This window comes from Thamnophis elegans, chromosome 5 (genome assembly GCF_009769535.1).
Source record: "Thamnophis elegans isolate rThaEle1 chromosome 5, rThaEle1.pri, whole genome shotgun sequence".
Classification (NCBI taxonomy): Eukaryota; Metazoa; Chordata; class Lepidosauria; order Squamata; family Colubridae; genus Thamnophis; species Thamnophis elegans.
In genome coordinates, this window is record NC_045545.1 from 98,401,388 (window position 1) to 98,471,566 (window position 70,179).

At 48.5% G+C, this 70,179-nt stretch overlaps 3 protein-coding genes across 3 annotated transcripts in view; 2 read left to right on the forward strand and 1 right to left on the reverse strand.

Moving 5' to 3' along the window:
- The window catches only part of KIF3B (kinesin family member 3B), a 25,894-nt gene extending 20,793 nt beyond the window's left edge, over positions 1–5,101 (forward strand). Inside the window, exons 7-9 of the mRNA XM_032218424.1 lie at positions 1–105; positions 1,917–2,095; positions 3,626–5,101. The exon at positions 1–105 is cut by the window's left edge and continues 1 nt beyond it. Coding sequence (XP_032074315.1) covers positions 1–105; positions 1,917–2,095; positions 3,626–3,716 — 375 coding nt within the window. The 3' untranslated portion in view covers positions 3,717–5,101. The remainder of the gene's footprint in view (positions 106–1,916; positions 2,096–3,625) is intronic.
- Positions 5,102–8,438: 3,337 nt separating this feature from the next.
- On the forward strand, positions 8,439–59,263 carry ASXL1 (ASXL transcriptional regulator 1). Its single transcript, XM_032217891.1, has 12 exons — positions 8,439–8,990; positions 31,050–31,132; positions 34,508–34,616; positions 35,848–35,962; positions 38,076–38,173; positions 42,185–42,278; positions 43,063–43,200; positions 47,935–48,098; positions 49,111–49,207; positions 51,776–51,881; positions 53,399–53,996; positions 55,070–59,263. The coding sequence occupies exons 1-12, from the start codon at positions 8,931–8,933 to the stop codon at positions 57,731–57,733; spliced, it is 4,326 nt and encodes a 1,441-aa protein (XP_032073782.1). The 5' UTR covers positions 8,439–8,930; the 3' UTR covers positions 57,734–59,263.
- Positions 59,264–65,072: 5,809 nt separating this feature from the next.
- Positions 65,073–70,179, reverse strand: part of NOL4L (nucleolar protein 4 like) — a 5,857-nt gene continuing 750 nt past the window's right edge. Inside the window, exons 2-4 of the mRNA XM_032218313.1 lie at positions 69,343–69,465; positions 66,624–66,828; positions 65,073–65,791 (exon numbers count right to left, since the gene is read on the reverse strand). Coding sequence (XP_032074204.1) covers positions 65,589–65,791; positions 66,624–66,828; positions 69,343–69,465 — 531 coding nt within the window. The 3' untranslated portion in view covers positions 65,073–65,588. The remainder of the gene's footprint in view (positions 65,792–66,623; positions 66,829–69,342; positions 69,466–70,179) is intronic.

Consider the following 70,179-nt stretch of genomic DNA (forward strand, 5'->3'; position numbering starts at 1 on the left):
AACCAACAGATGATGAGACGGCCGGTGTCTGCTGTGGGGTACAAGAGACCCCTGAGTCAGCATGCGAGGATGTCCATGATGGTCCGTCCAGAAGCTCGGTACAGGGTGAGCTCAGGCTAATTTCATTTTTGAGGGGGGGGGGGCGGGGAGAGATCTGGAATAAAGCAGGGACATGCAAAATAGCAATAGCAGTTAGACTTATATACCGCTTCATAGGGCTCTCAGCCCTCTCTAAGCAGTTTACAGAGTCAGCATATCACCCCCAACAACAATCCGGGTCCTCATTTCACCCACCTCGGAAGGATGGAAGGCTGAGTCAACCTTGAGCCGGTGAGATTTGAACAGCCGAACTGCAGATAACAGTCAGCTGAAGTGGCCTGCAGTGCTGCACCCTAACCACTGCGCCACCTCGGCTCTTAATAAGTACCAGGAGGTACTCCACTTACGAAAGTTCATTTAGTGGCCGTCAGGGGTGGGTTTCTCGCCCCGTTCCAACCGGTTCGGTTGGAACGGGGCGGGCGGCGTGCACGCGCGTGGTGCACGCATGCGTACTAGCGTCTGTGCGATGCTCCAGCTGCTCCTGGAGGATCGCGCAGGCGCTGTATGCGTCCTGCGCATGCGTGGAAGCGCAGAACTCGTCAAAACCGGGTAAGGAATGCGGGCGGGTGGGCCCTTCGCCGTTCCCGGAAGTTACTTACTTCCGGGTTCGCCGACCAACCGGTTCGCAGGGACCGCCGCGAACCGGTTGAAACCCACCCCTGGTGGCCGTTCAGAGTTACGACATCACTGAGAAAAAGTGACTTAGGATTGTTTTTGACACAACCGTTGCCGGGTCACCTGATCAACATTCAGATGCTAGTTGGCAACTGACTAACATTCGTGACCGTCACAGTGTCCTGGTGACCCACTTTTGCAACCTCCTGACAAGCAAAGTCAATGGGGAAGACAGATTCGCTTAACGAATGTGGTGAGAAAAGTTGTAAAATGGGGCAAAACTCGCTTAACAAATCTCTCACTTAGCAACATGAAGTTTGGGCTCAACTGGGGTCGTAATTGTTAGGAGAGTTTTGCCCCCCTCCCATTTTACGACTTTCCTTGCTACATTTGTTAAGTGAATCACTGCAGTTGTTACATTCGTAACAAGGTCGTTAAGTGAATCTGTCTTCCCCATTGACTTTGCTTGTCGGAAGATCACAAAATTGCTGCCAGCATTTCAGCAGTTCGATTCTCAGCGGCTTAAGGTTGACTCAGCCTTCTTTCCTTCCTTCATTCCTTCTTCCTTTTCTTCATTCTTTCCTTCCTTCCTTCCTTCCTTTCCATTCCTCCCTCCCTTCCTTCTTTTCTCCATTCCTCCCTCCCTCCCTTCCTTCTTTTCTCCATTCCTCCATTCCTTCCTTCTTCCATTCCTTCCTACATTCCTTCCTACATTCCTCCCTCCTTCCCCTGGTGGTGTAAAATGCAATATTGCAGGCTAATTCAACTGCTCACTGCCAGCAGTTCGATCCTGACCGGCTCAAAAGTTGACTCAGCCTTCCTTCCTTCCGAGTTTGGTAAAATGAGGACCCAGATTCTTGGGGGCAAGAGGCTGACTCTGTAAACCGCTTAGAGGGGGCTGTGAAGCACCGGGAAGCGGTATATAAGTCTAAGTGCTAGTGCTATTCTTAAATTCCCCAGGATTCTTGTTCTAAGATTCTTGTGGAACGCCGATCTAAGGCCTTTATTAATTGTCTCACATTTAACTATCAGTTATAAGCTGTCCCAATGTCGCATTTTGCCATGGCTTACAAAAGACAACAATAATCCCAAAATAAAGAGAATGTTTTCAAAAAGAAACCTAGGGAAAAGAAAAAAAAACCAGGACATTACACTGTTGAAACAATTAAGCATTGAACATCTGCTGCATCTGGACTCTTTAGGCTGAAAACATTGTCCTGCTGGAACTGGATTTGCCCAGTCGGACCACGAGGGATTACGAGGGCCCAGCCATCGCCCCCAAAGTCCAGGCAGCCCTAGAAGCCGCTTTGCAAGATGAAGATGAGATCCAAGTGGACGCGTCGACTTTTGAGAGTACGTCGAACAAGAAATCTAAATCCCGGTGAGCTGGTATTTTAATCAACTGTTCTTTGAATTGAATTGAATTTATTGCATTTATATGCCGCCCTTTTCCCCGGAGGGGACTCAGGGCGGCTCACAATCCAAGTCAGGGAAGGGGATACAGATAAGGGATAAAAAAGATGAACAAAACAATACACAATTTAAAAGCACACAACAACCATACCATACTTTGCAGGTCTCAAAAGTTGTGTGGCTGAAACGGCTGGCTTCCGGCCTCCTCAACTGGGGGAGAGATTTCCTTGGTCCAAAGTCCTTTTTTCTGATGAGAGCAACTTTTGCCAAAAGCACCCAAAACTGGTTCAGTGACCGTGGGATTACTGTGCTTGATTGGCCTCTCCATTCTCCTTGGTTTCCAAATGAGATGCCAAACTTGCTCTCATCAGAAAAAGAGGACTTTGGACCACTGTGCTTCATTAAGACCAGGGTCAACACAGCCGTCTACCAGGAGATTTCAGAGCACTTCATGCTTCCTTCCGCAGACGAGCTTTATGGGGATGCTGACTTCATTTTCCAGCTGCCCACACTGCCAAAAGCACCAAAATCTGGTTCAATGACCGTGGGATTACTGTGCTTGATTGGCCAGCAAACCCGCCTGACCTGAACCCCATAGAGAATCTATGGGGCATTGCCAAGAGAAAGATGAGAGACATGAGACCGAACAATGCAGAAGAGCTGAAGGCCGCTATTGAAGCAACCTGGTCTTCCATAACACCTCAGCAGTGCCACAGGCTGACAGCTTCCATGCCACACCGCATTGAGGCAGTAATTGCTGCAAACGGGGCCCAAACCAAGTACTGAGTACATATGCATGCTTATACTTTTCAGAGGTCCGATATTGTTCTATGTACAATCCTTGTTTTATTGATTGCATGTAATGTTCTAATTTTCTGAGATGGTGGATTTGGGGTTTTCATGAGCTGTAAGCTATAATCATCACAATTATGACAAATCACGGCTTGAACTATCTTGCTTTGCATGTAATGAGTCTTATCTCATATATTAGTTTGTTTATTTATTTATTTATTTATTTATTTATTTATTTATTTATTTATTTATTTATTTGACTTATATACCGCTTCATAGGGCTTTCAGCCCTCTCTAAGCGGTTTACAATTTTTTTTAGCAAATTGAGTCAGCAACTTGCCCCCACAGTCCGGGTCCTCATTTCTCCCACCTCGGAAGGATGGAAGGCTGAGTCGACCTTGAGCCGGTGAGATTTGAACCGCTGAACTGCAGATCACAGTCAGCTAAAGTGGCCTGCAGTGCTGCACCCTAACTACTGCGCCACCTCGGCTTCACCTTTTAGGTTGCATTACTGAAATAAATGAACTTTTGCAGGATATTCTAATTTTGCGAGTTTCACCTGTATACAACAAATGAAATGCTAGTTAAAAATGCAATTTCAGATCCTGATTTGTCGCCTTTCCTTTGTTTCCTGCCCGTGAACGTGCCCGATTTTTTTTTTTTAATAAATTTGCTTTTCATGCTCCTTCCTCTTGTATCCCTCCAGGCCTAGAACCGGAAGGAAGTCCAGCGGCTCCCCCTCCAGCACCTCCAGCTCTCAGCTGTACCCGCAGTCTCGCGGGCTGGTTCCCAAGTAAACGCGATTGCTCCTGTTTTTGAGGGCGTGGCTCCCATTGGGCCGTCAACGCAGAGCCAAGTTAACAACCTGCCAAGGGGGCTGGGAGGACTTCAAAGAGGCCAGAAGAAGAGGGCCTTTTTTTTAAAAGAAGAAAACAGCGCGCGCCCCCCCCCCCCTGCCCCTAGGTAGGACGGGTTCCCGAGGGCTGCCTCTCGCCTGCGCGGGGGAAGGAACCGTTTGCTCCTTGGCTAATGGGGTCGGAGACGAAAGGAGCCTTTAGTTAGGAAATCAGAAATGCATGAGTTACATTAGTGTGTGTTAGAAGCCCGAGAGGAGCATGGGTGGGTGGGGTGGGGGGGGATATCCCCTTGCCCTCTCCCTCCCTATGACCTTCTCTCTTCCCTTTATGGTCTTTCGCTCTCTCTCCCCCCTCCACCCCCCGGCTCTTTCGTCCTTGGAGCCGAAGGCAAATCTCACTGCAGTCACCTCGATGACGCCCGAGAACAAGGTTGAGAAGTGACCAGAGGATTTCCCCCCCCCCCCCCACTTTCCACTAGCCATGATGACTATTTTCCCCACTCCCCTTTCCATCAAAAGGACTGGATGGGTGAGGGTTGGATCGAAAATGCCTCCAAATTGGAAAAGAGGCGAGATTGAAAGGCATCCCCCCTCTCCCCCCCCCCCGAGAGCTTTTGGTACAAATGGCAAGGGGAAAGGTTTCAAAACCTACTTTCTCCTTTTTTCCCCCCTTTTGGCAATAGAAGGTAGGAAGCTGACCAATCCTTTTCTTGTTTGCAAGGAGGGGTTTTTTAAAAAATGGTTAGACTGTTCGCTGGAGACCTCAGCCATGAAGACCAGCAGAGCCTATTTGGTCTAACAGTCGCCCACACCACAGCTCCGGCCACCTTCCTCACCTCTCTGCGCCATCTCAATCTCTACAACCTGGGAGCGTTCAGCAAACGATGCTTTCTTGTCTTCCACTGTAGCTTACCTGACCTTGCTTCGTGTGTCCCCGTTTCCCTTCCTCCCTCAGGAGAAATTAAACCTGGGGGGGGGGGGCAGAGGGGGGCTTCTTCTGCCCTCCTCTCCATATCCCCCTCCTCACATTTAATTGGAGCCATGTTTGAGAAGGGCTCCGTGGGCAAGGCTTCTGCATACCTTCTTCCAACTCCCGTCCTCTTTCGCTCCTAATTCCCTAGTTAAGAAGAAGATACCGAGCAGCGGGTGTGGGAATGCTGCTGAAAGGGGTTGGGGGGGGTCCAACGGCTGAAGGCTGTGCCCCCCCGCCCCCCTTTGTATTGTTTTATAGTTCGGTTTGTATATTTAACACAGTTGCACATTGGAAGTTCAGTTGTCTCTCTTTTTTTTTTTACGTTGACGGTCATAACTGTGAATATATTCTCATCCGCTCCTTCTCCGAATGTTTTTTCCCCCCGTCCATGTTTTTCAGCTGCATAAGCGTTGTTCGTCTGCGTGGGGTCTGATCTCAAGGCAAACTCTTAAGTGTAAAGGGTCTTCTTTGGGTGACACGATCTCGAGTCACTCCTCTTCAGAGGGTGGGGGGAGGTGTAAGAATCCCCCCCCCCCAGTATCAGGACACCCCCGAGAGGCATTCTGCTGGCATGGTGCCTCAGGAGGCCCAGCATTGCTCCGCAAACCACCCGCTGTTGAATTTGCCAAGTTTACATTTCTGGAACGGTGAGAAGCTCTGATCGGCCACGAGTTAGACAGAGGGGGGGGATATTTATTTGGCCAGCTTCTTGGTCTTTAAGAACCGTACGAAGCAGATGCTGTTACTCTGCCGAGTCCCATTTCCCTGTTTTGTGGGACTCGTTCCCTTTGTAATTTAATTTAAATTACAAATTAATTTGACTGGCTGGCGGAGGTTCAGCGATGAATCCAAAGATGATAATAATTAAAAAAAAGTATGCAATGATGAAGCCACGTGCCGGTCTGTTGCTTTTTACTCTGTGAACAGGCAGGGCGAGAGACTCGAGCGCCAATCACAGCCCCCCACCGACTTGCTTGCCAAGAATTCAGCGGAAACAGAAGCGGGGTGCATTTAACCGTCCCCCCTTAATGGCTGCATTTCTGACTTTTTGAGACAATTCGAACGATTGGAGTCCCCCTGCTTTTCCCGACAACTTTTCTCCATCTTAACCTTTCTGTCTTTAATGTTACGAGTGTTTTCTGAAACTGGCACCCTCCTTTTGGAGATATTTTAATAAGCCGCGGCGCCAGCTACTGCCTTGTTATTTAAGGCAGCCCTTTGACTTGGTAACCCTAAGTATGTTGAATTCTTTCTTCATATCCCATGCCATGCTATGAATATTAAAACGTTGGGACCATGCTAAACCAATAGAGGCAGGTGTCTCCAACCTTAGCAACTTTTAAGACTTGCGGACTTCGACTCCCAGAATTCCCCAGCCGGCATCGCGATGCCGGCTGGGGAATTCTGGGAGTCGAAGTCCGCAAGTCTTAAAAGCTGCTAAGGTTGGAGACACCTGCAATAGAGGCTCTATTAAGGCCTATGGAAAATCCACTCACTGGGTTCCTTAGTCCCATTGGAGTGAATAATCCTCCCTTTGGTTCCAGCGGGACTCGCACAAGAATATTATCCAAAGGACGGGATATGGGAAGCGCTCCTGTTTTCTGCAAGCAATGTCTCCTTTCTGGGATTGTACCTAACCGACTACTGTTTTATCTGTACATAAAAAAAAACCCTTGTCCATGGATTTAAAGCTTGTATCTCTGTAATAGCCTCTCTCGTCTAGGAATGTAAATGTGCTCCTGCAAAAATATAATAATAATTTAAAAAAAAACCATCTGGATTTATTGTATGTAAAATAACACATTTCCTCTGAGTTCTGCAATGTTTTATTTCACACCATACATATATGCCGGCTTTATAATTTATTATCGCACGATGCAATAAGGTTTTTAGAATAAAGAATAGAATAGAATAAAAGAATAGACTAGAATAGAACAGAGTTGGAAGGGACCTTGGAGATCTTCTAGTCCAGCCCCCTGCTCAAGCAGGAGATCCTGTATACCAGGAATCTGCAACCTTGGCCACTTTTAAGACTTGTGGAATTCAACTCCCACAATTCCCCAGCCACCTGAAGAATTCTGGGAGTTGATGCCCACAAGTCTTAAAGTTGCCAAGGTTGAAGACCTCTGGAAATCCCATTTCAGATAACTGGTTGTCCAATCACTTCTTTAACAACCTCCAGTGATGGAGCACCCACAACTTCTGAAAGCCAACTGTTTCATTGTCCTCATGATCAGGACATTTCTCCTTAACCCAAGGTTGCTTCTCTCCTTGATTAGTTTCCATCCGTTGCTTCTTGTTCTACCCTCAGGTGCCTTGGAGAATAGCTTGACTCCCTCTTCTTTGTGGCAACCCCTGAGATATTGGAAGACTCCCATCATGTCTCCCCTGGTCCTTCTTTTCATTAAACCAGACCTACCCAGTTCCTGCAACTGTTCTTCATATGTTTGAGCCTTCAGTCTCCTAAATTAGAATAAAATAGAGCTAGAAAGGACCTTGTAAGTCTTCCAGGCCAGCCCCCCTGCTCAAGCAGGAGACCCGATACCATTTCAAATAAGTGTCTAGTCCCTTCTTAAAAACCTCTAGTGTTGATGCACCCATGACCTCTGGAGGCAAGGAGTTCCACTGGTCAATTGTTCTTACTGCTAGGAAGTTTCTCCTTAGTCCTAAATTGCTTCTCTCCTTGATTAGTTTCCATCCGTTGCTTCTTGTCCTGCCCTCAGGTGCTTTGGAAAATAGGTTCACCCCCCTCCCTCTTCTTTGGGGCAGCTCCTCAAATATTGGAAGACCCCCCTAGTCCTTCTTTCCATTAAACTAGCCAGGCCCAGTTCCTGCAGCCGTTCTTCACCTGTTTTAGCCTCCAGTCCCCTCATTATCTTGATTGCCCTTCTCTACACCAGTGTTTCTCAACCTTGGCCACTTGAAGATGTCCGGACTTCAACTCCCAGAATTCCCCAGCCAGCGAATGCTGGCTGGGGAATTCTGGGAGTTGAAGTCCGGACATCTTCAAGTGGCCAAGGTTGAGAAACACTGCTCTACACTCTTCTTCCAGCCGCGCCCCGTCTGCAAAGCAGCCCCCTGCCTGGTTCCCATCGTCCACAGCCACCTGCAGGCCCAGGGGCCTCCAAGCCGGTTCCCGCACCTCGGCCACCACCCCCGCTATGAGCTCTCCCTCCCTCCCGCGTCCAGTTCCCCCATTCGGGCTTCCCCGCGGCCTACAACCAGCCAGGAGGGGGCCTGGGCCCGCCGCGCCACCCGTCATGCCCCGCGGCAAGTGGGCGTGACCTCTCCCAGAGACCCGTCTTCCGGGAGCGGCGCAACCTCGCCCTTCACCTTTTTTTTTTCCCCGGTTTCGTTTCCGGGACTACAATTCCCGTCGGGCCCCTCGCGCAGCGCGCGCGCGGGCTGGCTGGCTGGCTGGGCTCGCCTTCAAACGCTCCCTCCCCCTCCTTCCTCTGTCTTGCCTTCCTCGCCCGAACGCAACGCAGCGCGCGCGCTCGCTCTCCTCGCAGATCGGGGCGGGCTGACCCTCCGCGGCCACCGTTCGGGCCTAGCGCGCCTCCGTCACCCAGGCTCCCTTTCTCTCTCTCTCTCTCTCTCTCTCTCCCTCTCTTTCTCTCTCTCTTTCCTCAGGCGAGCGAACGCCATCCGCCCCTCCTCCTCCTCCCGTTCTTCATCCTCGGGCTTTTTTTTTTATTTAATTTTTATATATTTTTTTTTAAAACGCCCCTCCTTTTTTCGCCCCCCCCCCTCCTTTTCCCGCCCGCCTTTGCGGGAGAGACCTTTGACCTCCCTCCCTCTCCGGTTGTTATGTCGGGCCTCCGCCGCCGCCGCCGCCGCTGCATTCCTTGACGCGCGCGCCCGCCGCCTCCTCAGCCGCCGTCCTTTTTTTTTTTTTCCTTCCTTCCTTCCTTCTTCTTCTTCTTCCCCCTCACCTCAAAAGGCGCCGCCGGGGGGGTGCGCGTGCGCCCCACGCCCTCCTGCCCTGCCCCCCCCCCACAGCCGCGCGCTCTCCCGCAGCCCCGCCCGAGTAACGGTCGCCTCCTCGCGCCAGGCGCGCTCCCGCCCGCCCGCCCGCTCGGGAAACACCCCCCCCCCCTTTCACACACACACACACACTCGCTTCACGTGCGCGCGTCCGCCCGGTCAGCCCGCTCGCCCGCCCAGAGGAGGAAGAAGAAGATGAAGGAGATGAAGCAGCGGAGGAAGAAGGAGCGCACGTGGGCCGAGGCCGCCCGCCTGGTGAGAGGGGGACGGGCGGGTGGGCCGAGACGGGACGGGGGCTCAGCCGGAGCCACGTGGGGAAGCGGGGGGGGGGAAATCCTGTGCCCCCCCCTCCCCCGGTTGCTCCCCTTCCCCTGAAGGCGGCTTGCGGGGGTTTCCGCGCTTGGGTGGGGAGTCCTGTGTGTGTGTGCCTTAGTGCCTTAGATGTGTTTGTGTATACATATAGATACACATATATATATGCCTTATGTGTGTTTGTGGTTGTATGCCTTATGTTTGTGTTTGTGTATATGCCTTATATGTATGTATATATATACACACACACACACACACAAAAGGCATATATGCATATATTTATATACATACCTTATATGTGTTTGTGTGTGTCTTGCCTTGTATGTGTATGCCTTATACTGTATGTATGTGTGTATATGTATACACACATACAAGGCATCTATACATATATTTACATACATGCCTATATGTGTTTGTGTGTGTGTTGCCTTGTATGTGTGTATGCCTTATACTATATGTATGTGTATATGTATATACACACACACAAGGCATATTTACATACATACCTTATATGTGTTTGTGTGCGTATTGCCTTGTATGTGTATGCCTTATACTGTATGTATGTGTGTATATGTATACACACATACAAGGCATCTATACATATATTTACATACATGCCTATATGTGTTTGTGTGTGTGTTGCCTTGTATGTGTGTATGCCTTATACTATATGTATGTGTATATGTATACACACACACACAAGGCATATTTACATACATACCTTATATGTGTTTGTGTGCGTATTGCCTTGTATGTGTATGCCTTATACTGTATGTATGTGTGTATATGTATACACACATAAGGCACATATACATATATTTACATGCATGCCTATATGTGTTTGTGTGTGTGTTGCCTTGTATGTGTGTATGCCTTATACTATATGTATGTGTATATGTATACACACACACACAAGGCATATTTACATACATACCTTATATGTGTTTGTGTGCGTATTGCCTTGTATGTGTATGCCTTATACTGTATGTATGTGTGTATATGTATACACACATACAAGGCACATATACATATATTTACATACATGCCTATATGTGTTTGTGTGTGTGTTGCCTTGTATGTGTGTATGCCTTATACTATATGTATGTGTGTATATGTATACACCCACACACGCACATAAGGCATATATACATATATTTACATACATGCCTTATATGTCTTTGTGTGTGTGTTGCCTTGTATGTGTATGCCTTATACTGTATGTATGTGTGTATATGTATACACACATAAGGCATATATATACATATATTTACATACGTGCCTTATATGTGTTTGTGTGTGTGTGTTGCCTTGTATGTATGCCTTATATGTATGTGTGTATATGTATATACACACACACACACAAGGCATATATACATATATGCCTTATATGTGTTGTGTGTTATGGGGAAAGTAAGAGGAGAAAGGAGCTTTCAATATGTTCAAAGCTTTGAGTTATTTGTAAAAACAATCAAGGGCGGATATATACATATGTATGTATGTATTTAGTGTCACAATCCCTGGTATGCCCAAATATGGGAGGAAGTCTACTGCTTCCATTCTCTGTCTATCGGCTCATCTCGAGAGACCATCCAGACAGAAACCCAATTTTTTTTTTTACTGTTGCCTTTGTTACATTTGTGTTGTATTTGTGCTGATAAATAAATATGTATGTATGTGTTTATAGGTATTGTCTATGTTCTATATCAATTTGTCATCTATCATTGTCTTGTCTGTCTGTCTGTCTCTATGTATGTATGTGTCACGCCCCACTCCATTCCATAACTAGGAAAGAAGACCAATAGACTCCATGGGTTGGAAATCCAAAGTACTTTTACTAATTATAAATGGTAAGCAAGCAGCAGTGAAGCAAAATCTGAATAATATGGCGCGAAAGCAATTGATATATAGCAAAGCCCGTTCCCCCCCCTTAGGATCAAAGCTCCAGTCCAATCATAAGTCCTTCAATTGTCAGGTGTGAGATAACTTCAAAAAGACAGGCCAAGATGGAATGTGAAGGCCGTTGATGCAGGCGGGAAACACGTACGCATGCGCAATCCCAACGACTGGTACATCCTAGAACATTCCTCCAGCAGTCCTCCAGCACACCAAGTAAAAACCTCCCACATACACGCCCCCCCCCTTCCCGTTTCATGGCAGCTGAAGCAGCAGCAAAGCAGAAGCTGACATCCGGCCGTCCCCCGGAAAAAGGCTGTCAGGCCTGGAAGGAAAAAAAAACAAACAAACAAGACAGACAAACAATAAACAAGCAAGAGAGGGAAAGGAGAAAAGTCAAGGCTTGTCGGGATACGAAGCATAAAATTTCCGCAGTAAGCGGGGGGCACGAACGTGGGACTTATCAACCCATTCCGTGTGGGAGGGGGGAAAATGTTTCCAAGCCACAAGGTATTGGATGCGATTACGGTGGCGACGGGAGTCCAGAATGTCCCGGACTTCAAAATGACGGTCGCCATCAATAAGTAACGGAGCAGGTGGAGGGGCATCTGCGGGCCGGAGGTCGGAGACCCGAACTGGTTTGATGAGGTTGATATGGAACACCGGATGGACCCGGTTGAGATGTTTGGGCAATTGCAAACGTACAGACACAGGATTGATAACTTTCACAATTGGGAAAGGGCCAACATACTTGGGACCCAATTTCTTAGACTTCTGCGTAGTATGCAAGAATTTTGTGGACAAATATACTAAATCCCCAACGTGGTACTCATAAGGCTGAGAGCGTTTCTTATCAGCCTGCTTCTTATGAGCCTTATGGGCAGCGTCCAAGGTGGAAAGAGTGAGGGGCCAAAGGCGACTGAGACGTTCACTCCAGTCAGCAACGGAAGGAACCTGAGGCTGGGCCGTAGGCAGTTCGGGGATAGCAACAAAATCCTGGCCGTAAACCACCCGGAAAGGGGTGAAACCCGTGCTGGAGTGAACCGAATTGTTATAGGCCACTTCAGCATGCGGCAACAAGTCCACCCAATCGTCCTGTTGATAATTGATGAAACAACGTAAATATTGTTCAAGAACGGAATTAGTACGTTCACAGCCGCCATTAGTCTGAGGATGGTAGGCGGAGCTAAGGCCCTGGGCGGAGCCAATGCGCGTGAGGAACTCCTTCCAAAATTTAGATGTGAATTGGACTCCACGATCGGAGATAATACGGTCGGGGACCCCATGCAAGCGGTATATGTGAAATAGGAATAATTTAGCCAACGCCTTGGCGGAAGGAATCTTGTGGCAAGGCACGAAGTGAACTTGCTTGGAGAACAAGTCAGTAACCACCCAGATGACGGTGTGCCCTTGGCTTTCGGGAAGCTCCACAATAAAGTCCATAGAAATCTCCTTCCACGGGGCAACCGGGCGAGCGACAGACTGCAGAAGGCCGTGTGGTTTCCCTGGTGGCTTTTTGGCGGTAGCGCAAACCGGGCAACTGGAAACATAAAGTTCAATGTCCTTTTTTAAAGAGGGCCACCAGAATTGTCTCTTCACGAGGTGCAAAGTTTTGACGAATCCAAAATGACCCGCCATCCTGGAGTCATGGGCGCGACGAAGGACCACAAGACGTAGGGAAGCGGGGATGTATAATTTAGCACCAATCCACGGTAGATCTTCCCTCATGGTGCACTCGTCCCGATGGTTCAGGAACCAGTCGTCTTGAGGAAGAGCTGCTTTGAGGTCAGAAAGCAGATCGTGAGGTACGTCCTTTTGAGCCTTGGTCTGTTGACGTGTGAGTACCGGAGCTGCCAAGAGCGGTTGGACGATACTCAGTTTGGAACAATTATACTGAGGTAACCGGGACAAAGCATCAGCCATGAAGTTCTTTCCCCCCGGGATATACTTTAGAGTGAAATTGAAACGGTTAAAATATTGGGCCCAACGCATCTGCTTTGGGGAGAGACGGCGCGGTGTGCGCAACGCTTCCAAGTTCTTGTGGTCAGTCCACACTTCAAATGGGTGCTTAGAGCCTTCCAGGAAGTGGCGCCAAGTAGCGAGGGCCCAACGGACTGCAAAAGCCTCTTTCTCCCAAACCGCCCAGCGCCGTTCCGTGTCAGTGAGTTTACGTGAGGTGTACGCGCAAGGTTGCAAGTTACCTTGGTCATTGGCTTGTAGGAGAACGGCCCCAACGGCGACATCACTGGCATCCGCCTGGACAACGAACGGCTGGTCGAGATCAGGATGTTTAAGAACTGGTTCAGCTGCAAAAAGGCGTTTAAGCTTTTCGAACGCCGCCTGGCATTCCATGGTCCAGTCCAAAGGCTTACTGGGTTTTGGTCTCGGGTCGCCTTTTGTTTTGAGCAGATTAGTAATGGGTAGAGCAATGTCGGCAAAAGAGGGAATAAATTGACGGTAGAAATTAGCGAAACCCAAAAACTTTTGCAACTGTTTACGAGTTTTGGGAGCGTCCCATTCAGTGACGGCCTTCACTTTTTCAGGGTCCATCTCAACGCCATCAGGGGAGATACGGTAGCCCAGATAGTCAATAGTAGTTTGGTGAAACTCACACTTAGACAACTTGGCATACAGGTTGGCAGCACGGAGTTTCTTCAAAACAGTGCGCACCAGATTGACGTGGTGGTCGTAAGTGCGGGTATAAATGAGGATATCGTCCAGATATACGATAACGCCCTTATAGAGGTGGTCGTGTAGGATCTCATTAATAAATTGCATGAATACAGCAGGAGCCCCCTGAAGGCCAAAAGGCATAACCCGGAACTGGAAACAACCAAGGGGGCAGTTGAACGCGGTCTTCCATTCGTCCCCTTCCTTGATGCGTACTCAATAGTAAGTTTCTCGCAGGTCCAATTTTGTGAAGATGCGTCCCTTCCCCAATTGTGCCAATAAGTCCTTCATCAAGGGTAGTGGGTAGAGGTTGTGAGAACAGATGGCGTTAAGGTTTCTAAAGTCACAACATAAACGAAGAGACCCATCTTTCTTCTCACGAAATAACACAGGTGCCGCCACCTTGGGTCGTGCCGGTTCAATGAAACCACGTTTCAAATTTTTGTCAATGAAAGAACGCATCTCCTCCATTTCTCTGGGCGACATGGAGTAAATGCGGGGTTTGGGGAGTTTGACCCCGGGCAAAATGTCAATGGAACAATCAGTGGGCCTGTGGGGGGGTAGAATGTCCGAAGATTGCTCGCTGAAGACTTCTTTAAGATCCAAATATTCTTTCGGAATTTTCTCCTCTCCTGCAATCCTCTCCTGCCCCCTAGCGGCCATCTCAGGAACGTCAGTGACGTTAGGCTGGGTTGGAGAGCCCTCCCCCACAGGAGGCACTTTGGAGCGAATACGCAAGCGGCCTGTCCGCCAGTTTATGTGGGGGTTCCATTTCCGGAGCCATGGGATGCCCAAAATAAGTGGTCTGTCCATGCCAGGTGCGACCACAAAAGAGATTAATTCAGTGTGGGTACCCATTGTCATTTCCAAAGGCTCAGTAAAAAAATGGGCGGGCCCCCCCCCTGCAATCGATCCGTCTATCTGGCAAAAAACAATAGGGGTTTTCAAAGTGCGCAATTTGAGGCCTAATTTCTCAACCATGGCCGGATTGATCATGGACCGGGAACAGCCGGAATCCAGTAATGCTAGGAGGGTGGCAGGTGGTCCCTCAGGAGGAACTTTTAATACAATAGGGAGTAGAAGGGGCCCCTTGTTTGAACTCACCCAGCGAGGGGAAGCGTCGTCATCTGAGTCATCAGAAGAAGAGGAGTTAGCATCCGCGTCATCCTTCAACGGTTGGGCTAGAGGAGGAGGGTTGGTTTCTCCAGCGAAAGCCGTTTCCTTCTTTTTCCTCTCAGAGCCTCTTGCAGATTTCTCCTCACGTCTGGGAGGGGGTTGGGCAGAGAGAAGTGTTTTCGCCCTACAGAGGGGGGCGGTGTGCCCAAGCTTGCCACAGCGAAAACATGTTAAAGGTCTGGAGGGGCCAGAAGGGGGCTCTCTCGCGTCGCCTCGGCGTTTGGGAAGCGCTTGAGTAGCAGGAGGGGGGAGGGACTTGGCAGCTCTTTCTTTTCGCTTCCTTCTTTCTTCAGTGGCATAGCGCAGACGAATTAAATCAAGCTCAGCGTCAGCAGCATGCTCGAACCAAGTGATTAAGCGCCTCGGCAGGTTACGATTAACACATTGTTGATAAATTTCAGGGTTTAAGCCTTCGGCAAATCTGTCCAGCATCGCATCCTCCCCCCAGCCTCTCATGTACTGAGACAGACACTGAAATTCCTGGATGTATTCGGCGACAGGCCTGTCGTCTTGGTCAAAAGTTAAAAACTTCAATTTGTTTCGCTTCTCGGTCAACGGGTCATCAAAACGTCGACGGAAAGCTGCCATAAAACGGTTGAAATTCCCCAAGAGGGGAGAACCAGACATATGCAAAGCAGTCGACCACGCCGCCGCCTCACCATCCAAAGATAACAGGACCATCCTGACCCTTAAAATGTCAGATTCAAAGTCCCGGCCATATATCTCCATGTAATTAAAAACCTGCATGAGGAAGGAGGCGAGGCTAGCCGAAGCCCCATTAAAACGCACAGGCAAAGGAGGGATTTTAGCCATACGATGTCTTCGGGGGGGAGCCTGGGGTGGAGGTCCCCTTTGGTCAGCAACGCCTCTAGCCGCAGGGGGTGATGCGGGCCGAGGGGGGGGTGGGGGAGAATCCTGGCGTGGGTAACGTTGCCAATTTCTCCAGTCTCTGTCCTCCTCTCCCCTTCTCTCTTCCAAAAATGTTTGACCCCAATAATCAGGTAGTTCACTCCGGGGGGGTTGTCTCCCAGGGCCCTGGTGCTGATAACTTCTCCATTCCCCTTCATCGCCCCTTTGGCTCCAATATTCATGAAACTCACCCGCCTGAGGTTTCCTCACGGCCCCTGGCTCCAGCGAAGTCTGTTGAGGAGGTTTTTGGGTGAGTCCAGCATTCCAGCTTGTCTCTATTTCTCTTTGCCCCACTGAAGTTGACCAACGGGGTAGGGGGGAAGGTTCAGGCTGACTGGAAATTTGCAGTTGAAATAAATCTTCGTGCAACGGCCGGTCAGACGGGCTGGGCTGGTGTAAAGAAAGGTCGGGAGGTCCCAGTTCACTGGAATCCGTCCCTCCAACGGCGCCTTCCTCCTCTCTGGTCGGAGAAGACATTATTTCCCTTCTCGGTAGACGTAAAATCTCCTGGAAAGGGATATTTTCAGATTTTGCTTCTTGTCACGCCCCACTCCATTCCATAACTAGGAAAGAAGACCAATAGACTCCATGGGTTGGAAATCCAAAGTACTTTTACTAATTATAAATGGTAAGCAAGCAGCAGTGAAGCAAAATCTGAATAATATGGCGCGAAAGCAATTGATATATAGCAAAGCCCGTTCCCCCCCCTTAGGATCAAAGCTCCAGTCCAATCATAAGTCCTTCAATTGTCAGGTGTGAGATAACTTCAAAAAGACAGGCCAAGATGGAATGTGAAGGCCGTTGATGCAGGCGGGAAACACGTACGCATGCGCAATCCCAACGACTGGTACATCCTAGAACATTCCTCCAGCAGTCCTCCAGCACACCAAGTAAAAACCTCCCACATACACGCCCCCCCCCTTCCCGTTTCATGGCAGCTGAAGCAGCAGCAAAGCAGAAGCTGACAGTATGTATGTATCTATCTATCTATTTATCTATCTAATCTATCTAATCTATCTAATCTCCCACCTTGATGGTTTTTACAAATAACTCAAGCCTTTGAGCGTATTGAACACTCCTTTCTCCTCCTACTTTCCCCACAACAGCAACCCTGTGAGGTGGATTGGGCTGACTAGCCCAAAGTCATCCAGCTGGCTTTCATGCCTAAAATGGGACTAGAACTCCGAACACCCACACAGACACCCCACCGTTTCTCCTGCGGCATCTTCACTGCTGCTCCAACTTGGCTTTCACTGAAATTGGATTCAGGGCAGAGAAGAATTCCTTTCCACTGCTTGGCCCGGAGTGATTTTATTTGCTTGTTTATTTATTAGATTATTATGCCACCTTTATTATTTTTACAAAGGGCTCATGGTGGTGGTCTTATTCAACAAACCTTCCTTCTCCTGTTTTCCGACAAGAAGAGCCCTGTGCGGTGGGTTGGACTGAGAGGGAGGGACTTTGCCCAAAGTCACCAACCAACTCTCATGCTCAAGGTGAGACTAGAACACACCATCTCCTGGTCATTGGCCCAAAGTCACCCAGTTGGCTTTCATGCCTAAGTCAGGACTAGAACTCACCATCTCCTGGTCATTGGCCCAAAGTCACCCAGTTGGCTTTCATGCCTAAGTCAGGACTAGAACTCACCATCTTCTGGTGATTGGCCCAAAGTCACCTAGCTGGCTTTGATGCCTAACGCAAGACTGAAACTCAGACTCTCCTGCTTTCTCGTGCCTTAACCATTGGACCAAACTCTCTTTGTTTCTACATAGGGGAGATAGGGTCTCCTGAGCCAGGGTTGCAGAATGGCTTGGGGGAGCAGCTTCTGCCCTTGGGAAGCATCCCTAAACCACCATCCCTTGGAAAAAAAGATGTTGGTGACATCTTAGGACATGACTTGGGTGTTGCATGAATCTGGGCTACTTGCGCGGATGGGCGTTTCTGGATAGTTTTCATGTGCCCCTCTCAAATGAAAACCTTGCCATCTCATCCTCTTTCATATTACATACAATGGAGGCTAAGGATGATTTTTCTGTGGGTTTCTCGACTTTTCTAATTTACAACTCAGTAATCGTCTGCTTCATTTGGCGGAAAGAGCTTGGAGGAACAAAAACCTGTTAGATGCTGTTCTGAATTTAGAGTTTGTGTCTTGATGAGGGATTGTGGTAAATAATTCCGTCTTGGCGTGAAAGCAAGTCCCACTTGTATTTACTTCATAGGGGTTTGCAGAATCCTTGTGACACATAGTATGGTTGCATGGTTATATTTACCATAGAGAACAAGACACCAGATATAAACACAAGAAGGGATGTCTGGAAAACTGCAAAAAAAAAAAAACATTTTTGGATTGGCACTCCAGAATTAACTTTGAACTTGGAAGTTCAAAGTTCACAGCCCACTCTCTTGTTGAAAAGGAAACTCTTCCAGTCTGACCCGAGGCGGCTATTCCGATAGTGATATATATATGCAGTTGGGAATTGTGTGGACCAGCCCAATGTTTCTCAACCTTGGCAGCTTTTAAGATGTGTGGACTTCAATTCCCAGAATTCCCCAGTCAGCTTTGCCAAGATTGAGAAAGACTGGACTAATCCATTTCTCTGTCTGGTTTTATAGGAATGGAGAAAGAGAGGAAGGATGAGACCGAATAAAGAAAACATTTTTACAATTGATAAAAGTGTTTTTTAAGGTTCTCAGTGGGTCACAGCAGGTGCTTTGGGTCAGATTGGAAGACAAGGCAAATGTAGAGGGAGGGATATCTTGAGAAATGGATATGTATTCTGTTATCAGGCAGCAAAAGCTGCAATTTTTGCCGTTTGTGTGTGTGTGTGTGTGTACAGAAGAGTGGCAGAGAACTATGTGAAATCAGCTTTTTAATGTGTGAAATTAGCTTATTTTTAAAGCTGGTTAATTATTCCTAAAGCTCGCCATTGTTTTTTTTTATTATTATTATAATGATCTTTATAATTAATTCTTAAAGCTGTCATTGTTTTCTAATTGGGGTAGAAGTGAATGGTGAGGGCAGGTAGTACAGGTAGTCCTCGACTTACAACGGTACATTTAGTGACCGTTCAAAAGTTGTAATGGCACTGAAAAAAGTGACATGACGGTTTTTTCACACGCATGGCCATTGCAGCCATCCCCATGGGCCTGTGTCCGAAATCTGAATGCTTGGCAACCTGCTCTTATTTATGACGGTCGCATGTTTATGAGTGTCCCGGGGTTACGTGAACCCCTTCTGCGACCTTTTGACAAGCAAAGTCAACGGGGAAACCAGATTCACTTAGCAACCATGTTATAACCGTAATTTAACGACTGCCTTAATAAATATGGCAAGAAAAGTTGTAAAATGGGGCAAAACTCACTTAGCATCAGAAATTTTGGCTTCAGTTGTGGTCATAAGTCGAGGACCACCTTGCAGTTTCTGCTTCTTAAACCCACTCAGAAGTATCTCCAAAAGTGAACTGTGTAGCGCCACCAAAGTTACAGATTTTTTTTTTAAATATCCCAATCTTTATTATTTCTACAAATAACTCAAGCAAACGTTCCTCGTAATTCCTTCCCCCTCTATCCTTTCCCCACAACAACAACCCTGTGAAGTAAGTTGGGCTGAGAGACCGAATAACGGGTCCAAAGTCACCCCGCTGGCTTTCCTGCCTAAAGCGGGACTTGAACTCATGGATACCTGCTTTCTAGCTTGGTGTCTTAACCCTTAAGCCCGTGATGGCGAACCTATGGCACTTGTGTCAGGTGGCACACAGCGCCCTCCCTGTGGGCACCCAAGCCGTCGCCCCAGTTCTGCCTCGCATGCACGCACATCTCCTGCTGGTATTCGGGTCTCTGCTGCGCATGTGCGGGGCGAGGCGCACACAGAGGGCCACACATGCATTGCATTTGGGGGGTTCGGATGTGTGCACTTTGGGCCCTCTGTCCCATCACTGCCTTAGGCCATATCTGTCTGTCTGTCTCTCCCCTCCTCCATGTTTTCCCACTGTTCCTTACCTGCTGCTTTCTGCAAGGAAAATAATAATAATAATATTGAGCATCCACAGGCTTGTCTATGACTTATTACTCAGCGCTGCCATGTTTAACTCTCCTGTATCTAAACATGCCAGAATAAGGGCACAAAATAAGTCGTCTCCCCCCCCCCCTTTCCCGGTGCCATGTAGGATACCAAGCAGCAGCGTGTAAACATGAGGCCATTTAAAAGCTAATGAAAAGGATTTGCTTATCTTGGCTCTGGATCACCAAAAGCCACTTCCTGTGTTAGAGGATCAACTTGGTGAAAAAGTCACAGACCACCAGGACTAAAATGGAATGTTCTTCTCTGCGCCTCGCATATCTTTATATTATGTGTACTAATTGAGTAACCTCCAAGGGCATGGGCATACGGGGGGCTACTTGCAGCCCTGGGAAGACAACGTTGGCAAAGCACACAAGTGATCCGATTGTGTTTACCAGGGAAAGGTTGAATAGTTAACCATGGTTTAAAAAAATATTCTGAAAATTGGAGGAGCTCCTTGCAAAAAAGAAATTTTAAAAATCCTACATTTTACACTGTCCCCTCCTAGAGAGAAATACACATTAATTCATCTGCGGTAGAAGCAAGCTGCAGGCCTACAGATTATCCTTGATTTACGACCACAATTGAGCCCCAGGTTTTTGTGGCCGAGCGAGACAATAAGTTTAGTTTTGCCCCATTTTACAACCTTTTTTTGCAACCGTTGTTAAGTGAACCACTGCAATTGTTTAAGTCAGTCTCACGGTTGTTAAGCGAATACGGATTGACTTGACATGGCCATTGGGCACTCCCAGCGTCATCAATACAAGTCGGTTTCCCAGCATTGGAATCCTGATCACATGATCTCAGGGATGCTGCAGTGTGGAAAATGGCCATCAATCACTTTCTCCCAGTGCAGTTGTGACTTTGAAAAGTCACTAAAACAAACTGTTGCAAAGCAGTGTGAAAAAAACGGTTGCTTTTTTTTTTCATACCGTTGTAACTTCGGTCACTAAGTGAACTGTTGTAAGTCGAAGACCACATCCATTGTGATTTCTTCTGTGGCTATTATAGAGTTGTGCAACATGCAGCAACAGTTTTCACAAATAGCAATAGCAGTAGACTTATATACCGCTTCATAGGCCTTTCAGGCCTCTCTAAGCGGTTTACAGAGAGTCAGCATATTGCCCCCAACAATCTGGGTCCTCATTTTACCCACCTCGGAAGGATGGAAGGCTGAGTCAACCCTGAGCCGGTGAGATTTGAACCGCTGACCTGCTGATCTAGCAGTAGCCTGCAGTGCTGCATTTAACCACTGCGCCACCTTGGATTATTCCCCTTCTGTACGTCTCTTCCTGTGTTGGAATTGGCATACACAATATACGTTGAAGATTTGTTTTTTTAAAAAGCAAAACCGCTTAGAATTGAACTTGTGCACAATCTTTTGCGTAGCTGTGTTTCCTCAGCTATGCAGGTGGTCCTCAACTTACAACCATTTGTTTAGTGACTGCAAAGTTACAACAGCACTGAAAAAAATTGCATTCCCCCTACCTAGTCATGTGATGAGAATTCAGCCGCTTACCAAAGGGCTCGTATTTATGACGGTTGCCATCAGTGGTGGGTTTCGGATCCCGTTCCAACTGGAATGGACCCGGCGGCATCCATATGGACGTGCGCGGCACTCAAATGCATCTTAGCGCCTCCACGAGCCTCCTCAACACTCCAGGAGCGGAGCGCAGGCGCTGTATGTGCTGTATGCATGCGCGGAAGCTCCGAAGACTTAAAAGACCGGTAAGGAGCTTGGGCAGGCTGGTGGGCCCTCCGGAGCACCATACCGGAACAGTATCCGGTGCGCCGGGCTGGCTCCGGTATGCCCGTACTGGGGCGTACCGCCTGCAACCCACCACTGGTTGTCATGCCCTAAGGGTCACGTCATCCCCTTTCGCAACCCTCTGAGTTGCAAAGTCAAAGGGTAAACAAGATTCACTTAACAGCCACGTTAGTAACTGAACAACTGCAGGGATTCACTTAACAACGGTGGCCAGAAAGGTGAAAGAAATGCGTCAAAGCTCAGTTACCAATTGCCTTCCTTAGCAATTGAAATTTTGGGCTGGGTTATAGTCATAAGTTGAGGATTACCTATAACTGGGAATTCTACTTTTGTATTCAAGCGTAGGGAAGGGATCACTTTTATGTTTTAGGCAGGATCTCTCGTTGTGAAGGAAAATAAGGGGTGATTTATTTTTTATTTTTTTGGTAAGGTGCCAATTAAAATAGACTTATGTATTATGGCTCCTGGATGCTACGCCATCTTTTTTTTAAAAAAAAAAAACCACTCTTTTAGGTATGAAAGAAACATATCTTTTACGTCTTAAAAATTTTCACAGAGCTTTCAGTTCTGAAATTCATAATTATACAGGTTTTTTTTTTGTACCATTCAGCAAATGTGAGGGAGGAAAAGAAAATATGGATTACAATATTGGTGGATGTTTAAAGTGACTGTTTTTACATTTGAGGAGAAAATAATTTCTCCCTGAAAAAGCTGTCAGTAAATAGGTTAAATTTCTTAAATCTGTTTTAAAGCATCTTTCTTTTACGTCTGAAATATTTATCAAATATTTGTAAAGAATGTGATGTTATTTGCTCTGGAATAGAAATGTTTATTTTATACACAGGGGTTGTCATTTTATGAACATTTACTTGAATATAGCTTCCAGGATGGATATACATATATAAATATTGTGTTAAAGAACTCTGCGTTGTCTTTATTAATCACAATCCAAGGCTATTTATGAATTATTTTTCCTCCAGGAATATTCTTCATAATTCTGTTAAAAAAAAATTCCTAAATTTTGAATTGCAAAATCTTGAATTGTGAAATATCTTTGGTTTGGATTTTCTCCTTTAAAAAGCAAAAATGTTTTCCCCAGATCTAGAAATCCGAAGAAGAAGCAGCGAGGGTCTTATGGAGAATTGGAACGTGATATCTATTTAAGGAATAAATTCCTCATCTATTAATACATTTCCTTAAATAACATTTTTTCCCCACTTGCAAAGTGAAGTGAACTACTGCAGTCTTGCAAATGGCACACTCAGCTTTTTGTAGGCACTGCATTATTCAGTTTCCTAATTGCAATGCAACTTTTAGGAAGTAGCCTTCCTTTTCACAGACAAAGAAAAAAAATATCTGTGCAAATGCACAATTCCTTTATGGGCCACTCTTTGGAAGATTCCACTTTCTGGCCGAGACTTTTATTATTCTTCTTAGCCAACTTCCCTGCCTGTCTGTTGAGGACTGACCCATGGACATGTTTAATGCAAAGTGGTTCATACCGTTGCAGCAGGTTTCCAAACAGAATTCTGAATGTAGATTCCATTGAAAATTGGGCATTTGTAAAATACAGATAGTCCTTGACTCATGACTAATTTTCACACTTACGACCGTTGCAGCATCTCTGTGGTCAGGTGATGAAAATTCAGACACTTGGCATTTGACTTCCTTCCTTCCTTCCTCAACAGGTAAGCCAGATTCCCTTAAGAAGTGCAAATATTCACTTAGCAATTGTAGCAAGAAAGGTCGTACAGTGAGGCAACGCTCACTTAACAACTGTCTCGCTTAGCAGCAGAAATTTTGGGCCCAGCTGTGGTCACAAGGACTACCTGTAATTTTGGAATCTTGATTCTTCCATAAATATCCAACGGTAATAAAGGCCATTTATGGGCTGGAAAGTAAAATAATCCTGTTTGGTTTTATAGGAAACGTGGAGGGCCGGTTCCTTTTTTCAAAAACTCTCTCTTGCGTGCACACGAAGAAGTTTCAGGAGGAGAAATACCTCCTCATCCATAGCAGAAGGTCGAACAGGAGGGACTCTCAGGAATGTTGAAAGCAGAACTGAGATTGGCCTGCTCACTTTAGTCTGGAGGAACAGAGAAGGAGAGAGAGAGGGAGAGATAAAAGCCTCTTCCCAAATTATCTACATGTGCTCAGATGACTTCAAGGAATGCAAGAAGGAATTGGGGGGGGGGGGGACCTTTTAATCTTTGGCTGGCCCTGCCTTTTCAGTTCAAGAGTTTTTGGCTTCCTTTTTAGTTGGAAGAGTGTCAGGATAAATTCGGAGGTTACCGCAGGAGAGAGAACACTTTACAACAGTGTTTCTCAACCTTGGCAACTTGAAGATGTCTGGACTTTCAAGTCCCAGAATTCCCCAGCCAGCGAATGCTGGCTGGGGAATTCTGGGACTTGGAAGTCCAGACATCTTCAAGTTGCCAAGGTTGAGAAACACTGCTTTAGAAGTGGTCAATTCGGCTGGTCCTTGACCTACAACCACCCCTGAGCTCAAGATTTCAGTCGGCAAGTGAGGCAGTTGTGAAATAATTTGTTCTTTCCCCATCTGGCGGCCTTTCTCGCCAAAGTTCCTAATTGAATCACTGCAGTTGTAAAGTTAATAACTCAAGTATTAAGTCAGTCGGCTTCCCCCTGTTGGCTTTGGTTGTGAGGAGGTCACAAAGGGAGAACACGTGATCCACCCACACCAGGACACTGCAACGGTCATAAATATGAATCAGTTGCCAAGCGTCCAATTTTGATCCCGGGTTTTTCACACGACCGTGGCAGCACCCCCGTGGTCACGTGATCCCCCTTTTTTTGACCTCCTGACGAGCCAAGATTCACTTAATAACCATATAACTCATAGTAAAACTAATAACAACTAATAAAACAAACAATATTACTAACTTAACGACTGAAGCGATTCCCTTAACCACTCTGGCAAGAAAGGATGTAAAATGGAGCAACATTCACTCTCACATCTGTCTCATTTAGCAGTGGGAGCTCAGTTCTGGTTGCAAGTTGATTTGCAGAAATGGCTGGTTTCATATTATTATGGAAAAGCAGAAAGTTTTGATTTGACGGCCTTATTTTGCTGCAACAGAGAGAGTGGGACATCAGTGTTTCTTTTTCTTTTCTTATCCTCCCTCACTTCTCTTCCCCCTTTTCCTCCCCACTGCTTTTTTTAAAAAAAAAATTATTTTATCAATTTCCTATATACATTCACAATTATATGATCTCATAACTGTTATTAATAATATGTATTTATAACAATTTTCCCCCTACAGTTGACAATATACTTGAAGATTGCTTTCTTACCATCCCCTTGATCCATCTTATCTTACAACGGTCCTTCTTCCCTCCCTCCCTCTTTCCTTCCCTTGTTTCTTCTCTCCTACTCTCCTTCCTTCCCTCCTTCCTTCCTTCCCCCTTCCCTCCTTCTCTCCTTCCCTCCTTCCTTCAACTCCTTCCTTCCTTCCCTTCTTTCTTCTCTCCTTGTCTCCTTCCTTTCCCCCTTCCTTTCCTCCTTCCTTCCCCCCTACATTCCCTCCTTCCTTCCCTCCCTCCTTCCCTCCCTCCTTCCTTCCCTCCTTCCTTCCCTCCCTCCTTCCTACCCCCCTTTCTTCTCTTTCTTCTCTCCTTCCTTCCTCCTCTCCTTTCCCTTCTCTCCTTCCCCTTCCCACTGCTTTTCTATTGACGTTTGCATTTTGTTATTTCGCAATATTTTATAACTCGGTGAAACGTTAGACTGGCATTGCGGTTGCAAGTTGAGAACGCTCAGAAACGGGCGGGAATGACCTCCGGCAAGGGATTATTTTCAGAGAAGCTCTTCCGAGGATTCCTTTGCTGGGATCCCAACGAAAGGGGATGTCAGGAAAAAAAATGTCCTCCTAGGTTCGGTTCCAAGTGGGGGGAAAAAGACCCTGGGGACACGGAGGCTCCTTGGAGAAAGGTGGTTTAACGGTGGTCAGGATCACATGGCTTGAGCTCCTGGACGGAAAAGGAGGATCACACATGCGTCCAGATGTTGGGTGAAGAAGAAAAGAGAGCGAGAGGCTGAAAGTTCCTGGTTTTTCATACCCCTCTGATCAGGCGCACCTCTCTTGTTTCCTGTTCCTGTGTACAATGTATATTACCATTGGTTGTCAGACTCCCAGGGGCAGAGGGTGTGTGTGTGTCTTAGCTAATTTTGTAGGTTGTGTGCCTTTTGAGTCCCAAGCTTGGTTGAGTTCCCAGATGAGTTTCTGTGGAAGGCTAATCCTACCTTTGTTATGTAGAGTAGGCTAGCTCAGGCTCTATTTTAATGGCCCATTGACAAAGGTGGGGGCTATTAAGGGTGAGTCTGCTTCCTGCCTAAAAACATGTTTCTCCATTTCTGAACCATGGAAATGTAATATTCTGCCTTTTTCAATCTTTCCCGGGATATTTCATTCTTTTAGGAGACGGGTGGGTTGCTAACTTCCTCCCGGGAGAGGCGGTCCCTCCTTGTGCCCCGCCCCAGTCTTGCACATTTTTTTCCACAAGCGATTTCTCAGTCGATGGGATTTGTGACAGATGCCTCCTGTCTTTTCCTGCCTTCTGCTTTTGCAGCCGGCAACGGTGCGTGTGCTCCTCTGTGAATTGTGGGGCATAAGTCACTGTGGCTGTTGAGCCACATGGAAACATCTGCAAAAGCCAAGGGGTGCTTTTTATCGTGTTGTGTTCAGCATCTCCCTCACCCACCCACCCAACCCACCCACCCCCCCCCCCCCCCCGGATGTGGCTTCACACCTTCATGGCCATTGTGCAGTTGGTGTCATTTTGCTGAAAGTTAAAGAGTCACAACTGTGACACGTTTCCTATCGATTTATGTCTCTTAGGAAGACGCTTCCTGTTCTTCGGGGTTTATGTGTGGAACAGCAGAGAGAGAGAGAGAGAGAGAGAGAGAGAGAGCGCATTGTTTGTGATTGAATTTCACCAGCTTCCGATTAATTTCATGCCTCTGTATTTTCCCGAAAGGCACAACTGATTCCAAGAGGGTATTTATCCTTCAGGTGATTTTGTGCTGTCACTGAAGAAGGCGCCTTTATCTCTGCCCTGAATTAGAGTGGCTATTTCAGAGCCCTGAGCCGTAACACCTTTGTAGATCCCTGGATTAGATTCCCAGGGCCTGATTCTCGTGTGGGTTTTATGCTTTGCAAGACTCTTCCCAACCCACATTCACTCACAGCAGGCGTGGTTTTCCTTGGCTTTCTTTCCGAAGCACAAACCCATTAAATTTTCTAGCAGCTCTACACTCTTAATAGCAAAATATGGAATGGAGATCGAACTTTTTCTCTTCTCAGAGGCTATGAGCTTCTCTTTCCTCCCTTCCTTCTCTCTCTTCCTTCCTTCTTCCCCTTCTTCCCTCCCTTTACTTCATTTCATTTCTTCCCTCACTTCCTTTCTTCCTTTGTACTTTCCTTCTTTCTACATTAAATCCATCCTCCCTCCCTTCCCTCTCTTCCTTCTTCCCTCCCTTACTTCATTTCATTTCTTCCCTCCCTTCCTTCCTTCCTTTGTACTTTTCTTCTTTCTACATTAAATCCTTCCTTCCTTCCCTCTCTTCCTTCCTTCTTCCCCTTCTTCCTTCCCTTTACTTCATTTCATTTCATTTCTTTCCTCCCTTCCTTCCTTCCTTCCTTCCTTCCTTCCTTTGTACTTTCCTTTCTACATTAAATCCTTCCTTCCTTTGTACTTTCCTTCTTTCTACATTAAATCCTTCCTTCCTTAGTATTTTTCCTTCTTTCTACATTAAATCCACCCTCCCTCCCTCCCTTCCTTCTTTCCCAAGCAGTGAGAGTGACCACCTCCATAGACATATACCAACACAACTTCCTCCTATTTTCCCCATAACAAAAACCCCTTTGAGGTGGGTTGGGCTGCGAGGGAAAGGCTCAAAGTCACCCAGACAGCTTTCATACCAAGGGAAGGACTTGAACTCCTGGTCTCCATCTTCCTAGTCCTCTGCCTTAACTATTACCCTAAACTGCCCTCTTTGGGGTGTTTTCTTCCAATCTACTCTCAGGGTTTGCATCACCTTAACGTTTTTAACTTGGCTCTTGGGTGACACTAGAAGTTGCTGACGCGTATTTTAATGACTGTAAATCAGAAATTCTAAAACCGAATATTTTTATTATAGGTTACTGTTACGAGGTCTGGCAAACTGGGGCATCAGGGAATTGTGCAACCACTCTGATCCTTTAAAAATGTGCTGCTGAAATTAAGCATTTCGCTGCAAAGAATTTTGGCAGCTAATCCACCATTGGAAGGGCATGAAATGAAGTTTCCCATTAAAGATAATTTGCATGAATTTTAGCTGCAGGGGAGACACTATGTAAAACAGAGTATCTTCTGATATGTTTGATGTTTTTAAAAAAACATCCGGAGAAACAGAAATTGCATTTTTTTTTTCTCAGTTGTGTTCTGCGCTGCCTTTATTTTAAACCTTTCTTTTGACAAAAGAGGTCCACAGAATTCTATGATGACCCCCCTTAAAAAGTGCTGGGCTTTGTTCCGTCCAGCTGCGTTGAGTCTGAACAGCAAATGGGAGATTGGAGGGGTGTTTAAGGAAAGAGAAACGGGCAACAGCCCATCCCAGCCAAAGAAAGTGGACCTCTCTTCCTTATCTCAGAGCTTTGCTTGTTTTGGGAAACTCTCTGGAGAGAAAGTCAAGGGAGAATCCCAGAACAAGCCAAGAAACAAATAAATCCTATCACGGTTAAAGCCAGCAGAAAGAAAACCGGCTATTTTGATCCCAGGTGGGCTGTTAGGAACAAGAGTTCACAGAAGCCTCCATATTCAGGCTTCTCTATCTAAAGCAGGGATGGCAAACCTTTTCAGCACCGAGTGCCCAAACCAGAACATGTGTGCATGCGTGCGTGCCGGAGCACTCTAAATCCAAAGATCACTTGGCCAGCGCGCATTTGTCTGTTTTTTCAGCGTTTTCTAGGCTGTTTTCAGGCCATTTTGGGGCTGTTTTTGTCCAGAAAAAACAGTTCAAAAACAGCCTGAAAAGGGACTGACAAACGGTGTGGTTTTGGGGCCATTTTTCAGGCCACTTTTAGGGTGTTTGGGGGCCATTTTTCAGGACATTTTGGGCCATTTTCAGGGGCACAAATGGCTCCATAAACCAGCCAGAAAAATGCCCCCCAAACAGCCTGAAAACGGTCCGGAAAACAGCCTGGTTTTTTTTGGGGGGGGGTGACCGTTTTCAGACCACATTCTGGCGCTCTGGCACCCGCGAAGACCAGTTGCCGACGGTGCCCGTGCCCACAGAAAGGGCTCTGCGTGCCACCTCTAGCACGCAGGCCACAGATTCACCATCACTGATCTAAAGTTTACAACTGTCTTGTCAGTACAGGTAGTCCTCGACTTACAGCTGTTCATTTAGTGACCGAAGTTACAATGGCACTGAAAACAGTGGTTTAGGACCGTTTTTCACACTTAACGACCGTCCCCATGGATAGGTGATCAAAGTCAGGTGCTTGGAAACCAACTCGTATTTATGACGGGTTGCGGTGTCCCGGGGCCGCGTCATCACCCTTTGTGAGCTCCTGACAAGCAAAGTCAATGGGGAAGGCAGATTCATTCAATGACCAAATGATCCACTTAACAACGGCAGTGATTCGCTTAACAACTGTGGCAAGAAAAGTCACGAACAGAGGCAAAATCCACTCCACTTGGGAATGGAAATGTTGGGCTCCATTCTGGTCGTACGTCGAGGGCGACAGATGGTACTCGACTTTACGACCACAATAGAACCCAACATTTCTGTGGCTAAGTGAAACGTTTGTTAAGTGGGTTGTGTCCCGTTTTACCACCCTTCTTTCCACAGTTGTCGAGCGAATCACTGCAGTTGTTAAGTGGCTCATTTGGTCATTAAATGAATCCGGCTTCTCCATTGGCTTTGCTGGTCAGATAGTCACAAAAGGGGATCACATGACCCTGGGACACTGCGACTGTCATAAATGCGAGTCACCTGCCAAGCACCCAAATTTTGACCATGTAAATCACGGGGATGCTGCAAGAGTCGTAAGTGTGAAAAAAACGGTCATGAGTCCCTATTTTCAGTGCCGCTGTAACTTTGAACGGTCGCTAAATGAACTGTTATAAATCGAGGACTGCCTGTATTTCTCTAGCTGCTGCTGCTGCTGGGTGCTTCAGGCCTTTTAGCAATAGCAGTTAGACTTATATACCGCTTCATAGGGCTTTCAGCCCTCTCTAAGCGGTTTACAGAGTCAGCATATCGCCCCCAACAACAATCCGGGTCCTCATTTCACCCACCTCGGAAGGATGGAAGGCTGAGTCAACCCTGAGCAGGTGAGATTTGAACAGCCGAACTGCAGAAATGCAGTCAGCTGAAGTAGCCTGCAGTGCTGCATTTAACCACTGTGCCACCTCGGCTCTGGCCGCTCTTCCTTGTAACCAGGACTAAGATAACTTCCATCATGACCCCTTCTCTAAATAATTCCCCCGTGCTGGGTGGGTGGGTGAGGCCACGTCCTCCCCCTCCCAAAACCCCAACCAATCGATTCTTCTGGACCTCTTGTCCATCCTTAGGCATAAGGGGGTATTTCGTTGAGGGGGGCAAATGACATCTCAGAGGAGGAATTGAGAAAAAGGGGAAAACCGGCTGGGCAGGGGCGGGGGGGGATAGGCTAAAAGAAAGCCCTCAAGGGGCTTGATTGTACATGTATACTGTTTTCTCTTATTTTTTCTTTAAAACTAGGATATGTTAAATATATTGATATGGAAGCATAAATACCATCTACATAGAATGGAGTTTGCTCAGAAGCGGAAATACACCAATGAGAGGAAGAGTGGGAAACAGAGGAGAGAAGAAAGATAGGAGGAGAGGGATAGGAGAGAGGGTAAGGGGGGAAGATGAGGAGGATAAGGAGGAGTGGAATGTAGAGAGAGGAGAAGGAGAAAGGAAGGGGAAGTAGAGTAGGAAAGGATGATGGAGGGAAGAAAGGAGGTAGGAGAGAGGCAGAAGAAAGAGGTGTATGGAGAGCAGAAGAGCTAATAATGGGTTTTTATCTTTTTGGGCGTTGATGACAAGAGGAACTGATGTAATTACTACTTAATACAATAGGATACTGGCTATGTAATAGTATGCATGTGATTGTATGTTATGAAAATGGAAAATAAAAAAGTATTTGATTTTTAAAAAAGCCCTCAAGGGACACTGACTCATTTGAGCTGCCTTGCACCCATCCTCGTGATCTCATTTTGAAAAGTGGAGGGGGGAGCCAGAGATATCCAAGACCACGAGGCCCCTTGTGCCTGGTGTAGCTCAGCCCCGAGGCAACAGCTGGAAGAGTCTGCCCAGCCTCTCTTATCCTTTTAAATATATCCTGGCTAAGACCTAACCTTCATCCCAGTTAGCTTTGCTGGAAGGCTAAGCCATTCTTGCCATTAAATTGTGGCCGAATACCCTCGGGTTAAGTTTACCTACATTAAACCTGGGATTTTCTCTCTCTCTCTTTTTTTTTTTTTTTTTCTCCAGGTGCTGGAAAACTATTCTGACGGACCCATGACCCCGAAACAGATCCTGCAGGTTATAGAAACCGAGGGCCTAAAGGAAATGAGGTTAGTCGAATGGATTAAAATTGCTTCTCTTTCCCCTAACTTTCTTCTCTCCGGCCTTCCTGCTTTGGAATGCCTTAGGGCAGTGGTCTCCAACCTTGGCAACTTTTAAGACTTGTGGACTTCAACTCCCAGAGTTCCTCAGCCAGCTTTGCCAAGGTTGGAGACCACTGCCTTAGGGGACTTTGAGCTTGGCTTGGAGCATTTAACGTTTTTTGCTCAATTTTGCCCCTCTCCCCCAGCCCCCAGGAGCACTCTATAAGCCTAAAGGCTATCCATGCCAGGTTTTGTGACAAAAACGGGCCCTTTTTCACGAAAAACGGGCTGCTTTTTGCTCGTTTTTTGGGAGGGCTACCCCTAGGAGCACTCTACAAGCCTCCTAAAAGCTACTCATGTCCTTTTTTTTGAGGTCTGCAGAGTGCAATTTTTTTTTTTAATTTGCCTCTTCAAAATCTTGGTGCGTCTTATACTTCTTAAAATATGGTATCTCTCTGAGTTTGGAGTGACACTCCTCTCTATTTAACACAGCTAACCTTCCTTTTATTTTTCTAAGACAATCAGTGATCTTGCCTGACTAAACATGAATCTTTACGGAGAGTTTCTTGAGAAAGTTACATGAGTCTTTTTCCAGGGGTTGAGATGGTTTGTTTCTGGCCAGCCAGATCCAAGGCTGGCTGGGGAATTCTGGGAGTTGAAATCCAGACATCTTCAAGTTGACAAGGTTGAGAAACACTGATATAGAGGGAGAGAAGCAGCAGTCTTTAATTTTTTTTTAACATTTTATTTGTTTTATTTATCTAACAATATGACTATCTAAACATAATTGTACCCAGAATACACACTGGCTTATGAAAATGGAGTGTTACAAAAGCAGCAAAGTTTTGCTACGGCAGTACGTAATTTTTCAATGTACTTCCTTTTTTTAAAAAAAAATAAATTAGAAACCGAAGCTCTCTTTGAGGTGTTCAAGATTGAAAAACATATTTTAGAACGACTTTCAGTTCTGTTTTTCTCAGCCTTTTCCTCTTTAGAAAAGTGTCCTCTCCAGACGCTGTAGGTTATTTTCTTCCAACTGTATTTTTACTAAGGTTACAAGTTTTGGAGTAGAAACATCCAAAACTTATAATGAAGGAGATGATAAACAATGAAAAAAAACTAAACCGATGGAAAAAATTCAGTGCTTCAGGAAAAGAAACTCCCCAAATGTTAAAACCCAGATTTTTTTTTAAAAAAATGCCAGTGCTAAATATTTTACATATTTGTCTGTCTCTCTCCCTCCCTCCCACCCTGTGTGTGTGTGTGTGTGTTTGTACACACCCCCATACACCAAGCATATAGAAATCATTGCTTTACAAAAATAGACATTACCTAATAATCCTGTTTTGTTACTGTAAAATATCATGAAATCTATGCAGGTAGTTAACAACCATTTATTTAGGGAATGTTCAAAGTTTTCTTAAAGTTACTGAGAAAAGTGACTTATGTAAAGTGCCACTGCAGGATCCCCGTGGTCACGTGATCAAAATTCAGACGCTTGGCAACTGGTTCATATTTATAGAATAGAATAGAATAGAATTTTATTATTTGTATGCCGCCCTTCTCCGGGAGGACTCAGGGCGGCGAACAATTCAAACGGGGGAAAAGGGGAACATAAAAACGAAATACAAATAATAAAAATAGGCAACAGTCGCACAACCATACATGTCGAGAGGGGAGGGAACTCATCACCCCCAGGCCTGCCGGCAAAGCCAGGTTATGACGGTCACAGTGAGCCGGGGGGGGGGGTGTCACGTGATCCCCTTTTGCGATCTCCTGCCATGTAGTGCCCAGGAGGAAGCCAGACTCGCTTAACAACCATGTTATTGACTGAACAACAGCAGAGATTCACCAAGAAAGGTCATAAAGCACAGCACGACTTAGCAACAGAAATGTGGTCAGAAGCCGAGGACTACCTGTAAACGTTGCCTTTTCCAAAACGGATCAGCTGCTCGTTTCGGAGAGCCAAACCTCAATACCTGGGTCGATATTGCTTTCCCAATTCTCAAACAAACCCAGAGGCTGGTTTTTTTGACAGCACCGTTCAAAGGATGCCCAGGCGGCCTGGATTTTGCCTAGCCAGCCAAAGCGGCCGCTTCCTCTCCTGGGGAAGACTACAGTGGATTGGGAACTGCCTGGGAGGATGGCTACAGAAAGGGGAGCTGGAGGTGGGGGGTCCATGGGGGTTGGAGCCAAATTTATTTCTCCTTGAAATAGACTGATAGAAATTCGAAACACGCAAAGCCAGCTCTTTGGCAAATTGGAGATTGTCCAGAACAAGGCAAAACTCCTTGCTTGATTATCAGCACAGGCTCTGGAAACTCCCTTGGGACCTGAGGTACACCATTCTCCCTCCCTTCCTTCATCTCTCTCCTTTATTTTTCTTTTTTTCTTTCTCTCTCTCTCTCTCTCTCTCTCTTCTCCTTCCTTCCTTCCTCTCCTCTTTCTTTTGATATTGGGTGTACCTAGATACACCCATGTTACACACATCCTCCGCGAGCTGCACTGGCTCCCTATTGGTCTCCGAACGCGCTTCAAGGTGCTAGTCGTTACTTTTAAAGCCCTACATGGTTTAGGACCTGGCTACCTTAGAGACCGCCTCCTGCCACTTACCTCCCAACGACCAACAAGATCACACAGGTTGGGCCTCCTCTGGGTGCCGTTGACCGGACAATGCCGGCTGGCGACTCCCCGGGGGAGAGCCTTCTCTGTAGTTACGCTGGCCCTGTGGAACAATCTACCCGTAGAGATCCGGACCCTTACTACTCTCCCGGTGTTCCGTAAAGCCACCAAGACCTGGCTGTTCCGGCAGGCCTGGGGCTGTTGATCAGTGTCCAGCCCCACCTACACTGAATGGATGATGTGCAATTTTAATAATGTACCTTTATTTTTAATTTTTAAATGTTTTTTTATCTGTCTGTAAGCCGCCCAGAGTCCGTAGGGAGTGGGCGGCATACAAATTTTATTAAATTGGAAATTGAACATTTTTCTTTCTTTCTCTTTTTTTCTCTTTCTTTCTCTCTGTTTTCCTTCCTTTTCTTTCTTTCTTTCTCTGTGTCCTTCCTTCTTCTCTCCTTTCTTTTTTACTTTCTTTTTTCTTTCTTTCTCTCTCTTTCTCTCTCTTTCTCTTCCTTTCTTCCTTCCCTCTTTCTTTCTCTGTGTTTCTCCTTCCCTTCCTTCCTTCCTTCCTTGCTTCCTTCCTTCCCTTGCCAGAAGATAACTCTGGGCAGCTTACAATATGTTGGATTATCAGAGTTTGCCACAGTTGTTTGTTTGACTAGTTCCAAAGCAACCTGTGTCTCAACTGACCGATTGGATTGTGCCTGTTTTCCCCCCCTGCAGTGGCACATCCCCGCTGGCCTGCCTGAACGCGATGCTTCACTCCAATTCTAGAAGCTGCGATGGGCTTTTTTATAAGCTCCCTGGGCGGATCAGCCTTTTTACTCTCAAGGTAAGGCCAGGTTTCTGTTCCTTTAATCCAGAGACTGGGTGACTGCTGAGTTTTGTATGAATTTAGCACCTGACAGGGGATAAGGTCTCAGATCTAGAACTTGTCATCAGCCAGTTTTGGCTGCAGATCAGTAAATTCGACCTTAAGTAGGAATACTGTGTCATGCTGCACTGAGGACAGCTTCCTTACCGGCGTTTGGTCTGACATGGTGGCTCTCACAGTCCTTGCAAATACAGTATAGAGCAGTGTTTCTCAACCTTGGCAACTTGAAGATGTCCGGACCTCAATTCCCAGAATTCCACAGCCAGCGAATGCTGGCTGGGGAATTCTGGGAGTTGAAGTCCAGACATCTTCAAGTTGCCAAGGTTGAGAAACATTGGTATAGAGGATTCATTCCCTAAGGATGTGCTTCAGCACGAGTCCAAAAGCTCGGAAGACTAAACCTCTGGTCCCGGTCCCTGACCCAGATTGGATCCTGAAGATTAAGCATTGTACATACGGTGTATGACTCTATGTGCAGCATACACAATAAGGACTAGAATTGCCTCCATGTGGGACAGGCAGACAGAAGAGTAGAAGTGTTTAGCCATGAACATAAAAGTAAGAGAAGAACGAATGAAACTCCTGAAGGTCACAACACATGGACAGATTCAACCCTAGTTCCAACTTGGAGAAACTGAGCATCCTAGACTTAAGTCAAATGCTGAAATGCTCGGGAATTCTTGAAACCTTGACATTCAGTCAAATCAACCATCAATGGATACATAGTGATCATCCATATTTACACACCGTTCAAAAAAAAAGACGACGGAAAGCGGAGACAGAAACAAAACAAGACTAGAGCTCGGCAGCCAACACCCAGATAAGCAGGGATTAACACCAGACAAACAGTCAACCAGAAAACAATACTTTAGGCAAGGAGAAAACCCCACCCCACCAACCCTGATAGGACAAGGCACGTATACTGTGTGTAAACAGGAAGTAAAGCCACACTCAAGAAGCCCTGTTGCCTAGTCGGGTAATGAAAAGTCTGCAAGTAAACAAACTGAGCTCAGAGACTCCACAATTACGTTTTAATTTCTATTGGCTAACCACTGCAGCCGGTTCAAAAGTGAATGCAGTAGCTGGATAGTGAGGAATGGAAGACCCTTAAGGTCACCTATATATCCGTATGGCCCCGCCCTCTGGCTCCCCAGACACAGTTTCTCCAAGCTCTGATTGGTCCTTCCAGAAAGCGGCTGCCCAGTGGTCTCGGACCCTCGCTGGACCCGAAGGAGAAGAATTGGATGATGTGGAGAGCAGCGGTTCCAATGAAGCTGCCAGCACTGTTAGCGGAGATAATGACGGTAAGCGTGGTCCTACTCAAGAGCCCGCCTCCTCCGTCTGCTTCCTCCGTAGCTGTTTTTATTTTATTTTGGTTAATTTTTTATTATTTTAGTTTATCATTTTAATTTGTTTTATTTTATTTTATTTTTATTATTTTTATTTTTATTTTTACTTTATTTTATTTTTATTTTTACTTTATTTTATTTTTATTTTATTTTTATTATTTTTATTTTTATTTTATTTTTATTATTTTTATTTTTATTTTATTATTTTAGTTTATTTTATTTTTACTTTATTTTATTTTTTTCACTCAACTCATATGTCACCACCACCCCTTCTCTTGTGGGTAATTCTAGGTGGCTTACAATAATTAAAAACGTTAAAACGATAAATGGGAATAGCACTTAAAGACTTCTATCCCGCCCCACAGTGCTTTACAGCCCTCTGTAGGCAATTTGCAACGTAGAAGCCTTACTTGCATTTTCACTCCCAAGAATCTGGGCCCTCGTTTTTACAAACCTCGGAAGGCTGAGTCAACGCTGTCGGGCTCGAACTCCAGGCTGCGGGCAGAGTCAGCCTGCAGTACTGCATTCCAACCACAGGGCCACCATTAAATTAATTTAAAATTGACAAAGATAGGGAGGAAGGGAGCAAGATGCACGGAGTGGGTGGGTTAATTAGTCCATCAACCACTGTTAGAGTGATGCACCCACCCCCACTGGGGGTCCAGGCCAGTTGGCAGAGCCGACTCCTCAGGCCCTTTCAGGAAGGGGAAATCTCCCCCCGGGGGCAGGATGTTCCAAAGGGCAGGAGCCACAGCAGAAAAGGCTCTCTTCCTGTATCCCACCAGGTAGCCTTCCTTGACAGATGGGTCCTCCTCCACCATCACGGGTGGGAGGGGTCCTCTGATAGTCTGGTCCTAGGCTTTAGAGGTGATAACCCAACACCTTGCATTGCACCTGGAAGCAAACAGGTAATCAGCGGAGCTCACGAAAGAGTTATCGGGGTTCCAGGGTACAGACCCCACAGCAAGCAGAACTCCAAGGCGGGTGGATTCCCCACAGAATAGCTTTATTGGGAATATCATGTTGGCACGGATCTGGTGAAAACCAGCTCTGAAGATTCCCGCGGTCCTCCCCTAATTAAAAGCAAAAGGTTTTCACTTTCTCAAAACCACCAGTCACAAGGTCCAATCCCGGCTCCATCTTGGAGCCCTATTTGGATCGGGAGGCACTTCAAACGGTTACTCACGCCCTTGTCACCTCAAGGCTGGATTATTGCAATGCGCTCTACATGGGGCTAACCTTGAAAAGCGTTCGGAGACTGCAGCTAGTCCAGAATGCGGCCGCGCGAGCGATATTGGGTGCACCGAGGTACACCCACATTACACCTGTCCTCCGCGAGCTGCAGTGGCTGCCAATTGGTCTCCGGATGCAATTCAAGGTGTTGGTTATTACCTTTAAAGCCCTACATGGCTTAGGGCCAGCGTACCTTCGAGACCGCCTGCTGCCACATACCTCCCAGCGGCCAGTAAGATCCCACAGATTGGGCCTCCTTCAGATGCTGTCAGCCACACAGTGTCGGCTGACGGGCCCCCGGAGGAGAGCCTTCTCTGTGGCTGCTCCGACCCTCTGGAATCAGCTATCCCTGGAGATCCGGACCATACCCACTCTCATGGCCTTCAGGAAAGCTCTCATGGCTGTTCCGGCAGGCCTGGGGCTGTTGACCTCACTGTTGAGGTCCAGCCCCGATTAGAATGAATGTATGTGGTGTTGCGATTTTAAACCGTTTTCTTTTTTTCCCTTTTTTTTTTCTCTTTGTTGTAAGCCGCCCCGAGTCCTTCGGGATTGGGCGGCATATAAATTTTATAAATAATAATCATCATCATCTGGTTGCCTGGCAACACCACTCCTCCTTCCTCCCACCAGGTGTGAGAACGAGGTCCTTAGTTCCCAAGAGAAAGTATTTTATTTTGGCTACAAAGTCCCAGCTATCTCAATTCCCCCTCCTCCCTGTCCCTCAGCTCCAGTGTGGCCACACTGAACCTCCAAGGTGGCTTCGTTGAGGTCAGCTTTCAGGGTGGGCAATGGGTGGCATCATGTGGGCTGCATTCTGATGACCCTTCCTTTCCAGTTTCTCTAGATGAAACCTCTTCCAATGCTTCCTGTTCCACAGAGTCCCAGAGCAAGAGCTCGTTTGCTCTCCGAGAGAGCACCAGGACAGCCTCTCAGGTAGGAAGGGCAGAGAGGAGCTCCACAGGCGGTGGGTGAGCATAGGCCCAGGGGTGCCAAAAAAGCCAACCCGGTTCTAGGCTGCATCAGCAGAGGGATAGAATCAAGATATCACGCGAAAGGTTAATACCACTTTACAAAGCCTTGGTGAAACCATACCCAGAAAGAGTGCAGAGAAGAGCAACAAAGAGAATCCTCTTTGAGAGGGCTGCAGGATAAAACACGAAGAACGGTTGCTGGAACTGGGTACGTGTAGTCTAAGGAAAAGAAGGACTAGGGGAGACATGATAGCAGTCTTCCAATATCTCAGGGGTTGCCCCAAAGAAGAGGGAGTCAAACTATTCTCCAAAGCACCTGAGGGCAGAACAAGAAGCAATGGGTGGAAACTAATCAAGGAGAGAAGCAACTTAGAACCGAGGAGAAATTTTCTGACAGTGAGGACAATTAAGCAGTGGAACAGAAGTTGCTTCCAGAAGTTGTGAATGCTGCAACACTGGAAGTCTTTAAGAAGATGTTGGATAGCCATTGGTCTGGAACGGTATAGGGTTTCCTGGCTGAGCAGGGGGTTGGACTAAGATCCCTTCCACCTCTGTTATTCTATTTTGTGTCACAAAGAGGAAGGTACCTTTCCTTCCACCTGAACTCCCCTACTATTACTACTACTCCCCCTAGTATCACTTCTAGTTAACTCTGCTGAGGATCTAAGTCTCCAACCGGCAAATGAGACCAGCACAACCGCATTTCCGCCACAAATATTTGAAAGGCCTCTTCTCCCCCACAGGTCAAGATGACAACTTTACAGCGGCTTCTGCTTCCTTTTTCTAATTCACAAGGCTATTTGAAGTCCTCCCACATTCAATTCTATCAAAAATGGGTCAGCTTTCTCTCTGTTTATATAAACAGCTGCAGAGCCCCCTGCTAGAGTGCGACCCATTTTTGATAGAATTGAATGTGGGAGGACTTCAAATAGCCTTGTGAATTAGACAAAGGAAGCCGCAGAGTTGGTCAACGCTGTAAAGTTGTCATCTTGACCTGTGGGGGAGAAGAGGCCTTTCAAATATTTGTGGCGGAAGTGCGGTTGCGCTGGTCTCATTTGCCAGTTGGAGACCTGGAATTTGGCACCGCAGCTGTGCAGACCTGAGTTCGGAGGCTGCCTCTGACTGCAGGTTGAGAAGTGTTTGGCCAAAGCTTGTCCAGATTTGGCCAAAGCTTGTCCAGATTTTGATTAAGATCCCCCTGGGCGAATCATCTAAGAACCTTTTGTTGACCTGGATAGAATAATTGGAGCAAAAGCACCCCCTGGATTATCTGGCAGAGAGTCGGCATGCTTTTTACGAGATTTATATCCTGTATTTCAGCGTTGATTTAATTTCTGGTGACTGTGTGTCAATAGAAACAGGAGCGAAGCAACAGAATATATGTGAAAAAGAAGAAAGCCTTCAGGGACCACTTACTAACCCAGGGGTCTGAGGTGGGGCTGGGGAATTCTGAGAGTTGAAGTCCACAGGTCTTAATGTTGCCAGGTTGGAGACCCCTGGTTTTAACCCCCTGAATGGTGCAGGAAATTAAGTGCAAAGAACATTCACAGGGGGTGGCCCTGCCTGAAAGGCCTCAATACAGAAATTATTTCTCCTCCCCGCCTCTTAATCTGGGCGGCCCAGTGGCACAGCGGTTCAGACACAGGGCTTGTCAGCTGGGAAGCTGGCAGCCCAGGTTTGAGACCCGAGCGCCACTTGCAATGGGGTGAGCTCCCATTCCTTGCTCCAGCTCCTGCCAGCCTAGCCGTTTGAAAGCTAGCAAACACGAGTAGATAAATAGATACCACTTCGGTGGGAAGGTAGTGCTCCCTGACTCCATGCTGACCACATGACCATGGAAATGTCTTTGCCAGCTCAAACTGAGATGACCTGAGCACCCCCTCAGGTCAGCAACAGCTAGGGGAGTAAAATCCACAGGGACTCCATTATTTCTACTCTTAAGCAGTTCCAGGGCTCAGGGCTAAGATGGTGAGTTTGTCGATCAGAAAGGTCGGCAGTTCAGTGGTTCGAATCCCTAATTCCGCTTAATGGAGTGAGCTCCCGTGACTTGTCCCAGCTTCTGCCAACCTGGCAGTTCGAAAGCATGTAAAAAAATGCAAGTAGAAAAATAGGGACTACCTTTGGTGGGAAGGTAACAGCGTTCCGTGCGCCTTCGGTATTGAGTCATGCTGGCCACATGACCATGGAGACGTCCGAACAGCACTGGCTTTTTGGCTTTGAAACGGAGATGAGCACCGCCCCCTAGAGTCGGGAACGACTAGCACATATGAGCGAGGGGAACTTTTACCTTTAACTCAAACCCTTTTTGATTTACTTACAGCTTTTTGAGGTGGCAAAGAATGAGTTTTTAACTACCTGTGGTTGACAGCCCTGAATGCACTTAAACAATTTTATTTTCCTGTTTCGTCATTTCTTTACCAGGCTAAATCTTTTAATTTCCTGGTAAAACTGGCTTCCTGTGACCTCCTGCTTTTCCCCCCCTCCCCTATTCCAACTCTACATTTTTGTGAAACTTCCATCCAATTTTGCTGTATTTATTTTGTACAGTGACAATGAAGGAGAAATACAACCAATTTCGTTGTATTTAAGTACAATAAAGATTATACATACATACATACATACATACATACATACATACATACATACATACGTGTGTGTGTTTCGTAGATTTTCACGAGTGTAGGTATGCTGGTCTTGTTGTATTCGGGTCTTTTCCTGTTTAAGATTGAGATTTTCTTGGCAACGTTTCGGCGAGGTCCCACTCACCATCTTCAGGCTGGAGTTTCCCGTTCCCGTGTTCCCATTTTTACACGGGAAAAGACCCAAATACAACAAGACCAACCAGCATGCCTACACCCGTGAAAATGTACGAAACATACAAAAATCTATCTATCTATCTATCTATCTATCTATCTATATCTATCTATCTATCTATCTATCTATCTATCTATCTATCTATCTGTTATCTCTCTCATCTATCTCTCATCTATCTATCTGTTATCTCTGTTATCTCTCTCTCTCCTATCTATCTATCTCTATCTATCTATCTCTGTTATCTCTCTCATCTATCTCTCATCTATCTATCTGTTATCTCTGTTATCTCTCTCTCTCTCATCTATCTATCTATCTATCTATCTATCTATCTATCTATCTATCTATCTATCTATCTGTTATCTCTCTCATCTATCTATCTGTTATCTCTGTTATCTCTCTCATCTATCTATCTATCTATCTATCTATCTATCTATCTGTCTGTTATCTCTCTCATCTATCTATCTGTTATCTCTGTTATCTCTCTCTCATCTATCTATCTATCTATCTATCTATCTATCTATCTATCTATCTATCTATCTATCTATCTGTTATCTCTCTCATCTATCTCTCATCTATCTATCTGTTATCTCTGTTATCTCTCTCTCATCTATCTATCTATCTATCTATCTATCTATCTATCTATCTATCTGTTATCTCTCTCATCTATCTCTCATCTATCTATCTGTTATCTCTGTTATCTCTCTCTCTCTCATCTATCTATCTATCCATCCATCCATCCATCCATCCATCCATCAGGTCTACTACTCTCTAACTAACCTCCTCTCTCCCCATCCCTCCCACGGCCCGAGGTGTAGCGCGCCCCCCCCCAACTCTCCTAGCCTTCTGAAAGGTCACAAAGCGTAACCAATTTCTCACTTCGCCACATAAACTCTGGGCTCAATTGTGGGCTAAGTCGAGGACTACCTTTATCGAGGCTGTGTAGAACAGTTACCACCCGCCTGCTCCATCGGCTGGCTCAAAGGCCCATAAAGTTCTTCAGCAGAGCTGGCCTTGTTTTCGCTTCTGAGGTTATGACCACTAGGCTGAGCTGAAATGGGCCTCTGGTCTTTCCTGCCGAGAGAGAGGCAGATCCCGGACCTTCAGGCTTCCCTCACTGTTCCCCCCCCCCCTGACAATCTCTCGGTTTCTCCCCAAACAGGTGAGCAGACAGAAGAAAAAGACAGGCGTGATGCTTCCACGCGTGGTCCTGACCCCGCTGAAAGTTAATGGGGCCCACATGGAACCCTCCTCTGGTAAGTGGAAGCTCCCCTTCCCCTCTGGACCACCACACCCATGTGGCCCCTCCAGCCCCAGCCTCCATTCACTCCCAGGCATTCCTAGTTGCTGCTATGATTGGCTTGATCTGAGCCGAAAGCAAGGGTTATTCAGGCATGGGAATGTTAAGATGGGTGGACTTCAACTCCCAGAATACCCCAGCCAGCATATGCTGGCTGGGGTATTCTGGGAATTGAAGTCCACCCATCTTAACATTCATGAAGTTAAAAACACTCATCTGGAAGGTATGAATTGTGGCCCATATTGTGGCAGTCTATCATCTGTCTGCCTGTCTGTCTATCAATCCATCCATGTCTGTCTTATCTATCCCTATCTACCATCTGTCTGTCTATCTACTTACCTACCTACCTACCTACCTCTTTCCATCCATCCATCCATCCTATATAATATCATCCATGCATCTATCCTATCCTATATCACATATTTGCCATCCATCCATTTTGGCCAATCCTTTTCATCCAGGGCCTTTTAACGCACTCCCATCGCCCTCTGCTTAACAACCAACACGTTCATTCCAGACTCAACCACGGTTGTAAGTTGAGGGGGGCTACCCGTGTCCCCCCCTCCACTTTATTCACTGCTCTCCCTTCTGTAACAGGTAATGTGGGCAGTCACACCCCCCCCCCAACCTTCTGCTGTTGCATGTTCCTCCCCTGCTGGGGCAGTGTTATCCGGATGTTCCACTCGATGAGCCCCGGGTGCCGGTGAGGACGGCCGGTTGACGCGCTCGCTCTTTTTCAGGGTTCGCGGGGAAGCCGGTCGGCGATGAGAGCAGCAGCAGCGGCAGCTCCTCGGTGTTGCCCAGCCCCCTCTGCAACAGGACGGACATGGCGAGGGAAGCCCCCCATCTGCTCCGGGGAGTCCGCAAACCCTCAGGCGGTAGGTGAACTCCGGGGTCTTCTCTCAACAAGAGGAGCTTTAGCAGTTTTGGACCCGGCTGACTTTTAAGATGCCCTGTGGGTGTGAATATTCCCTAGATTTTGTTTTCAAGATGTTATATTTGTGATGGATGTTTTTATCACAATGGTGTGGTTAGTAGAGCAGTGTTCTCCAACCTGGCTGCCTGAGGAATTCTGGGAGTTGAAGTCCAAAAGCCCTAAAAGTTGCCAAGGTTGGCGCAACCTGTACCAGACAACCTGTGGCCCCATTGAGTCGTCTTTTGAGATACAGGTGGTCCTCAACTTAAGACGACAATTGAGCCCCAAATTCATGTTGTTGTGAGACATTGGTTGCGTTTTGCCCCATTTCACAGCTTTTCTCGCCATATTTGTTAAGCGAATCACTGCAATTTGTTAAATTAGCAACGGTTGTTAAGTGAATCTGGCTTCCCCGTTGATTTTACTTATCAGAAAGTCACAAAAGGGATCGCGTGATTCTGGGACCCTGCAAGCGTCATGAATATGAACCAGTTGCAAAGCACCTGACTTGATCATCTGACTTGATGTTGATATGGTCTTAAAAGGTGAAAAATAGTCATCACTCACCTTTTTCCATCTCTTTGTAACTTCAAACAGCTATTAAACGGATGGTTGTATTGCATAGATTTATTATACTACAGATATGCCTGTTTCATTGGACGTTCCAGCTAAGATGCAGCATTACACCTGTTTTTATTTAGAAGAGCATAGGATAGGATAGGATAGGATAGGATAGGATAGGATAGGATAGGATAGGATAGGTGCTGGACCTATTCTATCCTCCTGTGCTTTAGAAGGCCAGATCCTGAAGAGGAAACTCAAGTACTTTGGCCACCTGATGAGAGGGAAGGACTCACTGGAGAAGAGCCCCATGCTGGGAACGATGGAGGGCAGAAAAAGAAGAAGGGGACGGCAGAGAAGGAGGGGGCTGGATGGAGTCCCTGAAGCAGCCGGCCTGAGCTTCAATGGACTCTAGAGGATGGTAGAGGACAGGAAGGCTTGGGGGAACGTGGTCCATGGGGTCGCGACTTCTCAACTGACAACAACAAGGATAGGATAGGGTGTAGCATAGAATAGAATAGAAAATGTGAGAATAGAATGAGGAGAGGAGGAGAGAGGAGAAGAAAAGAATATACTGAATAGAAAATACAGAAAGAATAGAAAATAGAATAGAATGCAGAATGGAATGGAGAAGAGAGGAGAAGAAAAGAATATGACTAATCACTACGTGTTGTATCTTATGATTCATGATGAATGTATTGAGAGCCGAGGTGGCGCAGTGGTTAAATGCAGCACTGCAGGCTACTTTAGCTGACTGCTAGTTCAGCGGTTCAAATCTCACCTGCTCAGGGTTGACTCAGCCTTCCATCCTTCCGAGGTGGGTGAAATGAGGACCCGGATTGTTGTTGGGGGCGATATGCTGACTCTGTAAACCACTTAGAGAGGGCTGAAAGCCCTATGAAGCGGTAGATAAGTCTAACTGCTATTGCTATTGCTATACTGAATACAGAAAGAATAGAAAATAGAATGCAGAATGAAAGAGAAGAGAGAAAAGGGAGCAGAATAGAATTGTTTATTGGCCAAGTGCGATCAGACGCACAAGGAGTTTGTCTTTGGTGCATAAGCTCCCGATGTACATAGAAACCACAAGTAATTTAGTGAATCACAAGTTGCAAACACCAAGTGATAAAATCAAACGGTATCAATAGGAAAGGATAATAGGCAAGATGAGAAAAGAGGAGTCTTGTGGGAGTCAAGTGTCCAGCAGAGTGATGGCATGGGGGTGGGTGGGTGGGGAAAACTATCTTTCTGTCCGGTTGCTTTGGTGCGCGGCGCCCTGTAGCATCGTCCTGGGAGAACCTGAACCAGTTTACGTCCAGGATGTGAGGGCTCTGCAGGTATTTTCTCAGCCTGGCTCCTTTCAGTGTGAGGGTCCTCAAGGGAAGGCAGGTCGGTTGCCCTTGTTTTGATTTATCCCTTTAAAAAAGATGCTGGGTTGAATTCCTGTCTTGCTAATAGATAACAAGAGGTTGCATCTATCTGTTAATTGCCGAGGTGGCGCAGTGGTTAGAGTACAGCACTGCAGGCTACTTCAGCTGACTGTTATCTGCAGTTCGGCGGTTCAAATCTCACCGGCTCAAGGTTGACTCAGCCTTCCATCCTTCCGAGGTGGGTGAAATGAGGACCCGGACTGTTGATGGGGGCGATATGCTGACTCTGTAAACCGCTTAGAGAGGGCTGAAAGCCCTATGAAGCGGTATATAAGTCTAACTGCTATTGCTATTGCTATAGCTTTCTCTCGACTAGAGTCCTTTAGAATCAGCCGTAGGGCTGCTTAACGCTCAAGCCTGCAGCGCGAACTCAGCCTCCCCTATTAGTAGACGAAGAGACTTCACCCTAAAGAGCCAACACACAACCCCGGGTGTGGTGCCATGCTTTCTTTGTGCACCAGGGAATCAGTGTCGGCACTGAAAAAGTATGGGAAGCTTTTCCTTTAGTACAGGCGGTCCTTGACATGCGACAGGAAGGGAGCCTGCAGCTCACCGCCTGTAAGTTGGGATGGAGGTAAATCAGGTACCAACCCAAACGTACAGTGATTCTTGCAGCAGTCGTTAAGTGAGTGAGGCTGCTGCTAAATAAACACGGCGGTTATTAAATGAATCCATGGTTCACTCCGGGGCTGGTTTTTGCAGGAAACTGGAAGTAACTTGCCACTTTTCAGAATCCTAGGATCGAAAGGGACCTTGGAGGTCTACTAGTCCAGCCCCCTTCTCAAGCAGGAGACTCTACAGCATTTCAGACGGATGGCTGTCGAATCTTTCCTTAAAAACCTCCAGTGATGGAATACCCACAGCTTCTGGTGGCAAGCAGTTCCACTGGTTAACTGTCCTCACTGTTAAGAAGTTTCTCCTTAGTTCCTCCTTCATGAGTTTCCGTCCTTTGTTTCTTGTTTCAAGTTTAAGTTTCAAGTTTAATTTTATTTATAGGCCGCCCAATCCCGGAGGACTCCGGGCGGCTTACAGAGAAGGGGGGGGAGTTGTTTTGTCAGTTGTTTTGGAGAGTAAGTCAACACACACACACACACACACACACACACACACACCTCTTCAAAGTAGGTTTGGAACTCAGCAAGAAAATGGTAACTGTTTTGACGAGGGATCCCGCCTATCGTGGCAAACCATAGAATTAACAAACAGCACTCAGTGCACGATTATAACAAGTAGCAAGAGATTAAAAGCTCAGTCCATTCAACTTAACCAAATGTAGGCCGGAATAAATAAACGGTTTAAAATCCTCTTAAAAGACCATCAGGGACAAGCCCGGGTTTATTTTTGCAAGTTGCCTTAAAGTGAAGCTGCTCCTAGGTGATTTCACACTTACACGCACACGCGCACAGGGCAGAAGTCAATTTTCTTGGCAGCAATGGGAAATAGTTTGCTCCTGGAGTCTTCCAAGACGCTTTATTCCCCATTTCATTCATTTACTTTACTTTTTATTATTTTATATGCCACGGGTGGCTCACAAGCACCGAAAACTAATAAAGAATAATATTAAATTAGCTTAAAATGGGTAAAGGATGGGGAGGAAGGGAGCAAGAGGCACAGGGGGATGAGGTGAGATCTTAGAACGAATGAATGAGCTGGAAGGGACCTCGGAGGTCTTCTAGTCCACCCCCATGGCTCAAGCAGGAGACCCCATGTCACTTCAGACCAACAGCTGCTGTCCAATCTTTTCCCAGTGATGGAGCACCCACAACTCCTGGTGGCAACTTCAGTTCCACTGGTTAATTGTTCTAACTGTTAGGAAGTTTCTCCTCAGTTCCAGGTTGATTCTCTCCTTGATTAGTTTCCACCCATTGCTTCTTGTCCTGCCTTTTGGTGCTTTGGAGGATAAGTTGACCTCCCCTCTATGGCAGCCCCTCAAATAGCGGAATCCTGCTATCACGTCATCCCTAATTCTTCTTTTCTTTAGACCAGTGTTTCTCAACCTTGGCGACTTTCAGTCCTGTGGACTTCAACTCCCAGAATTCCCCCAGCCAGCTATGCTGGCTGGGGGATTCTGGGAGTTGAAGTCCACAGGACTGAAAGTTGCCAAGGTTGAGAAACACTGCTTTAGACTAGCCAGACCCAAATCCTGCAGCCGTTCTTCTTATTCATCACTCTTTCTCAGCCAAGCCCACCTCAAGGGGTTGTTGTGGGGGAAATAGGAGACCATAGAATGAAAGGGGACCGTGTGAAGTTACAACAGCACTGGGGGAAACGTTATTTACCACTCTTTTTCTCATGTATGCCTGTTGCAGCATCTCCATGGTCAGACAATCAAAATTTGAAAGGTTTGGCAACCGATTCATACTTACGACCGTTGCGCTGTCCCAGGGATCTTTGCAATCACCCGCTTATGAGATCCTCTGAGCAGCAAAGTCAATGGGGAAGCCAGGTTCACTGAACAACTGTGGCAAGCAATGGGCACTTGGGGGCTCTTTTGGGGTCCTAAATCTAGGGCCACTTGTAGTGAATTGATTTCTCTGGGTGTGGATCCGGTTGCCCGCAGCTGACCGCTGGCCAGGCTGCCTCCCAGCCACTTCCAAGAAAGGTTTCCCGTCTTGAGAAGCGGCAGCTGTGTGAGTCGCGTCTGCAGATGCCTCTCCTGGCTGTGTAAACATCTCTGCCTGTCTGTTGCTTTCTGGGAACTGCAGGGCAAGTGAAGAGGAACAGGGGGGACGACATCGACTTCGAGACGCCAGGCTCCATTCTGGTCAACACAAATCTGCGGGCGCTGATCAATTCCAGGACCTTCAATGCCCTCCCCCTGCACTTCCAGCAGCAGCTCCTCCTCCTGCTCCCTGAAGTGGACAGGCAGGTAGGGTCCCCCCCTCCCTCTCTTGCTCCCTCCCTGTCCCTTTCGCTCTCTCTGTTTCTCTCTCCCTTTCTCTCCCTGTTTCTTTGTCTCTCTCCTCTCCACTCACTCACTCTCTCCTTCTTTCCCTTTCTCTCTCTCCCTTTCTCTCCCTCTTTCTTTGTCTCTCTCCTCCACTCACTCACTCTCTCCTCCTTTCCCTTTCTCTCTCCCTTTCGCTCCCTCTTTCTTTGTCTCTCTCCTCTCCACTCACTCACTCTCTCCCTTTCTCTCCCTGTTTCTTTGTCTCTCTCCTCTCCACTCACTCACTCTCTCCTTTCCCTTTCTCTCTCTCCCTTTCTCTCCCTCTTTCTTTGTCTCTCTCCTCCACTCACTCACTCTCTCCTCCTTTCCCTTTCTCTCTCCCTTTCGCTCCCTCTTTCTTTGTCTCTCTCCTCTCCACTCACTCACTCTCTCCCTTTCGCTCCCTCTTTCTTTGTCTCTCTCCTCTCCACTCACTCACTCTCTCCTTTCCCTTTCTCTCTCTCCCTTTCTCTTCCTCTTTCTTTGTCTCTCTCCTCCACTCACTCACTCACTCTCTCCTTCTTTCCCTCTCTCTTTCCTTCTCTCCCTTTTGCTCTGTTTCTTTGTCTCTCTCTCCCCTCAAACAATGACTGTTTCTCTGTATGTCTCTTTGTCTCTCTGTTTCTGTTGTCTCCCTTTTGCTCTTTGTTTCTCTGCCCCCCCCTTTCTCTCTCTCTCTCTGTTTCTCTGTCTCTTTCTCTTGTCTCGGTTTCTGTTTCTCTGTGTATGTGTTTCTCTCTATCATTCTCTCTGTCTCTCCCTATCTATGACTCTGTTTCTTTCTCTCTGTGTGTCTCTTTTTGTCTCTGTCTGTCTGTCTCTGTTTCTCTCTCTGTCTGTTTCTCGGTTTCCCTTTTGCTCTGTTTCTCTGTCTTTCTCTTTATCATTCTCTCTTTGTCACTTTCAGTAAAGGTTTGTGCACTGTGCTTAACATTCCCTTCCTTCCTTCTAGCCTGGGACAGACGGACTGCTGCGCCTGAGTGGAAGCGCCCTAAATAACGAGTTTTTTGCTCATGCTGCCCAGAGCTGGCGGGAGAGGCTGGCAGACGGTAGGTTTGCTGGACCTGGGATGGGCGGGGGGACGGGGACAAGCCCATCCTTGGAACAGGCATTGGCCTAGAATAGGAGTAGGGAATTATGGCCCTTAGATGACTTCACCTCCCAGCAAACAAGTCTCATAAACTTGCTTTTTTCCAGCCCTGTCATAATACAGACAGTCATTGAATGAGGCGGTCAGTTATTAAGGACTTTGGCAAAACCTTCGGCATATGATTAGGCCAGGTCTTTAGCCCAGGGGGTATAGCCTCAAACTGACAAGAGGGAAAATTTTAAAAAACATGTAGTCCTCGGCTTACGATCACAACTGAGCCCAAAATTTCTGTTCTTACATAGTTGTTAAGTGAATCAGGCTTCCCCATTGACTTTGCTTGTCAGAAGGTCGCAAAAGGGGGATCATGTGACCCCCAGGGCACTGCGACCGTCATAAATATGAACCAGTTGCCAAGGGTCTGAATTTGGATCACATGACCAAGGGGAGGCTGCCACAGTCGCGAGGGTGAAAAACAGCCCTAAGCCACTTTTTTTCAGTACCGTTGCATCTTCGAACGGTCATTAAATGAGCTGTTGTAAGTCGAGGACTACCTGTAATGTTTGAAAGTGGCTTCCCAGAAAACGTGCAAGTTTGGGGACCAACTTCCAGTGGAATCAGTGAATCAGTAACTGAATTTAAACGTGGTTGGGATTCCTCTGTTATCTGGCAGACAAAAAAGCGAATAAAAAAATAAATATAAAAGCCAAATACAATTCACGTATCATCACAAAATCTCCAGAAACATAAAGCCTACAAACTTTAAATTTGGCGTGTATGTTCCTCTTGGTTTCTAGGTGGTCGCTAAGAAAGGATTTTTTGAAATGACCATCAGATCCTTAGTATTTCTTATACAGCATTATATTAACATGCTCTGAAGCTAAGGATTTGGACATTCTACTCTCCCTCCCCACCTGAAAAGAACTCTGTTCCAACTGCCAGTTGCCTTACATTAACACAGTCTGAAGCTAAGGAGTTACACATTCTACATTAATTTTCAAGTTTTAAGTGTCAATTTATCAAGCCTGATCACATAGTTTTGTAGCAAAGCACGGGTATCCAGCTAGTAAAAAATAAATTGAAAAGAAAACAGAAACATATTACCACATGTGGTTATGCCCAAAGCTAAACGATATTGGAATAGAATTAAAAAAATGGCTCGAAGAAATAACTAAACAGCAAATAGACATGAAACCAGAATTATTTTTATTGGGAATACTTACAAGGAAATATGATTTTTTAAAAATACAATATATAACTTTACCTATCGTAACGGCAGCTAGGATAATATATGCACAAAACTGGAAGAACAATAATATACCAACAGAGGACAACGCGATAAGGAAAGTTTTAGAGTGTGCAGAGATGGACAGACTCACAAAAGAAATAAAAGGAGGAAACAGAATATTGTATGGTATAGAATGAGTGGTACAAATATTAGAGGACAGGTGTAAAGCTTAAGGAAAGACTAAATGAAGAAGACGCAGGAATAGGAGCCGAGGTGGCGCAGTGGTTAGAGTGCAGTACTGCCGGCCTCTTCAGCTGACTGCTGTCTGCAGTTCGGTGGTTCTAATCTCACCGGCTCAAGGTTGACTCAGCCTTTTATCCTTCCGAGGTGGGTGAAATGAGGACCCAGACTGTGGGGGCAATATGCTGACTCTGTAAACCGCTTAGAGAGGGCTGAAAGCCCCATGAAGAGGTATATAAGTCTAACTGCTATTGCTATTGCTAGGAATCAGAAATTAGCAATGTATACGTACAGATAAAACATATAAATGGAAATTATACACAATGAAGGATTGTAATTTACAGAATGTATATATTAGACAAAGAGAACTTGAAATAAGGGGAGAGAAATATATATATAACGGATGTGTACCGATGTGGAAATGTTGTACAGAAGGAAATTGTAAAAATGTTTCTTTTTTAAAAAACTGCTTAATAAAATATTTTAAAAAGAAAATAAAACAAAAAAAAACCTCAAAAGAGCAGATAGGATGGATTCTGGGTCTTTTTCTGCTGTTAGTTTTCAATGAACCAATCAGTCAATAGAACTGGAAGGGGCCTTGGAGGTCTTCTAGTCCAACACCCTGCAGGAGACCCTGTCCCATTTCAGACAAATATCTGTGGAATCTGGTCTTAAAAACCTCCAGCGATGGAGCATCCACAACTTCTAGTGGCCAGCAGTTCCACTGGTGAATTGTCCTCACTGAGGAAGCTTCTCCTTAATCCCAAGTTGCTTCTCTCCTTGATTAATTTGCATCCGTTGTTTCTTGTCCTGCCTTCCGGTGCTTTGGGGAATAATTTGACCCTTTCTCTTCTTGGTGGCAGCCCCTCAAATACTGGAAGACTGCCATCATGTCCCTCCCAGTCCTTCTTTTCTCTAAACTGGCCAGACCAAGTTCCTGCAGCCCTTCTTCATATGTCTCCAGGCCTTTAACCATTGTGTTTCCGTGTGTTTCTTTTTTTAGTGTTTCTACAAAGCCAAATAAACTCTTGATTCTTTTTTTTTTTCCCCCTTCCCTTCCAGGGGAGTTTACTCACGAGATGCAGGTCCGCATCAGGCAGGAAATGGAGAAGGAAAAGAAAACGGAAGTCTGGAAAGAGCGGTTTTTCGAGGACTACTACGGGCAGAAGTAAGTGGCCCTTTTGGAAACACGGCTGGGCAGCACATAACCTCTGCGACGTTGTATTTGTATTTATTATACTTGTATGCCGCCCTATTCCCGGGGGGGACTCAGGGCAGCGAACAAACACATGGGGAAGGGGGCAACACAAAAACAAACGAGACAAACAGGATACAAAGACAAATTAAGAACTACACAACAATCACAACAATTCGAGTGGGGCTGGGAACTCATCAGCCCCAGGCCTGCCGGAACAGCCAGGTCTTGGCGGCTTTGCGGAAAGCCTGAAGGGTGGTGAGGGTCCGAATCTCCACAGGGAGATCGTTCCAGAGGGCTGAAGACCCACAGAGAAGGCCCTCCCCCGGGGGGGTCGACAGTCGATATTGGCTAGCTGATGGTATCCGGAGGAGGCCTAGTCTGGGGGATCTAATAGGTCTCAGGGAGGTAATTGGCAGGAGGCGGTCTCTCAAGTACCCAGGTCCGATACCATGTAGGGCTTTAAAAGTAACGACTAGCACCTTGAAGCGTGTCCGGAGACCAATAGGCAGCCAGTGCAGCTCGCAGAGGAGAGGTGTAACGTGGGTGTACCGAGGTACACCCACAATCGCTCGCGCGGGTGCATTCTGGACAAGCTGAAGTCTCCGAATGCTCTTCCAGGGCTGCCCCATGTAGAGCGCATTACTGTAGTAGACCTTCCTCCCAGGAAAACTTCACCGGGGGTGTGTGTTTCCAAGCTTCTTCTGTTCAGCGCAGGTCTCCAATCTTTGCCCCCTTTAAGACTCGTGGACTTCAACTCCCGCCATCGCTCTCTGGCCAATTCTGGGAGTTGGAGTTCCGCAAGTATGGAAGCCTCCCACGGTTGGCTAAAGCAAAGGGCCGTCACAGAAATAATTCCAGGGCAGCAATGCACAGCCCTCTTCTTTTCACCAACGGACTCAGTGCAACAACAACAACAAACCAGCTTTTGTTTTTAATGATTTAATGCACTGGTTTTTTGTTTTTTTTAAATCAGGGCTACCTGGCCTACCCGATTATGGGAGGGCGCATACCGCTCCACTCCCAAGTAGCCCGGGTTCGATTCCCAGGAGGGGGAATGGCTAGCTGATGAGAGCTAAACAGCTATGAAATAGATCTATACCAATCTATCTTTTATTTCTTTGTCGATAAAACATACATTCGATGTTATGCACTCTTTCTCAAACCTGGAAACTTTAAGATGGGTGGACTTCAACTCCCAGAATTCCCCAGCCAGCATTCGCTCCAATTCTGGGAGCCGAAGTCCGAAAGTCTGAAAGCTACCATAGTTGGACCCCCTTGGCTAAAGCAGCCAAGTGGAAGGCCTTCCTTAGTAGCGAGTGGCTCAAGGACCCCAACAGCCTGCCAGTCGCAAATCCTTACGGAAGATGGTACAGTCTGCTGGTGGGAAATTGTGGGGGTTGAAGTCCTCGTAAGGTTTTCCAAGTTCGGAGGGGCCCCTGGGCTGGTGGGATCAGCTGCCAACTGACTCCATTCTACTCCCCTTGCAGGCTGGGCTTGACCACGGAAGAGCAGAAGTCGGCCCCCAGCGAGGCAGAGAAGAGGACCACAGCCGCCTCCCCAGAAGGCCCCGCCAGGGCACCCTGCACGCCCACAACCCACCAGCCTGACGGGCACTTCAAGAGGCGCTCCCTACGCTGCCGGAACCGCCGGAACCGGCACAAATTGCGCGAAGCGGAGCCTTCCTCCCCTGCCAAAGAGGCATCCTCCTCGCCACTGTCGTCTGTGGAGGCCACGCCCGCGGAGGAGAGAGAAGCCAATCCCGCCACGAACGAGTGCCAAGCCAGCCGGGCAGCTCCCTCGGCCGAGATGTCCCCGGAAGTGAGCAAGGTCTTGAGCAAGGTGGATGAGGCCGTGGCAGCGGCAGCTGTGGCGACGGCGGCAACCCCAGAGCGAATTCCCAGCCTGCCTCTGGGACCGCAGGATCAGCAGCAGAAGAGGAAATGCTTCGAGCAGCCCGCCTCCCCCTCTTTCCCCGAAAAGAAGCCGCGGCTTGAGGACCGTCAGTCCTTTCGTAACACAATTGAAAGTGTTCACCCAGAAAAGCCACAGCCCACCAAAGAGGAGCCTAAAGTCCCTCCCATCCGGGTAAGAGGGGGGCAGGGAGCTGCTCCCTGCCTCGGCGGGTGGATGGGGGGGGGGGGTACTTGCCGGGCTTCACCCGAGGCCTCGGACTCAAGTTGCCATGGGGTGACGCTGCTGTTCTCCCCTCTCCCTTCAGTTCAGGCTCCGGTGTGGGTTTCCCTCTGGGTCAGAAGGAAGGGGAGGAATAGTGGGGGGTGGGCTCTCTCGGGGCGGGGTCTGGCTTCTGCATGAATGATCTCAGGTGGGGTCTAGAAGGGGGAGCAGTGGAAGGATCTTAAGAGGAAAGCCAGGGGGCGGGGGGGATCCAGTTTGATCTAGTGGTGAAAGCACCACACTAGGAACCAGGAAACTGGTGAGTTCTAGTCCTGCCTTAGGTACAAAAGGCAGCTGGGTGACTCTGGGCCAATCACCAGGAGGCGGGGAGTTCTAGTCCTACCTTAGGCATAACAGCCAGCTGGGTGACTTTGAGCCAATCACCAGGAGACGGGGAGTTCTAGTACCCCCTTAGTCATGAAAGCCAGCTGGGTGCATTTGCTGAGAGATGGGTTGGGCTGAGAGAGAATGATTGGCCCAAATGCACACAGGAAAACAGCAGGAAGGTATGTTCCCCCACTTTGAATTATTTATAAAAATAATAAAGGTGGGACGCAAATTAAATAAATAAGCTGGGTTAATCCTCCCATCTTTTCTCCTGCAAATCAAAAAATCCCCCATTACAGTTGCATCAACCATAATGTAGCGGAGGGTGGTCCCGGTGTGGCTTTGCCCTCTAGTGCTAAAGCCAGGAAGGAAGACCCCCCCCCTGTCTCCGGGCCTTTTCCCCCCCAGGGGACTCTGGGAGTTGTAGTTCTGCGAAGGGAGGCCTTTCCCAATCTACACTCCCCAGCGTTCCTGGCGAAGGGAGCCTCGCCCAGCATGCTTCTGCCTCTCGAGTCCTAGGGAGGCTTCCTCTAAAAATTAAATACTTATAAAGAGTATATAATTCTGCAAATTAGGGGCGGGGGGGGGGGCTTTTAACACGCAGGCCTCGTACAGGACGTCCTCTGAACGCCCCTGTTTTTCTTTGTTCTCTCCAGATTCAACTTTCCCGAATCAAACCCCCCTGGGTGGTTAAAGGTCAGACAGCCTACCAGATATGTCCTCGGATTATCCCCAATCCAGAACCCGGCCGGCCGGACCGAAGGGGGAGCCCAGCCGCTGCTGACCCTGAGGCCTGTCCTTTGCAAGGCCGAGTCCAGCGAGCGGCTGCTGCTCCTGCCTCCACCATTGGAGGTGGGGGTGGGCCAGGAGGAGGCGGCAGAAGGAGCCCAGACGAAGGCGGTGGTGGTGGTCGCGGCGGCGGCAGCAGCAGCAGCAACAGCCGGCTCCGGCCACCCAGGAGCCACCGGGCCAAGCACTGGCGATGCAAGAGAACTCGCGGGAAGCGCTGGTCAGATTTACAGCGAACACAGCTATTGCCGCCTTCCCACCTAGGCGGGAAGGCCGCCGGCTGGCAGGGGCCGGAAGCGAGCTGGCCTTCCGGGGCCACAGAACCCGCCAGGGAAGGAGAGCTCAAGCAGGGTAGACAGGCTGCGAGTCTTCCTTCCCAGGAAGCCTCTGCCCAGCCGGAGGACTCCTCGGAAGGCAGCCTCTCGGATCGCAGAGCGACAGAAGTGCCGGCCAGTCGTCCTGGCCACCTTTTGGATGATCCCAGGCCTTCACCTTCCGCAGAAGATGCTCCTCTGGAGGGCCGCGATCGGGAGGACAGAAGGGAATCTCTTCCCGTGGGAAGGCAGCAGAGCAATGGCTGGCTGGGAGACTCCGGAAGCATCCTCATCGGAGGGAGAAGCAGGCAGGAGGGCCGGGAAGGTGACCTGGCTTCCCAGAGCAGCACACGAGTTGGCTCGGAGGCTTTGGGCTCTCCTGCGTGGGAGGGCATTCCAGAGGACCCCAGCCCTGTGGAGCTCGCACCACAGGGTGCCACCCCAGGCCCCGGAAGAGGTGCCCTGAGCAGCCCAGGGGACGCTTCCCCACTGACAACAGGCCCTCTCCCTCCTTGCTTCAATACGAGCGCCCGTGAGAGCCCCTTGTCCCCAGCATCGGCACCCTCGGACATGGAGGTAGAGACCGGGCGAGAGCGGGCCGTGACAGGGCCGAGCGCCAGCCCCGGCAGCGATGAGGAAGCCCAGAGTCCGCTGAGTGAGACCACAGAGACGGCCTCCGATTTGGATGCTGAGCTCACCGATGAGAACTTGGAGATAAACGGGGATTGTCGCCAGGCTGAAGAGAGGGAAAGCGGGTCCAAGCAGAGACGCCCGGAGGGACGTAGAGAGGTCATCTTGGAAAGCAGGGAAGATTTGCCTTTGGATGTCGGGGTCGTCGGCTCCCCCTGCAGGACCAGGTTGCCCGCTCCTATCCCCACCACGGCCAAATCAGTTCCCCCTGTTGATGTCGCAATCCAGGAAAGGCCACGCTCGGGTGTCCCCCAGCCTCTGTCCGACACAGCAGCCAGGCCCCTGGAGGGACACTTGGTCCCCCAGGGTCTGCCGCCCAAAAGCGTCCCGCCAGCCTCTTCCCAGGCAGCTGCAGCCTTTTCTCGGGACAAGCCCCCGGCAGAAATCCGCCCTTCCCTCCAGGCGGTTAAGAGCAATGACCGCCTCGTGCAGGACGCCCCATGCAGGGAGGGGACAGGCCTGAGTGACCCAGCCAGGAAGACCACACGTGCACCCCAACCTTTGCAGGACTCTGCCGAAAGAGCCTGCCTGCCTCCAGAGAAGACTCCAAATCCAGGATCCCTGGATCAAGCTGTCGGCCAGTCCCCGAAAACAGATCTCTCGAATCTGGGAAAGAATCCAACCTCTTCCTGCCCTCGTCCGGATAAAACGGATCTGCCCAGAGCAGATTCCACAGCTGGCATCAGGAAGCTGGAGGAGACGCTGAAGACGGCCCCGGGGCCCAAGCTCCCTCTGCGCACGGCCTCTCTGGGGCCGGAGCAACCAAGCAGCCGCCCCGCAGAGAAGACCCCCGTGGCTCTGGGCAGGAAGGTCTTCGGCTCGGGCATCGCGGGCGGGGCAGCAGCCAAGGCCCAGAAGCCCCACGGCTCAGAGCCCTTCCCCATGTGGGGCATGCTTTCCCACAGCAAACTGGTCTCTCCCCCGGCCAAGGCGATGGCCCCCGGATCCCGCTTGCCTCCCGCGAGGGAGGAATGGCCCTCCAAGAGGAATGGCGGCTCAACGGAGAACAAGAAGGTGCTGGCCTCGGCCCAGAGGAAGAGGGAGCAGCCGAAGGAGGCCCCTCCCCACATGATGGAGACTTGGCAGGGCTTCCCCCTGGGGAGGGACCTGGCTTTTTTCAAGCTGCCCAAGGAGCCGGGGAAGGGGCCTGCGCAGCCCCTGGAGCCGTCCTCCCTCCCTTCCCAGCTCAACATCAAGCAGGCCATATACGGGAAGCTTTCCAAGCTGCAGCTGAATTCCTCCCGTCTGAATTACGCCTCTTCGTCCGGCGGCCCCTTTTTCCCCCGGAACCTGGATGGCAACGCCGGGCCCTTCGGCCCCAAAGCCCACTTGACGGCTTCTTCCCGGGGCGGGCTGTCTTTCTCCGCCCAGGTGTTTGCCGAGACGGGCAAAGGCTTGGAAGAGCTCTCCCTCAAATGCTCCTGCAGTCTCAAAGCCATGATCATGTGCCAGGGCTGCGGAGCCTTTTGCCACGACGACTGTATCGGCCCCTCCAAGCTCTGCGTGCTGTGCCTCGTGGTCAGATGACACTGGCGGCCCACGGAAGGATCAAAAGCTGTACATTGAGCAGGCGAGGAGGAGGAGGAGGAGGACACCGGCGACCAGGAACGCCCGTATATGCAAAGGATTCTGGTCCTAACAAAGCCAATATGGACGCTGTATGTCTTGGGTTTCCCTGCTGGGGGTGGCAAGTCGGTCATGGAGACAGGCGGGTTTCGGAGGGCTGATTCCCCCCCCCTCCCAACGAGGAACTCTGTTGGAGATTTGGCCCGTTGGTGCCCGGCTTCGGACCCTTCTTGTGCCGTGAGCCCCTTCCCCATGGGCTGAGTCTGTGGGGGGAAGAGCTGACCTCCCCCTTACCTCCGTGTTGGAAGACCAAGTGAAAGGCCCAGCGGAATCTTGTCTTCCATTTTCTCTCCCTGCCACCGCCACTCCCCCCCCCCCCCCCAGCGCTGGGCTCGGTGGTCGACCCGGAAACGCAGGGCGCGGGATTTCGGAGTCGCCACGCAGATGGAGGAGTGGAGGCTGGAAGGCGTCTTCCTTCCCCGCATCCGGGAAGACTTTTTACTCTTTGAAGCGGTGTCATATTTTTTTTCTTGTTTTGTTTTTTAAAAAACCCATACGTATATAAATATAAATCTATAATATAATTTTTCCTTTCCTTTTTTTGTTCTTGGGTGTAAAGAAACAACAACAAAAGTGGAAATGTTTGGCTCCTCATTGTACCTTCTATGCATCATGTCTTCTTCTTCATCCGTTGTACTCAGTACTCGGCCGGGCTTTTGTAAAATGGGTGTTCTGTACATAAAAAGCTCTTTTTTTCTTTTTTTTAAAAAAAAATCCTTTTGGGAGGGGGTTCTCCCCCCCCTCCCTCCAGGCTACCCACAGTATTGCATTGTAGAGTAGTGTTGGTTACGAATCGCTCCCCCACCAGACGGGGGGTGGCTGTTGCTCTGTCCTGTCTGGCCAAGCAGAGGGGGGGAAGCGGGGGGGGGCGACGGCCAGCCTGGGCCGGGTCTTCCTGTTGAAACCCCCCCACCCCGTGAGAAGGGATCCCACCTCCCCCTCTCTTTCCCCTGGGGAAGGGCCCAAAGGTCCCCCCAGGTCATCTCCCTCCCTTGACCTACCTACCTCTTGACCTCTTGGCTTTCACCGTAGACGAAGCAGCGTAAAAATCTTGGTTCTCCCCCCACCCCACCCCCCAATCCCCAAAGGGTTGGGGTCCGCAGGCAGGTTTGCTCCCGGCCGAGACCATTGGGAGGCGACCCTCCTGCGCAGGGAAGGCGTGTGAAGGGCGAGAGAGCGAGAGAATTCCCCAGGTGGTCTGAACCTGCTTACCAAAGAAGAAGGGGCTTCCCCTCTTCTGACCCCTGCTGCCCCCACCCACCCACCCACCCCTCCATCTCCCCCAAGGAGGTCGGGGCTGTGTACAGATGGGGCCTGGGCTGAGGGCGGAGGGGGCAGATCCTGGTCCACCCTGATGTTATATGTCCCTTTGTGGTATGGAGAATAAAAAATTTAAAAATAATAATAAAAAAAAAAACATTTGACAGCTCACGCCTGGCGTTCGCAGGGCTCCTTTCCCAGCGGCATCTGTGTGTGTGTGTGTGTGTGTGCGTGTTGTGTTGTGGACAAGGGGAGGGGGGGACATACACTGCCACGAAACTGAACGTACACCACCACCACCCCAAAACCCACCCTCTTGGACAGGAGAAACAACACCCCCATTTTGTGTCCTCTGATTGTGGGGGGGCTTCTGTTTTCTTTGCCCTTCGCGCAAAACGTCTTGGGGACACTCTGCAGGCCCAGCGGCTGAAGGAAGAGATGGCGGCGAACTCCGACGAGCCGCTCAGCTCGACATGTCGAGCTGAGCCGCTCGTCGGAGTTTGCCGCTATCTCTTCCTTCAGCCGCTGGGCCTGCAGAGTGTCCCCATTCTATGGTTAAGGAGAAAGTCTCTTTATTCACCCCTTGCGTGCGCTCCGGGCCTTGGGTGAGGAGATAACAAGGAGTGCTCCATTTAACGGCGGCCACGGAGCCCAAAAATTTCCTAAGCGAAACGAGTTGTGCCCCCTTTTTGTGATCTTCCCGTGCCACTGTTGTTAAGTGAACTGCATGTGGTGGTTACGGTGAGCAGCACGGTCGTTAAATGAATCCAGCTTCCCCGTTGACTCCGCTTGCCAGGTCACAAAAGGGGCTCGATCACATGGCCCCCGGGACACTGCGACCGTCGTAAATGTGGCCCAGTTGCCCTGTGTCCAGATTTTGATCCCGTAGCCCTAGGGAGGCTACAACGGTCGTTGTTGGCCATGCTCCCCTTTTCAGTGGCATTAGAACTTCAATTGCTGTGTGGTTTGGTGGCCTGGAGGTGGAGCTCTCGCCTCACAGTCAGAAGGCTGTGAGTTCAATCCTAGGTAGAGGCAGATATTTCTGGGTAGGATGAGAATGTATCTGCTGAACAAAACTCCTCATTGGCAACAGGAAAGGCATTGGGCCAGTAAACACTCTGCTAGCAGCAGACTCACGAGTGAAAATCCACACGCCCATTGCCGTTTTCACCTTAAGGTCACTGAAAGGGGTGAGACGCCAAAGTCGATAGGGGGAGAATAGCCCCCCCATTTCTCCAGGTGGCTGTAGCCGGGATTACACCCCCCCCCCCCAAGAGGGTGGGCTCCCTGGTGCTTTCTGAGTTGGGCTGCTTTCCGCAGACATTAATTCATTAATCGCCCAGCCAGGTAACCTGATTGTGGTTTGAATCGAAGTTTGCGGAGAGGAGAACGGTGGTCCTTAGTGCTCTCTGAGCTGGCTTGTTTCGTGGCAGGCATTTCATGACCCAACTAGGTAACATCATCAGGGCTGGAAGGGGGGGGTTGTTTCTCTCCGTTTACATACAAGTCGCTTTCCCTGTCAATGTTGGTGGGAATGTTTTTTTTGGGAGAGGAGGGTTTTCCACCAAACAGCATATAACCCCTGCTAGTATATAATGTAATTTAAGGCAAAACTTCTATAAAGCTTCTATATAAACAGTAAATCCCACTCCCTTTCAGCACGGATGACGTTATCTAGCTGGGCCGTGAAAATGTCTACGGCTTCTCCATATTCTTCTATTTGTTCTACTAATTTTGGCCCAGTTGCTTGTGGTTCTTCCAAAATAAACACTTAAAATCGTCTGCAAACACCCGTAGTTTGTATTCCAAGTAGTTTGAAGCCCCCAGGACCTCCCCCAGGCCCAACCCTAAGCTACCAATGCAGGCCGTCCTCCGCTTATGACCACAATCGAGCCCAACATTTACGTGGGGCCAAGTGAGAAACTGGTTAGGCTTTGCCCCGCTTTACGACCTGCCTTGCCACATTTGTTAAGTGCATCACGGCCATTGCCAAACCAGTAACACGGTCGTTAAGTGAATCTGGTTTTCCCGGTGGAACTTTTTGCTCGTCGGGAGGTCACGAAAGTTGATCGTGCGACCCAGGGACATTGCGACCGTCGTAAATACGAGTCCGTTGACAAGCATCCAAACATAAAACCACGGGGAGGCTACAGTGGTCGTTAACTCTGAAAAAGTCACTTTTTTTTTTCCAGTGCCATTGTCCCTTCGGTCACTAAGTGAACTGTCGTAAGCCGAGGACCCCCCTGTATTCCCTTCTATCGATTCAGAGATTCCAATTTTGACCCGGTCTTCCACTCCCATGCTGGGAAAAGGGGTGAGATCCGTTCCGTTTTTGTTATACAGTGTTTATTAAGTAGATTCAGTCTTATATGATATACAGACTCCAAAAAAAAAAAAATCCACATACTTATGAAATCAGTGCATTTAGCAAGTAATACCATGAAAGGAACCGCTTTGATTTAAACAGCTCGTTGGTCTTCTCATATTTTTTTTTTTCTCTTTTTAAGTGAATAGGACGAGGAGATTGGCCTGTGCTACTCATTTCACAAACAGAACAGAAAATTTTTTTTTAAGTTCGCGTCACGTAAAACCCAAAAACACTGCGAGCTAAGAATTAAAAATATTAAAGCCACGTTTACTGGGAAGAAGGGGCCAAAAAACAAAAAATTAAAATTAAAAGGATCCACTGTCTAAAACACAAAAAGGGGGAACAAAAATAATTAAGATTTCCATCGCACGTTGAGGAAGGAGAGGGGGGGGGGGGAACCCACAACCACCATTACCCTCATCTGCTTAGCGAGAGCCACGTGAAAATTTGCATAGGTCGTCCGTTAGGAAGGAAGGAGGAGCGAAGGTTTGTGATAAGATTGGCGCAGGGGGAGGAGGGCTGCCTTCGCCCGCTGCTTTTAAGTGCCTTGGGGGGTTTTTTTCCGCCCTCCATTTCTGGGGAAGGGGGAAAATGGCTGGGCTTGGGTCCACTGTGTAACTGCACTGGAGGGCTACTGTTTTGGCCACCCTCTTCCTGGCGGTTGGGGGGGGGGGGTCCTGCCGGCCATTCATGAAATCCCCTGGACTCTCCTGCAGTTTTGGCTACAGGGGGATGCCTCGGCAAGCAACCTGATGCTCCCCAGCTGCCCGCAGATCATCATTCGTGTGGGTTTACGAGCGCCGGGTTCTACGAGCCACCCTCGAATAAGAGAGGCCATATTGTTACCTGGCCTTTGCTTGAATTCGGGGTGTCCAGCCTCAGATATGTGTCCTTTCAACTCCCTGAATTCCCTGACATTAATGCATTCCTTTTTCATTTGGGCCCGCTTACTCTCTTACGATCCTTTTCTCTGCAATGGGAGGGAAAAGCACCATGCAAAACTGGCTGGGGAATTCTGGGAGCTGAAGTCCACAATGGTTAAAAGTTGCCAAGATTGGACCTCTGTGGCATTTAGCCGTTCCGGGGACAAACGTGGCCGGCCGCTAAAAAAAAGCCCCCCTCTAGCAGCCCAGCCCCATGGGCATCGGGGAAAACAGGTAAACGGATCTGTGGCCACGCTAAGCAGATGAGGCAGGCGGGTGAGGTGGGGGGGGGGTCTACCTCGCCAAGATGAGGGTCTCGCCGAACACAGAGGGGCGCTGGGAGTTTTTTCTGTACATGTAAACAGTACACTTTCACTGAGTCCAAAGTCAGAGGAAAAAAGTACAAAGAATTCACATTGGTCTTAGGTACAATTACAGGTGAAGAAGAAAGAACGAGCGGAGCAACTCCGCTTGGAGAACGACCACCGAGAGAGAGAGAAAGAGAGAGAAAAAAACTCTTTTTTTTTTCCCTTTTCTAAAAGCACCACGAAAAATGGTATAAAAAATCATTCAGACCATGGACAGATTGTTTAAATCGGTTATTTTTCTTTTTTCTTTTTTTTTCCTGGTGGAAATCGCTAAGACTACCTTTGTAAAAAGTCTTACAAAAAAAAACAAATAAGCAAAGTTGTATTTTTTTTTTCTTTTTTCAACCCTCTGAGTTCAAAGCAGCATTTTTTTTTCTGGGAAAGGTTAATAATTGAGGGGGAGGGAGGGAGGGAGGGACGGCCGGCTAAGACAAAAAAACCGGGCCTCTAAAAGATGGGGCAGGGGGCTTGGGAATGGTGTTTGGTGGGCACTCTCGCGGGGAGGTCCCGCCAATGCCTTTCCCCGGGGTTCAAATGCTGCTTTCGGAGAGCGGGAAAGGGGGCGCTCGCCTTGCGAAGCCCCCCCTCCTGTGCCAAGTGCCAAGAGAGCAGTGGCTGAGCCCCTCCCACGAATACACCCCGGAAAAAGAGAGGGTATTCCTGGTGGGGTCAGAATCTAGCACCCTGCCCAGGTGTCCCGAGAATCTTAGAAAAAAACATGGCTTGTAGGATCAACCTTTTCGGATCCAGAGACGGATGGCTAAAAGTCAAACTCGAGGTGGGGCAAGGGACCACCTCTTGATCTCGGGGAGCCCCTTCGGAGCATGTAAAAACAGGGTAGGGGTGGGGGAAGAAAGGGAGAACCACCAGCCGGCGCTAAGGGTTAACCTCGAATTACATCAAGGGAGTTTTCGTCGGGGTCATCAGCCACCCCCTTCCCCCCCCAAAAAAAAAATTGCACGGCCACCCCCCCCATCCCCAAATCCAGATGTGGATGGGGGTGGGAACCTTCACGTGTTGCCGGACGGGCGATTGTCTCTGCCGCTGTTACACACCCTAAGGGTTTGCAGGAGGGTGGTTGCGGGTCAGACCTGGCACAAGTAACTATTTACACAAAAGTCGGGTGGGACCCTCGGGATGGGTCGGGGGGAAAGGGGGCTGGAGGAGGGCCACATCAAGGGAGAATGAATAGGATTGCTAGTGAAGACAGGGATCCTGTCCTCCCCCTGGTACATACACACCCCTGGGTTTGGGGACAGCTGGGGGTGGGGGCAAGAGAGGACAGCCTCTTCTCTGTCTCCAGGCCTAGCAAACCCTTGGGAGCAGTTGGTCCCGGGTTCAAATCCCAGCCTGGCTCTGGAGCACCAGAGAGGGAAGATGGGCTTAGAATTGGGAGTGTCCAACCTTGGCCACGTTAAGCCCGGCGGATTTCGACTCCCAGAATTCCCCAGCTGACAAAGCTGGGGAATTCTGGGAATCGAAGTCCGACGGGCTTAACATGGCTGAGGTTGGATGCCCCCAGCTTACGAGAAACCTACAAAACCTTAAAATTCACCCCGGCTCCTCCGTCCCTTCGCGTTACATATAGCAGCATGGTCAATATTGCACTGAGCAAAACAGCAAGTGCATTTGCATTTGCCAAGGGGGGAGGTTGGAGGAGGAAGAGGAGGAGAAAAAAAAGGGGGTCTCGAACCCGTTGCACCCACCGACACACACACACACCAAAAAACCAGGCTCCGGCGGCCGTTGGATGCTTCTGCTTTTGCAAACCTGCCAGTGTGACTCCAATGCCCCCCCCCCTCAGTTGCCCCCATCCACACGCTTTCTGTTTTTGGGGGTGCTTTGCCGCTCTCGCAAGCCTTGCAACCAGGGGGCAAACTTCGGACTCCCCAAAAGACTCCTGGGGCCAGCAGGGAGCACTCGGGAGTGAGGTAGAGTGTGGAGAAGGAGGAGGATGGCTGACGCTACGGAGCTTTGGCCCTTGAATGAGTCTTGCAATTCCTCCCAAAAAGACGGGCCCCGGTGTGGCTCCCACCCCAGGCAAAAGGGGGGATCGAGTGGCCCAAAGGAGGGGGGGGGGATTTGTAAAAACAAAAACAAAAAAACCCTGAAAACAGAGACCACTTTGTCCCCCCTCTGCCCTGCTGGCTCCCAAGCCTGGCCAGTCCCTTCAGCGGGATGACAGGTGGAAATATGGTGCAGGATCAACACCCCCCCCCCTCTTTCCTTCCCTCAGAGAGACACGCACAAAAATAAAAAATAAAAATGGCAATTCTGTACAAACTCAAGAATGCTTTTTTTTTTCCTTTTTTTTTTAGAAAAAAAAATAAATTATGGGGAGAAAGAACGGAGGTGGGGGAGGGCAGGAGGGACGGGGTGCATTTCTCAATAAATATGCAATTCCAAAGATGGAAGGAAAGGGACGGGGGGCGGGGGATGGAAAGAGAACGGGGAAGAGGGGCTCTACCGTTGCCGGTGGGCTCCACGAGAAAAATCCCGACTGCCAGAAGCGCTCTGCCAGCCCGAAATCCGCTCCTGCTTCCCCCAAACCCACCGTGGGTCCCCATTATTTCCAGGCGGTGAGGCTGGCTCCGGTTGGCAGAGGGCACCAGGTTGGTGTAGCTTTCAAAGGCAGAAGAAGGGCTCCAGGTCGAAAGAAGAACAAGAGGATTTCTCGAGGGTGGGGTGGGGTCTCCAACCTGTGCCGGGGGGTGGGTGGGTGGGTAGGTGGGTTGGGCAGTGATAGGCAGAGGATCGGCCAGTCCTGAGCAGATTTATCAAGGAAGCCTGGAGGACGACAGTCTCTTCCGGCACAAGTGCCCCGGGGAAGCCGGCAGTCAGTTCTGCTGTAAAATGAGGTTTTCCAGTTCGTCTGCCGAGCGGAGGAGGAAGGCTGCGGACTCCCGGTAGCCGGCGATCAGCTGCCGGACGGCGCTGATCTCGGTCGGGCTGAGCTGGGCGGCTGGCACCCCCCGGTTCGTGCTGTTGGCTGGTGGGGTGGTGCTGGACGTGCCGCTTTTCATGCTGAGGTCAGTGGGGCCTGCAAAGCGGAGGAGGAGGAGGAAAGAAAAACATGCCATTGCTGTATTTTCCTTCTTTCCTTCCTTCCCTTCTTTCTTTTTCTGTTCTCTGGTGGTGCAGTCGCTAGAATGCAGCATTGCAGGCAAAGTGCCCACAGTGTGGGGGTTCAATCCTGACTAGCTCATGGCTGACTCAGCATTCCATCAAACGGAGGACCCCGATGGTTGGGGGGGCAAGAGGCTGATTCTGTCAACCACTCGGAGAGGGCTGTAAAGCGGTATATAAGTCTTAAGTGCTATTGGTAAGTGTGAGGAAGGAGGGAGGGAGGGAAGGAAGGAGGGATGGAAGGGAGGGAGGGATAAGGGAAGAAAGGAAGGAAAAAAGGAAGGAGAGGAAGGAAGGACGGAGGGAAGGAATGAGGGAGGGAGAGAAGGAAGGAAAAAAGGAAGGAGAGGAAGGAAGGAGGAAAGGAAGGACGGAGGAAAGGAATAAGGGAGGGAGAGAAAGAAGGAAAAAAGGAAAGGGATGGAAGGAAGGAAGGAATAAGGGAAGGAAGGAAAAAAGGGATGGAAGGAAGGAGGGAAGGAATAAGGGACGGAAGGAAGGCAAAAAGGAAGGAGGCAGGAAGGGAAGGAGGGAGGGAAGGAAGGAGAGGAAGGAAGGGAGTAGTGGTGAGAATGCAGCATTGCCGTGCCCACTCCATCAGGTCAGATACAACCCTGATGCGGCCCTCAATGAAATCGAGTTTGACACCCCCTGATCTAGGCGTCTCCTGCTTGAGCAAGGGGTTGGACTAGAAGACCTCTAAGGTTCCCTTCCAGCTCCTTTCCTGACTGAGCTCCCCTCCTTACCGTTACTGTGATTCCCTGTCTGGAGTGAAGGAGTCGGCTGCAGAGCCCCTCCCAGCGTCCCATAGCTGCGGTAGCTGTAGTTCAGGCTCCCGTTGATGTAGACGGGGTCCTGGGAGAAGGAGGAGGCTGGCAGTGAGTAGGACGAATGCGTGACGGAGGCGGACGAATCCCGAGACTGCTGCTTCTCGAGGGTAACCGGTTCGTCCTGCGAGGAGAGAAACCGAGGGGCGGGTTGCGTCAGGGGCAAAGGGAACCGTAAGGGTGAAGCATGCATCAGAGCTTCCATCTTCGGCGTGGCACCTTGCTGGCATCCTGCCATGAACTTGGAGATGAAATGGGCAACAAGCATGTATTGCTGTGGCCCGCCAGTGGCCAGCGGAAGGGGCAGCAGATTCGGACAGCGAGGAGGTTGGGGAGAACCATGGGCCTGTCCTGGAGACTGGGGAAGACTCGGACGAGGGCTCTGCGTCGGAGGCAGAGAGGGGGCCAGGGCCGCCTGACAGTTATCAGCTGCCTTCAGAGGCAGACATGAGTGAGGCAGAAGAACAGCTGGAGCCTGTTCCCAGTGTGCGCATGCGCAGAGTTGCCAGTCGAAGGGAACAGCTAAAGAACAGGGGTCGACTTGGGAGTGAGTCCACAGGTGGACGGTGAATGGCCCCTCCCAGAAGGAATAAAAGAGGAGCGAAAGGGGAGTGGAGTTTGCAGGAGACCATTAGTTCATTCCTGCATTCTTGCCAAGTATTGCAGCATCTGAAAGTTATCGGCCTGGCCACTCTCCAAGCCTGATAAAGGTCGGTAATTGGGAACTATCTTGGAAGACTTTGGGAGAGGAAAGACTTTGCTGGAGAGGAATTCACTGTCAATTAAACAAAAGGGGTTTATTGGGATGAGGGTGGCTTCGTGCCGCTGGAGAAGTCTAGGTCAGAACCTGTATGGAGTAGGGAGGAGAAACGGGGAAGGTGGGCGGTTTGATGGATACCACAGGGGTGAGAAACCAGCCCATTCCAGTTTTCAAGGCCATGAAACCTGGGAAAGGAAATGTGAATTGCACCAAACCTCTGAGCGTTTCCCAAAACATGCATGCTGCACACCATTGGTCTATGACGAACTTGTTAAAGGCGGGGGTGTGAGGGGAGGGCTGTGATGAAGGCAAAATGTTTGTAACCTTTGGGTGGGAACTTCAGTTCTAGAGTGACCAGTAATCCTTAGTAAAAGAACCTATCACTTCAACCAAACGGAGTTGAGGGTCTTTCTTTCCTAGGGACCCAGCTGGGACGGGCCTGACAGTATATGGAAGGTAGCGATCTCACCACCCCAGGTGGCTGAAAACATAAATACAGGTAACCCTCAACTCAAGAGTTGAGCCCAAAGTTTCTGTTGTTAAGCGGGACAGTTAAGTAAGCTTTGCTCCACTTTACGACCTTTCTTGCCACAGTTGTTAAGGGAATCGCTGCAGTTGTCTCGATAGCCACTCAGTTGTTAAGCGAGTTTGACTTCCCCACTGACTTTGTCAGAAAGACACAAAAGGGCGTGACACCCCCCCCCCCAAGACATAACTATGAGTCAGCTGCCAAGCATCTGAATTTCGGTCATGTGACCATGGGGATGGGCCAACGGTTGTAAGTGTGAAAACAGTCATAAGTCACTTTTTCCAGTGCCATTGTAAACTTCGACAGTCAGTAAACGAAGTGTGGTAAGTCAAGGACTAGCTGTACATGTCAGTTGCCAAGCGCCTGAATTTTCATTGTGTGACCCCGGGTATGTTGTGTGATCATAAGTCACTATTTTCAGTGCCATGGAGAATAAGTCGCTGAAGGAGTGGTTGTAAGTTGAAGACTATTAATACAGCAGAGTCAGTTTTAGGAGCGAAGTGGCATGAATACAAACTCTGATCCTGTAAGTGTTTCAAACAAAGCAGTGTACAGAATCCAGAAAGGGACCCAGTGCCTTGCTGCAAGCGGTAAAGGGTTATCCTATCCGGCCAGCAAATAGCCTGATTCTGGAACCAGTGTACAGACTCCAGGATGGGACCAAGTGCCTTGCTGCAAGCAGTAAAGGGATAACCTATCTGGATACTCAACGCCAGCAAATAATCCAATTCTGGAACCAGTGTACAGAATCCAGGATGGGACCAAGTGCCTTGCTGCAAGCAGTAAAGGGGTAACCTATCCGGCTACTCAACGCCAGCAAATAATCCAATTCTGGAACCAGTGTACAGAATCCGGGATCGGCCCAAGTGCCTTGCTGCAAGCAGTAAAGGGGTAACCTATCCGGCTACTCAACGCCAGCAAATAACCCAATTCTGGAACCAGTGTACAGAATCCAGGATGGGACCAAGTGCCTTGCTGCAAGCAGTACAGGGGTAACCTATCTGGATACTCAACGCCAGCAAATAACCCAATTCTGGAACCAGTGTACAGAATCCAGGATGGGACCAAGTGCCTTGCTGCAAGCAGTAAAGGGATAACCTATCTGGATACTTAACGCCAGCAAATAACCCAATTCTGGAACCAGTGTACAGAATCCAGGATGGGGCCCAGTGCCTTGCTGCAAGCAGTAAAGGGATAACTTATCTGGATACTCAACGCCAGCAAATAATCCAATTCTGGAACCAGTGTACAGAATCCGGGATGGGGCCCAGTGCCTTGCTGCAAGCAGTAAAGGGGTAACCTATGCGGCTAATCAACGCCAGCAAATAGCCCGATGCCAGGTCCCGTACCTGTGACGTCTGATAGATCTCGAGCCGCATCCGCTTGGCTGCTTTCCGCGTCTCACTTTCACAAGCAGCTGCCAGGATGTTCTCGGCCATGGCTGAGGTCAGGTGAGGAGGGGTCGGCCTGGTCTGAAGAAAAAGAACATTTTCAGGAAAGCTGGAATGCGGCTGTATTTATGGCTGTACCATGGTGGGGTGGGGGTGGGGGAGTAACACCAGCCCTCAAGACCAAGAAAGCAGAAAAGGGGGAAGAAAAACCAAAGATCGAAAGCAATGTTCTTTGGAAATTTTAAGATACATGGAGCAAATCCTCCTCCTCTCCATAAACCCTTCTCCCTCTAGCACTGATGTGGTTACCTAGATGGGTGATGAAATGTCTGCAAGAAAACAACCAAGGACTCCACAGTCCTCCTGCCTCCTCCTCACCACTTCCTCTTCATCCCCTTCCCTCCTCCTCCTCCCCTTCATCCCCCTCCCCTTCCTCCCCCCTGCAAACCCCACTTCAGGATCAATCCATCAATCAAATAAAGCCAATGAATAAATAAACATAGCTTTACAGCCGGGGGGGGGGGGTCCCCAAAGCCGGAAGGTCCCTTCTCTATTAGGGGAGCCTTGTTCTCCCCTTCTGCCCATAAGTGAGATTGGAAAGGCCCTTGAATGGTGGGGTCCCAGCCCCAGGGCCCATAGTGGAAAGATATGGCATGAACCAAGTTAATGCCACCAGCAAATGTCAGCCACCGATCTAGAACAGCTGTGGGCAGCTCTGGCCACTTTACCATCCCTGGACTTCAACTCCCAGAATTCCTGAAGCAGCCATGCTGGTTATGGCCCTTTTATAACTTG

What these genes read in the sequence shown, in the direction of transcription:
- ASXL1 (XM_032217891.1), top strand. Translation starts at nt 8,931, where the DNA reads ATGAAGGAGATGAAGCAGCGGAGGAAGAAGGAGCGCACGTGGGCCGAG. An exon ending in CCACATGGAACCCTCCTCTG is followed by an intron (nt 42,279 to 43,062) that starts GTAAGTGGAAGC and finishes GCTCTTTTTCAG; the next exon opens with GGTTCGCGGGGAAGCCGGTC. An exon ending in TCCCTGAAGTGGACAGGCAG is followed by an intron (nt 48,099 to 49,110) that starts GTAGGGTCCCCC and finishes CCTTCCTTCTAG; the next exon opens with CCTGGGACAGACGGACTGCT.